Consider the following 72,089-nt stretch of genomic DNA (forward strand, 5'->3'; position numbering starts at 1 on the left):
TCCAGGTCTCTCAAAGTAGACTTGGCCTCAATGACTACTATTGTTTGTGCATGTACTTTATGTTGTATTTTGAGAGATATAAATCCTTATTATTATAATTTAAATAGAATGTTTATTTTATTTTAGATATGTCTTCTTGATTACATTTTGTGTAATATACATAAATGAGAGACTATTGGTCAAATTTATGAATGAGATAATTATGTTTTAATCAAGTTCTATTCAATATATTTGTTTTGATACTTTTCTAGATTATCATCATTATTATTGTAATGGTAATTATATATTTGATTATATATTTTGCTTATCTATGATGACTAATACTTTTTAATTTAGAATATGTTATAATTATAAGATATGTTTCAATACTTATTTCATGATGTACACCTTTAGTTTATCTAATCACAAGAACTATTTAAATAAAATTCCAAAAGTAAAATTACAAGTCCACATAATCCATATTAAGTTATTTAAGCACAACTTCCATAAATAAAATTTCAAGTCCACATAATATATAAAGTATGCACAAAATATATATGATCTAATGTGCACAAAATATAATTTCACATAATTTCAAGTCCACATAATATCTAAAGGGAACAATGCACATAAAGTATGCACATAATATATATGATCTAATCCTATTATGCAACTATCCATATATATAAAGTATGCGCACATGTAAACAAATGTGTAAAGTCCATAAAAAAGTACATATCAGAGCCAAATAAACAGTAAAATTTCAAGTCCACATAATCCATATAATATCTAATCCATATATATATATATCTGGATGGTAACATGATGAACTCCACATAATATCTAATGTGCACAAAATATATATGATTGAATCCTATTATGAAACTATCCATATATATAAAGTATGTGCACATGTAAACAAATGTGTAAAGTCCATAAAAGAGTACATATCAGAGCCAAATAAATAGTAAAATCTAAGTGCTATCATCAATAACACCCTGTGGTCTCTTGTCCCCAGGACGTGGTCTAGATCCACCCGTCTCATGTTGTTCAAGAAAAAAAAAATATTAAAATACTTGAAATTAACTATTAAAAGAATCATTTATTAAATATAGTTAGAATTCATAAATTAAGTTACAAAGTTACCATATGCTCACCAGATCCTCTAGCAGTATCTCCTCTAGCAGTATCTTGTGCAGTATCAACACCAAATGTAGTGCTAGCTAACTCTTGTACAAGGTCAAATTCAAAGTGTCCAATTAAATCTTAAATTAAGAGTCAAAATAAGATCAAATTAAGTATTACACATTAATACCTCAAAGGATGTCGATGTGCGTTCAAATTGGCTCTGATCAAAATTATGAGGATAACCTATCCTAATGGTAGTGTCCACCTGCATACATGCATTTAATGAAATCATATTTAGTGAACATATATATGTGTACTAAATAATTTCAAGTTAAGTTACAATGTTGTAAGAGTTCATATTTAATTTATGAATTATTAGATACATACCATAGATGGTGTCACAGTAGTCAGACCCTCTTCGTGATGTGATGTAGAGGGTCCCCCATGACCTGAATCCTGGAGAAAGAAGCATTCAATGTATCAACATGAAAATTTATATAGTATACGATGATAACATATTAACTTAAAAAGATAGTACAATGTCTAGATAGAAATTTATACTATACCCCATAAGGTGTGTCGAGTTGTGTTCCAGTAGATGCAATATTTACTCTAATATTAGGTGTAGTCCTTATCTACATAAACAAAATTTATTTGATGAAGTATTAGATTGTATAAAAAAAAGGCATGCACTTAATTTATACCTATATTTAATGAAGTATTAAAAGATTGACATGTACATGTATATATATCTATACCTGGTCAAGATGATCATCTGAGCAAAGAAAATCCATATATGATGTCATTATACTATCATCTATTGCATCATGCTCAGCTAGAACTGAAGAAGATCTTGCATCCGCAATAGGACCTACACACGTCTCATGACAACTCGAACACATATGTGGCATCCATCGAGGAGCGGATGCCATGTGAGAAGCTTGCTCACTCAGGTTACCTATGAGGGAAGTCAAAACATCTAATGTCGAAATGAATGATGTATTTTGGACATCTGCAAGAATCGATGGAGCAACAAGTGGAACTATGGGTGGATCTGGTAGGGGATTATTACTCCGTGCTCCTAATCTATGTTGTGACATTCCACGACCAACACCCTGGAATGACTTAATGTCAAAATAATTTGGTTTTTGGTTCATTACAAACTCACAGTACAATTTCTTCAAAAAATAAAAAGGGACCTCATAATTATGATGTGGTGGATAATCAAAAACCATCCACCATCTATACCAAAAGTGTCTAGCCATTTTTGGATGCACACACCACCTAATTGAAATTCTTTTCTGGTTAGGTTGCATTGGTTCTCTTGCTTTTGGGTTAGTAAAATATGGACATAAATGAGCTTTGGTTATTTTCAGATCAGTGATTTGCCTATAAGTTAAACCATCAGCATAAAAATCACGCAACTCTTGTCATCGTCTATGAAATTGATCTAATTGAGAATCAATAGATCTAACTGACTCGACAATAGTTTGCATTGATTTTGCAAACTCTAGAAGATGGGGTGGCGTGATTGGCTCATTTTGGATAGTAGCAATATTTTGTTCAATCACTTGTAGGTTTTCATTAATTCGTTCTCTTAAACAAATTTCATCCAATCTAGGGGGTGGAGGTGGTGGTGGAGGAGGAGGAGGAGGAGGGGTTGTGGTGGGGGATTTTCCCCTAATAGTTCATCTATGTCAAAGACATCCATGATAACAAAGAGCTCCTACATATATAAAGATATACATGAATTATATACAACTCTATGTCAAAGAAGAATCTATTTTAGTTAAAAAAAAAACATTTATAAATAATAACATTTCTATGTTGTTGAATGAGATACACATGAAATATAATATAATATTAAACTTAAAAAAATATACATGTACATACTATTGAATCTTTAAATATATAATTTTTGCACAAAACTTAATAAAAACTTTCAATGAAACTTCATAAATCTATTATATATTCAATTTAATGCATTCATTTCCTGTAAAATGCATCAACTATTAAAATCCATATAAAATATTTCATACATAAGATCAATAAAGAAGTGGGAAATAAGATGATACTCCTTCTAGTGTAAGAATATATAAGGATTGATGATAAGTGCTTAAAATGAGATATTGAAATGTAAGATCATTATGCTCTATAAACCAAGATATGATCATATGATCATCATGTGAGGCACAATCATATGATACTAAGATGCAAAAATGCGTGATCAAATAGTGATAATCTATTATATTCTCTAAAATAATAGGCCAATGTATGAATATAAGATATAATTATATATAAATGGAAAGATATACAAAAATGATCTAAAGTGATAAATTTCCCAATGTATGAACATAAGATAATACTTTAAGAAGATAGACTAACCAATATACAAACATAAGATAATGCTTTAATAAGATTTAAAAAACACTATATGAACATACATGTGAAGCAAATAGTCTTGAAGATCATAAGATAGAACAAAGATTAAAGTATAAGACATAAATCATTATGGGAAATTAGTCTAGTTACTAATAAAGATTAGATAATGTAAAAATAGGAGATAATTTACACATGAAGTAAAAGTAGGATTAAAAAAGGAAATCAAGTGAGAAAATATTAAACATGCCCTACAAGTGGGGTAATAGAATATGAAGTAAACATAAAAGATTAAATTATGTGATATCTAGTGGTTTCTCTTTTATGTTATGTGTCACCTCAATGTGTACATTCACTTTGTTGGTGCATCATTATTTTCTTGCATTTAGCTAACTATTGTATTGCATATTTGCACCTAGAGGATATGATAAGATTACTTGGGTAGATATCTACCTAGGTAGGCATCACATGTTCAACTCATACTCCCTACTTTGGTAGAGATGTGGATATACGTTACTCATCTTCTCAATTTTTTTGTAAGAGTTCTCTGTAAATAAGATTTTATATATTAGAATTTTCCTAAAACCTGTATCAAAATGATTAAAACACTTGAATCAAGGTCAAAAACTAGGAATGTGAGATACATGATATGGATGATGACAAGGATGGTTGAGAATAAAGAGAATTTGAATGGATTATGGTATACTCCTAAGTGTAGGGTACTTTTTTTAAAAAATTATACATGATGCCAGGGTACTTGTCCAAGGTGTCATAAGAATGGTTTTCACCCATGAATAAAAAAATTATGTTTATTTTTCTCTCTTTTTTAATTTTAATGTAAGACCAACTCCTTTAGGTGTGGATATGTTAAATGATACACAAGATATTTATAAGTTTTTAAAAATCCAATAATAGGACCAACTATGGACCTATTATGCAATGTCATGGCATAATAGGACCTATTATGCCATCATGGCAAATAGGTCCATAATTGGTCCTATCATACTAAGTAAACATGCCGAATTAGCATAGTTTAAGTGTTGGAGATGAGTTAGATTATGAAGTTGGCAATTCGAGAAAATCATGTCATGTTGTGGCTTAATAGGTCCTATTATGGACCTGTTATGCCATGATGGCATAATAGGTGGACTATTATGAAATGTCATGGCATAATAGGACCTGGTATGCCATGATGGCATAATAGGTCCTATTATGCCATGGCATGATATAATAGGACCAACTATGGACTCATTATGCAATGTCATGGCATAATAGGACATATTATGCCATCATGGCATAATGTGTCCTATTATGCCATGTCATGACATAATGTGTCCATAATTGGTCCTTTTATACCATCACATGACATAATAGGACCTTTATGCCATGACATGGCATAAACCTAAGCCTAAACTTTGATATCTAAAATTTGAAGAGTAATGTTAATTACTTTTAAGGTTATACTAATAGTGGTAAGTTTTGTATTGCCTAATGAGGATTAAGAACAATTTTGGTACATATGCTAGGTTTTCTTTCAATTTCCTTTTCATTTTTGTTTTCGTTTCGATTTTGTTTTCGCTTTTTTTTTTCCAATTTCATTTTCATTTTTGTTTTTGTTTCGATTTCATTTTCGTTTTGATGTTTCTGAGATATCTAATTTGATATTTTGTTTGTTAACTATCTAGGTTTGGTTTCGATTTGTAAATTTGTTGATTAGGGTTTAGGGTTAACTGTTGAAGAATATTTCATATCAAAATCAAGAATTTACAACTATAAAAACTAATTTATTTATAGGCTACTTTAAAAAAAAACTAAAATAATACAAAAAAAACTAAATAATACACAAAAATTAGGAAAAATATACAAGAAAATTATGAAATGTGAAAATAGATGACTAAATGTGTACCTGGGATAGTGGTGGAGGCTTGAAATGGAATCCACAGCATAGGGGCCCATTTTTGATCTCCTCTTCTCAATTTACTATCACGGTGAAAATGAAAAAAATCGCCCCAAAAAATGATAAAAATACAATTTAAAAATAGGGGCCCGTTTCCGTTTTTTAAAAACGGGCCCCCATTTGTAACAAACGGGGGCCCATTTTATAAAAAAATGGGGGCCTGTTTCGAGGAGCGTGTTTTCCAACGCACAGACTTCCACGAATTTGTGACTCATTAGCTTGCACTTGCCTGCATTGCATATCATAGTATCACTTATCAGTCCATTCTTCATATGCCATCTTGGAAGCTACCAGTGCTTGTCTAAGAGCAAATCATCTACAACCAGAAATAGTGGAGTTAAGACACAATGACACTTAAATCATGAAGGTAATAATATGGCTTTTATTTTATTATTCATTTCATGTAGCTTCAGTGGTTGAGTTTGGATTTCCTGTAGTATTTCCTTTGTATTTTGTGAAACTAATATGTTGCAGGTAGTATTCTGAAGATGAAATTCAAGTCGACACATTTTTGGCGCCCACCGTGGGGCTGAAGCCTCACATATATCTTTTCAATATCATGTCTAGTTCTCATGAACATAAGTTTAACACATTTGTAATCCAGATTCACACCTGTGTGAATTCTGACAGCGCTTTCATTTAAAAGATTAGTGTTTTAGTCTCACATGTTAGTGCATTTGACATTTAGGTTAGTGCTTTTGTCTGCAAATCAACGTATTTAATCCTTAAATTAACGCTATTATCTTGCAAGTTAATGCATGTGTCATTTAGGTTAGCATTTTTGTCTATGAATTCATGCATTTAGTCTGCTAAGCAGTGCTTTCGTATCGCAAGTTCACACTTTTGTCACCTAGGTCAACACTTTTGAGGTGGAAGACAATGCATTTGCTAAGATAGCACTTTTATTCTCATCTAACAAACTTTTCTGCAGGTCCGAATGTCCAAGAACTGAAAATTTCAAACTACTAACATTTTTGTGTGTAGGATTATTTTAAAGCAAATTTCATGCACTTCCTCACATAGTTAATTAGGAGTTTTATTTTGGAGAGTAATACATCATATCTTACTCATTTAGCTTAACTGGGGGGACAAATCGACAACATGCAACTTGCATGTTGAGTGACTTCTTTAAAGTAGTTACACATAGATTGTAGAAGGCTAAAATAAACTTGTGCATTTCATGCTTGATGAAGTAGTAGGTAAGTATGCTCTCACCCTCATACGATGATCAGAAAACTAGGCCTACACTCTTTTATGTGTAATCTTTAGAGGGCTTGCCTTCCTGAGCTACCTTGAGGGGGCCAGCGAGAGGGGAACGACCGAAGTGGAAAAAGGCTAATACCAAGTCGTTCCGATCCACTCTAAATAAATCATGTTTGTGATGAAATTCATAAACATGTGCTGATCAGTTCATACCGACACTATGTTTCCCCATAAACCCTATGGAGCATAACCTCTATAGGTTGGGAACCTTTTGTATTTACAGACTTGAAAGTGCTACATGTATGACCACGTGACTAAAATCCTTTACTAAAAACCACTTGTACTAGTTGCCAAAAATCCTTCTAATTGTTCGCACAGGAGGTTGGACCTCTGAAATGACTCACACACATACGATTCTTAGTAGAGATATAAATTTTTTCATGGGGAGTTTTCATGGAAACTGGTGCTTGGCTGCCCCAGAGAAGTGAGTGTCGAGGGTGGAGCCAATGGGGTCAAGCATCTAAATATCCGCTCTGAATAGCGTAGCCTCGGGGGAAACCCCATGTGAGTTTCAACAATTATTGTCTCAGACTGCCATAGGATTTGTACTTGCTTGTGCATTTTGTTTTTCAAACATTGTGTCTTCTATGTCTATAACATGCTCATAATGGTAAAAATTTGAATAAAATCATCATCTAAAAATGAGAAAAAATCTAACAACTTGCTGGAAAAATTGAAAAATCCTTGAAACACAGTCAGAGAAACGCTTTCAAGAAACAGAGTAGCGCATTTGTCCCATAAGTTAGCACTTTTGACCAAAAAGTTAGCACAAATGCTTTCTCACATCTAAGACAAAGCATATCAAACCAAAGTTTCAAAGTCAGTATCAAAACCCTTCTTGAGTAGAGTTATCTTTAAACTATCACACATCTTCAAACTAGTTCGATAACTGGGTTACCAATCCAACAAGCTATTTCCAAAAAGGTTTCCATAAGCATAAAACATTCAACAAGCTAGTGATTCAACCATCTTAAGTACAAAAATCAACATCATTATCAAATTCTCATCAGGATATATCAAATCCTCTATCACGAAACTTGCAATCCACCTTTTGCTCATTATCTTGGATAAATCGTTCCAATTTTGAACCTAGGTTATATCAAAATCAGAATTGCACTCACATTGGAATCAAGCAAACTTGCAAACCATAATATGCTTGTATGAATCTTAAATATCACCTTAAGAAAAGAAAGCCCAGTTATACAGCTACTTAGAAGAGGATAAGATTCTTGTATATCAATCGCAAGATCTTGTTAAAACATATGACATTCCTACACCGTTTTCGTCACTATTTACGTGGTTGCGAGACAGAATTTGACGAAGAAATTTTACAAGGGCGTTATTTTCAACAAAGAGATGCTTTATCACAACGAACCAACAATAGTGGTAAAATCAACAAATCATACCTTCCTAAACAAATAATCACCTATTGAGTTATTTTTAGAAGATCAAAACTTCAGAAATTTTTCGAAGCAATCACATGCCAGTTTGGACTAGAGCTCAATACGAACAATTCAAAAAACAACAAAAACAAATGGAAGAAGAATATAATTCAACGTTCCAAACTTTTGGGTATACGGTTTTTGATGAAGAAGAGGTCAATAACACCATTAGAGACCTTGAGAAAGATTTCAAATTTGATAGACTAATGGAAAAATTATAAGCAAAGCAAAAAGAAAAATATCTTTTAATGTTGGCAAAATCAAGGGCTAAACTGCCACAAGACTTTAACATAGAAGGCTTAAGACAAGATGCAGAGATGAGTGATAATCAAAACACAGATGATCCAAATAATGAGGATATAAATAAAGAAATCCATGAGGGAACGAGGGGAGATAAAACAAGAAAAGAACATGATGACACAAGAAGAGAGCATAGTGATAGAAGAACTTATGAAGAGACAAGGAGAAATCGTATAGATATTACCTTGTTAAATCTCACTCAACAAATGCAAACCCTACAACAACAAATACAAGATATGAATAATGGAACAAGTTCCAAGAAGTATTCATTGGAAGATATTTGCCCGTATCCTTTTGACACAAGTTTAAATATGATACCATTTCCACAACATTGTGAAATCCCTAAATATGATAAATACGATGGGAAATCTGATCCTCAAGATCACATTAGGCAATTTTGTACTATGAGTATGGAATTCACACACGACGAAACTTACCTGATGCGTCTATTCCCTAGGAGTTTAAATGGACAATTGATGGAATGGTTCCCAAGACTACCATCTAGAATCAAATCTTTTGAAGAACTCGTGAATAGATTTATTTCACAATACTCCTACAATGTAAGAAATGAGATGACAATGTTGGATTTATGCAATGTTAAGAAAAAGAATGGTGAATCTTTCATGATTTTCTTACAGCGATGGAAATGAATGTTTAATAGGTATCCAAGAGATGTACCTGATCAAGAGAAAATGGACATAGTCATTGATAATCTTATCAATGAAATGAGTTATCGTCTAAAAATGCAATGTCCTCCTTTTACCAAGATGATTGAAAATGGTCTAAAAATAGAAGACGCAATGGTAAAGAAAGGAGAGCTAAAGCTTTACAATAATTCCTACAATAACAACAACAACAACAACAACAACAACTATAACAATGACAACCTAAACTCTGGTCAAAGAATAGGAATGTCATCAATGGAGGAAATGACGACAATAATGCTACAAAACAACAACCAATATTTAATCTATCAAGTCAAATCCCAAACAATAACAATCAAGAAAACAATAAATCCAAGTCTTTCTTCTCCAATCCTTGCAAGAAATTCACAAACATTGGAGAACCCTTAGAATCGGCTTTGAAAACTCTTCTTGCGAATAAACTAATTACTTTACCATAAGCAAGAAGTTACGAACCACAATTCAAACCTAATTGGTGGAACGACAATCATTTTTGCAATTACCATCGAAATAAAGGACACCAAACTAATGATTGTCAAAGATTGAAGCACCTTATCCAAGATTTAATCAATAATGGAACTATCACAGTAGATAGTCATAAGACAAACAAATCACTTCTAGCCTTCAAGACTCCACTAACAAATTATGAAAAAGGTGAACAATCTAAATAAAAAGATGACAAAGGCAAAGCCAAAGTGAACTACACTTATACGTATAATGATGTGGTAAATGTCATCATCATTAAAGATAACACACCTTCATAACCAATCAACGTCATTACAAGAAGCAAAGCGAAGGTTACATTTCTGGGTATAACAAATGAATCAACATCCACTTCACAACAATATAACTTAGTAGAACAATTGCAAAGAATACTCGCTCAAATATCAATTTTAGAGCTTCTCAAGGTTTCACCTATGCATAAGGAAATTTTGGAAAAACCTCTAACAGAAACAACAGTTTCAAAAGATATGGATGTAGATCAGTTTCAAGACATGGTGGGACACCTTATATCCCCTCATTGCTTATCATTTTCTGAAAATGATGACACATCCTTGCAACATCCTCACAATTCTCCCTTACATGTTGAAGTTACCATTCACAAAACCCATGTGAAACACGTACTCATAGATGGTGGAGTTGGCTTAAACATTTGTGCATTGAGTTTAATAAAGGCTTTGGGATATTCAGAAAATGTAGTAGATCCAAAGAAGAAAAATACCATTAAGGCTTATGATGAAGAAGAACGTTCTTCTAAAGGAACAATGGTGTTACCAATCAAAATAGGACCTGTGGAAAGGAATACATTATGCCAGGTTTTAGATTTGAATCTCTTATAATATTCTTCTGGGAAGACCGTGGATTCACAACATGCAGGCAGTTCCTTCTACATATCACCAATGTGTAAAGTTTCCTCATGAGGGACAAGAAGTCACTATAATTGTAGACTTCGGTCAATATTGCAATAATTTGAAGCCAACACAAGATACAAGAGTTCCACATGACAGATAACTAGTTTATCCTACCAAAGAAATTCAAGAAAATTTATGGGAAACCTTTGAGAAAAATCTCAAATTAAATGATGAAGGAATGGGAAAATATTCTTTACATAGCTTGCCACTTTCACCTAAATCATATGGAAAGCCTACAAATGTTCAACCATGAATCTTAGAAAAATTAGTAGAAATGTTTGATGGAGCATTTGTTAGAGCTGGAACACTTGCAGAAGAAACTGAAGACAAGGACATTCTTAGTTGGTTGTACAAAGATGAAAATGAAACTATAGAAACAATTGCAAAAGTCAATATTCTCATAGAGTGATATGGCAATGGTTATAAGATCATGCAAAAAATGGGATATGAAGGAAAAGGACCAATTGGTAAGTGACAAGAAGGTATTTTAGAACCTATTTGTCCTCACTCGCAATCTAAAGAAGATAAAGCAGGACTTGGATATCCAAAATCAAATCAAAAGCAACATAATTATCAATAGCCAAAGTGGAGAAAGAAAGCAGACCCTAAAGAAGAACCATAGCAAGAAAAGATACACCAAGTAGTAGAAATAACAGCCAATAAACAAAAATAAGAAAAATATGAGAAACATCAGGAAGAAATTGCAATCAAAAGAGAAGAAGAATCTTGCAAACAAGTTCATGGAATACTAACAAGTGCTAAATCAAATCAAGATATTCCAAAAGCAATGAAAGAAGAGATGGACAAAATCATAGAGCTATTTGCACCATACAATATTCTTGTATGGTATAGTGGTGTAATCCTAGACAATGGTTCAGAGACAAATTCAAATGACTATGAATGGGGTCCAGATCTATCATTTAGTGTATCAAGTGAAGAAAAGAATGAAGAGCAAGCAACTATTACAAATGAAGACTTTTCCTCTACAAAACAAAAGATAGAGTTAGAAAGAAGACAAGAAGAACTCAAAATTCAGAGGAAAGAGGCATATACAAGACAACAAAATAAAGAGGATGAACAAGAACGAGAAGTAACACCAAAAGAAACATAAACAATTATTGATCAAGTATCAAGAAATATCAGATTTCTATTAAATGATGAGCAAGACGTACCAAGATATGGAAGAACTAATAGATAGTCAAGCGGGATTGACTATTAGTCTAGAAGAAGCTAAGTTTGAGAGAAGATAGAAGATAGCAAAAGACTCCTCTATGTCATGTACACAAGTATGTCAACTTCAAAATATAAATGAATCTATTGAAATTAATCAAGAAGGAACTTGCAATGTTAAAGATGTATGTGTTGATATAATCCATTTGTTTGAGGGACAAACGTCAGATGAAGAGTCACTTGATTGTGAACCACAAAATACCAATACTAATTTTCTTAGAATTGATTGGCGAACACTTGGGAGAAATTATCCTCAAGAGAATTCTATCTATGACATTGCCTACTCTATGCCAAATTATGACTATTATGTCATGAAACTTGAAGCACCTAACAATGACGATGACTATGACTTACCCCTTCTTCATCCAGAACTAATTGATTGGGATAACCTGGAAAACCCTCAATTGGATGTCTTTTCTAATGACCATGACTTAGTTGTATATCTTAGTGTTGTCGAACTCATAACACCTAAGATATCTTACATCGTGGAATCAAGTTACGTTTCTTGCAGTCAAGAGAATGCCAAACTTTCCAGTCACAAAATTGAAATAAAATAAGGAAAAAGACCTAGTACTGAAAACCATTTCATAGCAACACTAGATCAATCAAGAGGAAAAATAAAGGATGCATCTGATAGTGAAAACCTCTTTGAGGTGCCAGAAGATGGAAAATTTGAAATCTCCCCTTCATATTTTCAGGAGAGATCTTCTATTCTAATAGAGCCAACATAAGCAATAAACATTGGCACACTGAAGGATCCCAAGATACTTCATCATGTTGCATCATTATCAGATGAAGAGAGGAAAGAATACATAGAATTCTTCAGACAAAGACAGATAAATTTTGCTTGGTCCTATGCAGACATGTCAGGACTTGATCCTGATCTTATCATGCATCATCTCAATGTGGATCTAAAAGCAAAACCAGTTAAACAAAAGATAAGGAAGATGCATCCACACATCGCTTTTCTTGTAAAAGTTGAGCTAAAGAAACTATTGGATGTGGGTTTCATAAGACCTGTTGCCTATCCAGAATGGGTTTCAAGCATTGTACCAGTGTGAAAGCTAGATAAAAGCATAAGAGTTTGCACTGATTTTGGAGATTTGAACAAGGCATGTCCCAAAGATGATTTCCCACTACTCAACATTGATATAATTGTGGACTGATTAGCAGGACATGAGATGTTTTCATTAATGGATGGATTCTCAAGATAAATCAAATAATAATTTCCCCTGAAGATCAAGAAAAGACAACATTCACCTGTGCATGGGGTACTTATTGCTGGAATGTTATGCCATTTGGGCTTAAGAATGCAGGAGAAAATTATCAAAGAGCCATGATAACAATTTTTCATGATATGATGCATACATTTATGGAAAATTATGTAGATGATATACTTGCAAAATCTCATACAAGGAAAGAACATTTGAACATCTTGGGAAAGATCTTTGATAGGCTTGAACAATATCAGTTAAGATTGAATCCAAAGAAATGTACATTTGGAGTAACCTCTAGAAAACTTCTTGGTTACATTATATCAGCTTGTTTAATTGAAGTGGATCCAAAAAAGGTCAAAGCTATCATGGAAATGGAGTCACCTAGGAACATAAGTCAATTGCGTTCTTTACAAGGAAGATTACAATCAATCAAAAGATTTGTCTCTCACTTAGCAGATAGATGTCATCCATTCACTCATCTTTTACATAAGAATGTTCCATTCAAATGGGATTAGAAGTGTGAAGAGGATTTTATGCAAATCAGAGAATATCTCATGAATCCTCTAGTACTTGTATCACCAATCAAAGGGAAACTATTGTTTCTTTATATCTCAATGACAAATGTATCATTAGGATCTCTTTTAGCACAACATGATGAAGAAGGTAAAGAAAGAGTGGTCTATTACATCAATAGAGCACTTGTAGGATATGAATAGAACTATACATCAATAGAGAAGACATGTCTAGCAATTGTATTTGCAACTCAGAAACTGCGACATTATATGTTGACTCATTCTATGAAACTGATAGCAAAAATAGATCCACTAAAGTATTTGTTGAACAAGTCAACTTTGACAGGCAGACTGGCAAAATGGGTTATGGTACTAAGTGAGTTTGATATAGAATATGTTGAACAAAAAGCTATCAAAGGAGAGGTCATTGTTGATCAATTAGTTGAAGCACCCTTACAAGATGACATGCCATTGCACATTGAATTTCCTGATGCAAACATTCTGATAATAAGTATAAAATTTTGGGAGTTGTACTTTGATGGTTCCTATACACAATATGGATCAGGTGCATGAATTTTGTTCATCACACCTCAGGGACACACAATTCCAAAATCATATAGACTAAGGTTTCCATGCACAAACAATATTGCAGAATATGAAGCATTGACTATTGGGCTCAAAATGGCTATTGATTGGAACATTAAGGAATTACATGTTTATGGTGATTCACAGCTTATAATCAATCAAATAAATGATGATTATCAAACTAAGGATGACAATCTCATGCCCTACAAACAGTTGGTAGAAGAATTTAAAGAACACTTTGAAGAAGTATCATTCACTCAGATCCCAAGAAATGAGAAGAAAGCAACAGATGCAATGGCTACAATAGTATCTCTATTGCAAAATTAGTAGAATCAACAATGTTATGAATTCCCAGTGGAAGATATCTTGAAACCTACCATTGAATCCCAGCATACCCACATGATTTGCCATATATCCGAAACCGATCAATCCTTATACGACCAAACTTGTCAATACTTAAAAGAGAATATCCTTCCTCTTGACCTATCCTACAATCAGAGAAGAAATTTTATCCATCAATCATCCCACTATACTATTATTGTTGATATCTAAAATAGGCGAGGTCTAGATAGCACTTTATTGAGATGTCTCAAATAAGAAGAATCTGAGAAAGTTCCTAACAAAGTTCACGCAAGTATTTGTGGCACACACTCAAGTGCATTAACACTAGCTAAGAAACTTCTTCGTATGGGTTACTATTGGCCTAATATGGAGAGAGATTCATTCACATATGCCAAGAAATACAAACAATGCCAGATCCATGGGAATCTCATCCACGCACTAGCACAAAAGTGCATCTTATGGCAGGATCATGGCCATTTTCTCAATGGGGCCTTGATTTGGTAGGTAAGATAAATCCTTCATCCTCTGATGGACATAAGTTCCTTTTGATTGCTACTAAATATTTCACTAAATGGATTGAATAAATACCTTTGACGAAAGTGATAGGAAAACAAATATCATCATTCATCTTGAATTATATAATATGTCGCTATGGAGTCCCTATGACCATTATCACTGATAATGGACGACCATTTAAGAATAAAGATGTGAAAGAACTATGTGAGAGATTCCATATCCAACATAGGTTTTCTACACCATATTATCCATAGGGAAATGGTAAAAGTGAGGCATCAAACAAGACTATCTTGAAAATCTCAAAGAAAATAGTCAATGAAACTGGAAAAGATTGGCACATTCAGTTGAATCCTGCTCTTTGGGCATACCGAACCAGGATCCGCACACCAATGGGAGCAACTCCATATTTCTTAGTCTATGGATCAGAAGCCATATTACTAGTAGAAGTAGATATACCTTCTCTATGAGTTTCCTTGAAAGGTCTTATACCCGAAGAAGAAGAGCAAGTCTCTAGACTTCAAGAACTTGAGTTGATTCAAGAACGTCGTCAAAATGAAACAGATCATTTGAAAGCATATCAACAAAGAATGGAAAGAAGATATAATCATAGGTTCAAGCCATGCATTTTTCAAATTGGAGATATAGTTCTAAGGGAGAATCCGAGAAATCAACAAGACCGAGAAAAGAAGGGTAAATTTGAACCAAATTGGTTAGGTCCTTTTGTCATAGTAGCAGCATATGGCTTAGGAGCGTACAAGTTGTCTACCTCTGAAGGTGATTGGTTTGATGAACCTATCAATTCTATCCATCTCAAGAAATTTTATGCTTGAGATAAAGTCCTAGAAAATTAGGAAAAATCAGAAAAGCAAAAAATCCCTAAAAAGCATAAAACAGTGAAAACAGGAAAAAAAAAAAAATCAAAATATGGAAAAAATGCAATAAATTTAGATAGTGAAAACTTGGTAAACATGTGCTATCTAAAAGTGAGTTCTTCTATCTATGAGATCTCTTTGCGCACCTATCTATCCATCATATCGCATATATTGCTTCCATCTATCTTAGCTTATCCATTTCAACTTTCACATTCATTGCTCCGAACCATTTAGCATAAAATATGTAGCTTACCAACAATTATCAATATTTGACATACTTATCATAGTCATTGCCTTGGACTTTATCAAAATCAATCAATCTACATTATATCCCACCATGGTTTGGATCTTGATCAATTCATGCATCCATAATAAATTTTTGTTTCCACTAGGGGAAAAATCCTGATTCCTTTTGCTAAGGTGATCTTTTGAATCTTTGAAAATCCAAAACATTCCGAAAATTTAGAAAAACCAAAAACACCTAAGGTTTTGAAATAGATAATGAGCAATAGAGCAACAAAGATCAAGGCCTTTTATGACAATTGAATCGTGAAACTCAGAAAACAAACAATCAACCAACAAGTAATAAAATATTATTATGATCATTCATCAAGATGATTATATCAGTCAATGACCGTGAGAGCATGTGAATGACATACAAGATTCAATGTTTATCTCTTGATTTTATTGCTAATCATGTACTCTATGCAACTCAAGGATGTCCATGACTAGAGAAGCTATGATGGGGCATGATTATTTTCTTTGATTGTTGTATGTGTTTGATCTCTTATTAAGGTATGTACTTGTCTAAGGATATGATCGGCAAAAGATCAAGGAGGATGTTCCGAGTCATGCATGAAAGGGGATAATCCTTGTCAATTCTGCAAGAAATACTCAGGTTAGCTTGATTCATTATATCAAGTTTCTTGTATAAATTTGCTATATCAAAATCCATGTAAGAAATACTTAGGTCAGCTTGAATCATTATGTCAAGTTGCTTGTATTTTCTTACAACATTTTAAAGCTCAATGATGAAATCAAGCACTGTTACAAGACAACATATGAAGAATGGAAGTATCATTTTAGTTAGATCATTTTTAGATTATCTCATTATTCATCTGCATTATAAGCATTATAAGCATTTCATTTCATTCAGGTATCAACGGTCATAATTAAAGATTGAGTATACTTGGACAAACAAAAAATTGGCATTTGATCATTGTAGGTTCATTCATCTTTAGAATCATTTAAATTATTATCATTCATTTCATTTAGTTGCATTTAAATTATTGCATTAGTTTGCATTCCATTAAGTGCATTTCATAATCATGTAGTATATCATCATTAGTATTTGCATTAGGATCATTATCATTGCAATTCTTAAGGTTATTTAGTTGCATCTTTGCACTTAGATTCATTAATCATTATAAGCATTACATATAAGAATCAAAAACATTTCATATTGATCATTTGCATTTCAAAATTATTATATGCATACACATCAAAAATAAAATAAAATCATTAGAATCATTCCCATATAGATCATTGCATTTGCATCATTTAAGTAAAGCATATCATTTAAGTTAGTAATAATTTTCATTTGCATCCATGATTATAAAAATAAAAAACATTTTTCATTGCATCATCATATAGAACATCATCATCATGAAAATAAAAGGAAAAAAAAGATCACCATCCATATAATCAATAAATATAGATCATCATCATATAGAGTAACATGCATAATAAACCAAAGATCATCATATAGAGTTTGTGTCTGCATATAGATCATCATAAAACAATAAAAAATCCAAGTATACAATGATATCGGATAAAAAATACAAAGTGCCTCATCAATATAAATCAAGTCAAGATTGTCTTGTGCCACTACCACCTAAGTTTGTCCGTCTATGTGGTTTTCAGTGAGAAGATCCTCCAGATGGTTGTCCCCCACAATCACCACTCCTCTAAGGAGGTCCCACGACTCCACCACTACTAGTATCCATCCTCATAGTAGTATGATAGCTACCCGCTCTCTGACTCTGCAACTAATTCCTCATATAATTATCGCCAGTGTGATGTCTCCTTCCCAACCTGAAATAGTGCTCTAACGATATTAGCTGAGAGAGTGCCAGATCCAACCTATTAAATGTGATAAAAAAGACCTTGAATATCCTATTGTCTCCTAACAACCCTATCTCTCTCTGTCATGAGTGTTTGTGCCTGTGCTCTAAGCTGATCTATCTATGCTCTGAGACTATCTAAAGTATCCTGCTCTAGCACATCCTACTAAGGAGCATGATCCCAAATCCCCTCATCTCCACCTATTGAAATCTCAACCCAAGTAGCTCTCAAAACTCGTCATCTAATGAGAGGAACGTGATCCTCTGAATCATACTCCTCTCGACCATGAGCTGCAATAACCCTAGGGTCTGGCTGAATCTGACCAAAATCAATGCCTCCCGCAACCCCCATCCAATCCAATGCTCTTGCCTCCTCCTATAGAGGGTAATCCTCTCATTGATCTCATACCTGCCCTGCCAGTCTCCCTCCCAATCCATCCTTCATCTCTCCCACCCACAGGAAGTAGTCTCCCAATCCTACCAACTGGTCCAAAAGGTCCTCCATGAACTCTCAATCGACCTCGTCTTCGTCCGAGTCTCCTATCACCTCCATCTCCTCCCTCATCTCCCTCACCTCCGGCCTCTCAAGTAGCTCTAAGCTCTCATCTCCATCTCCATCTCCTAATGATGGGATCATTTGAATCATCCTCCTCATCTCCTAAGTTGGGAGGAGGGTCTGCTAGATTAGTAATCCAAGGAAAAGGGTGTGCGAGCATGTACTAAGCATATTCCAAAGTCACCCCAGGATCTAGAATGTGTAATCTCAAATCATAAGCTACCCTAGGAGTATCCAAAAACTTTGTATGTGCTATCTCAAAAGACAAAGAAGGTCCCCAATCTTGCCTATCCTTGTACCACCATGCATATATAGTGACACCAATAGGCATGTGTTGAATGATACCAAACTATCTCAAAATGTGACTAATCAACTACTGTTCAATAATGTATGGAGTACAACCAATCAGATATCTACTCTATAGAATATTTGGTAATGTTTGCGCATCATCCATCCATGGCTCACAATCGATATAAGGTCTCCAAATGACATTACCCAATGAATCTAGAACCCAACGCCAATACTCCATCTTACCCAACTTATGTTGAGTAAGGATACCTACATATAAATAGACATATGGCTTCCTCTCACCATGAACTCTATGATGGATAGGTTGAGTAATAGCAATGTGCTCCTGGCACCAGATCTGTTAAATTGTGCATCTTGTAGATAGACTAGCACTATCATAAAAAACAACCCAATGAAGATCATGATACAAATGAGCAAGCATGCAAACACCCCACACATATCAAGTCTGATGCTGCATCATGCTTTGAAGAATCTCACCCCAACCAATAGCAAAACCTCGAGATCTCCTATCTGGACAGATGAATCCGCCAATCAAACCTGCAAGAATCACTGGGAGAATTTCGTAGTACATGATCATATCCTCCCATCGGATCTCTCCTCTGGAAATGCTCTCATCACCAAATACGGCTTTGCAAGCCTTTGTCCCTCCAAGATCCTAAAAATCATACTGGACTAACTCACCAGTCACAGGGATGTGGAGAATCCTGTAGACATCCTCAAGTGTCACACTAATCTCACCAATGGGCAGGTGGAAAGTGTTATGCTCGCTATGCCATCTCTCTGCTAAGGCAGTCAACAATCCTCTACTATGGGTAATAGCAGGCATGTATAACAAATAGCATAATCCGCAGGCATCTATATGTCTAATCTCAATCTGTGTAAGCTCTGGCACTAAATGGCGCATGGCCAGGAATTTCTCCCGACATTGGAGAACATCGAGTTTCTCCTATTTAACAAGAGAATTTGATCTCTATCAATCATCTATCTATCAAATCAAAGAGATTGCTAATCTATCACATCAAACAATTGGTACATCTTTTCAATGAAGCAAATCAGGCTATCAAATCAACCTAAAACTATCAATCATGGTTTTTCTATCCATCAATGAGTTCAAACAAACTCTGCAATGTTCTTCAATTCAATCGGTCTCTTAGAGCTAATATATCAATCTACTAATCAAATCAATCAATCATTTATCCTATCAATCAAAATTATCAAAATTTCTATCAATCAAGACATCAATTGAATACCTATCAATCACATTTGTGCATCAAAATGCCTAAATCAAATCATCTCAATGAATTTTAACATGAACAAAATCAAACAAATTCATCTAAAGAAAAAGTGCTAACCTTTTTAACAAAAGTGCTATTCTATTAAACATAGCTGCTAAATCATTCAAAAGCACTAATCTTTTCAACATATGCGCTAACCGACAAGTCAAAAGCGTTAAATCAATCAAAAGCATAAACCTTTTTCATATATGTGTGAACACATAAAACAAAAGCGTGAATTCTACAAAAATGCTAGCATCCCAAGCAAAAGTGATAACCAAACATTCATATGCGCTAAATTAATAAAAGCGAGAATCTACAAAGCAAAAGCGAGAAACAAGAAAGCAAAAGTGCTAAAACGCAAAATAAAAAATCGGAAAATAAAAAACAAAACATAAAACGTGCCAAAGAACAAGGAAATTGGTACGACAAGTTGAAAACAAGTTTGGGATAAGGTACATACCTGATAACCATACTCAGGAGGTCGTTGATACCATCAAACACGCTCAAATCGATGGTTCTCAAAAGGAATCACCATTTTGTCAGCTCACCAAGACAATTCTTTTCACTCCACAAGCTAACAAGGATGCAAAAGAGGATAAAATTAACCTAGGTTAATTTTATAATTAGCATTTGGAAGGGTAATTAATGCTTTTAAGATTTATGCTTTTAAGTGGAGCAATTTTATTCATTTTTCACAAATGAGTTTAATTGTAGGACCTTTTCAATTATTGTGAGATCAATTGCTTATCCAAAATTTTCAACAATTTCACGATCAATCTCCCGAGGGGGCACACAATCAGGATTTTTATCTCCATCAGGCACACTATCAAGACTTGATTTAATCTTTGAAACAATGTTGTCTCGACATCATTTCAAAGATGGGCAAAATTTATAACATAAAAATAGCTATGAGTGATTAAATAAATATTTTATATTTATTTAATAATTATTATTCTATTAAATAGTTAATTTGAAAAGATTAATTTATTTAATTCATTTCATGTCCTTCTATTAATTCATTTAATTGAAACATTTTATTAATTAATTCATTTATCCTTTTCCTCTAATCAATTAATCAAATATCTAATATTTAATTATTCCTCTAATCAATTAATTAAATATCTAATATTTAATTATTCCTCCAATCAATCAATTAAATGTATAATATTTAATGGTTATTCTTTTATCCTATAGTCTCAAATATTGAATAATTTCTTAAATTATTTAATTCATTTTCAACTCATCTTTCCATCTCCACTTCATCTTTCCTTTGCCAACTCATTCATCATGTGGCTAAACTAATTCAACAAAATTAAAATAAATAAATAATTTTTTAGCCACTTATCTTCAACTTCCAAAATAAATGAAATATTGTGTACGTACACATATTTCCTAACCTTCTTCTATATTCTCTCTAACATCCCTATATCTTAGGAAGGACTTGAGTCCACTTGTCCTCTAATACCTAAATCTTCTCCAACCATCCCTAGATTCCCTCAGTCTCCAACCCAGTCAAGGTGAGATGAGTGAGACTTGTCTTCTCCTTCCCCCTTTCTCTCAACCTTCACCTTTTCTCACAACCATCCAAATTTGTAGATATGATCATGACCGTTGATCTCAGACACATCATCTTATCCTCTCAAAAATCTATAAAAGTAGGAAATTGAGTTGAGAAAGAGTTAGTCTTCAAGTTAACAATTTGAGTAAACTTATGTATCTGTGAGTTTTTATCTTGAAGCAATTTAGCAATTTAGCATAATCATTTAGCTTTAAATAATTTGCATTGCATATCATAGTATCAGTTAATTATCAATTATCAGTCTATTCTTCATATGCCATCTTGGAAGCTACCAATGCTTGTCTAAGAGAAAATCATCTGCAACCAGGAACAGTGGAGTTAGGACACAATGAGACTTCAATCATGAAGGTAATAATATGGCTTTTATTTTAATATTCATTTCATGTAGTTTCATTGGTTTAGTTTGGATTTCCTGTAGTATTTCCTTTGTATTTTGTGAAACTAATATGTTGCAGGTAGTATTCTGAAGATGAAATTCAAGTCAACACACATAGTATTAATGCATGTTGATACCTATCTTTCAAATTAATGCAAGTTATTTCATGGATTCCTTATTTCATGAGTATTATCATTTAAAATTGGTATTTCATTGATTCAATATCTTATTTCATTTTGGATAGCATAAATATTTTTAGTAATATTGTTCCATGACTCATGTTATGCATGCTAATGGTATATGAAGATTCAATGGTGTGTGAAAAGTTGGTTCTTTGAAAGTCATCTCTTTTTGTATGTGAGATTGTAGACCTTGCATGTAGATGGAAAGTCCTACCTATTGTTATCTAGTGTGTCATTGATAATCTTAACCCACATGAAGTACTAATTTCACGATTGATAAATATTGCTTAGTTGTGTTTGTTCCCTTCTTGCACCCCTTTCTTTTGTACTTTTGTTTTATGTGGAGATCTACATGAGAAGTTTGTTCTGCTACCAACATAACAACTTGACCAAACAAGTCACATGAGCCCTAAGCTATCCTTTCATAGTTGACCCAACAAATGAGACCTTAGAAGGTGAGAGTTTCCAAATCCTTTTCAGGAGAATTTCTATTTAAAAAAGCATGCATGTTAGGTGTGTATAAAAGGCTCATGAACACGTTGTTCCACTCCAAGAGTCTCTTTTTTATGCCTATTATTTTTTCTATAAAGAAAAAGAGCTTGGATCCTAAGAAATCATCTTCCCTACACCATGCCTTTACTATTTCTAAAAAGTTTTTATCTTTAAACCACATATTATCAAATTCGAAAGTTGCCCTGGGAGGTCTAGAATCCATTATCAAATTTAGTTGAATAGGATAATGATCTCGGTTGAGCAAGGTAAAATGGCCCCTTCAAGGGTTGTAGGGAATGAGGACAAGTCACCGTTAAAAAGGAACCTATCCAACTTTTCTGCAATATTACTAAAACGTAATCTTCGGTTGTTCCAAGTATAATTCCCATTTTTTAGTTCAACTTCCATCAAATGATTCCTAAAGACCCAATCCTCAAAATCCTTTTGGGTCTTCCCTTGTCTTCTTATGCCGCCTCTTTTATCTTGACAATATAGAATTACATTGAAATCTCCTCCCACAATAATGTGTTTTTCTCAAATAGAGACAAAAAAAGACATCCAACTCATTCTGCATGGCTCTCTTGTTTATACACAATATTGGGCCATAAATGTTGATAACCGCAAATTGAAAATTAGTCTCAAGACTCCTAACTTTCCCACCTAATCATAGCTTACCATTAGCCAAAGGTTCATAATAAACTTTGGTTTAGTTCCAACATATCGCTAGACTCCTCAAAGCCCCATCTGCCTGAATAACCACCAGCTTCTAATGTTTAAAGCTTCTAAATAGTGACTCCACTTTTGCTTGATATTTCTTTGTTTCATGTATCAACACTATCGTATCTCTAGTCAAACCAATCCTTTTCTTGACTAGACGCTTTTTGTTAGGGACATTCAAGCCCCTAACATTCCACGAAAGGAGCACCATGGCTCTTGGGGAAGGGGGTACCCTTCCTTGAGTGCAAGAGAGTAGTAATTTTTATTTTCCCTAAAGTTTTTCTATTTTTTGACCTAAGTTCAACTAATGATTTCCTACCTGCCTCTTTCTTATTTGAATTCTTGCCACAATATACCTTTATGGATATCAAGCTCATCCAATTCAAGTATATGATCTGCCTTTTCACCCCTTTTAGTAGGCTCACTGTGCTGCCTTTCTAGAGCATCCAATTCCAATATTTTTTGTATCGAATCCCTCTTTTCTCTCAGGGATTCCTCATCAGGCTATAAGGAAGGTGAAGTGATCCCTAGAAATTCATTTATTTATCCTATTTCCTTGTTGAAAACGTTTATCTCGAAGAGCTCTTCCCCTGTAGACCCTTCCAAATAATCTATTTTATCCTTATCTTGAACATGACAAGGAGAAATATCGATATCATCCCAAGTACTAGATACCATCATATGCCCAAATTCTTAATTCCGCCCTCTTTGGTCATTAACTTCCAAAATTGTACCCTTGAGTTGCTCGTGAATTTCTTTGCAAAGGCCTTTTGTTTCTTCCACAATCTTTGATATGGCTTCATGGTTTTCACAACTTCCTTGAACTTCTTTTGGGTTGAGATTGAAGCTTAGATTGCAATTATATCCTATTATTTCCCCATCCTCAAAGATCATAAGAATTGAACTTTTTGTGTGGTTTGCCAAATTCTCCTCCCTGGATCTTAGTGTTATTTCTTGCTCTGTTAGTTTCCAATTTTGATCCCATGGCTATATCAACTGCTTTACCCACACCTTTCCAACAACTTGCTGCGTAGCCTTTACTCATAATGCATCTACCACCACTAATATCCACTTCAATCTTTTGAAACCATTTTCCTTTGTCTGTAAGGATTTCCAAGTTGTGTTGGAATCTATATTCAGTGTCCAAATCTACTGTGATCTTAACTAACTTCGATTTTCCAAAGAATAATTTCACTTCAAAGCCAATGAAAGCTCCTAGGGTTACTCCATTTTTTTCTAAGATATCTTTGCTCCAATATTCAAGGGGTAGATTGGCCAATCTAATCTATTGCAGGGATTTATTAGGTTTATGAATATGAGGATCAAAATTAAGCTCCTTGTCGGTTTCATAAAAGCAAAAACCATAAAAAGATAGGCTCCCCAAATAAAATCCTCTTTTTAATGCTCTAATCTAAACATTCTAAGAAAAAAAAATTCTAACAGACTTTCAGTGCTTACCTAACCTCCAAAGTAGTGTACAAACCAATATGTGATTCTTTGCTTGTGTGCATCCTTACTCATCCACTTGATGAATAAGCCACAATCCATGAAGTGCTCCCATCACAGTTTCATATAAGATAAAGGAATCGACATAACCCTGCTTCTCCTACTGGGGGAAGAATATGGGATTGTTGCTTGAGGTCTTGCCTTTTGGGCCCAAATAAAACTCACTTGAGAATAGTTTCCCCTTCATCTATTTCTATAGAATTGATTTTTACTTAGAACCCTAACTGTACTCCTTCTTGAATCATTTTGGAATTGTGACTTGGTTGATGATTGATTCCCTGATGAACCATTCCCCCACCTCCAGTGAAATGGTTGTTGCGATGTGGTCCCTCCTTGGGGTCTTGAATCGAATGGAAGATAATTTTCCCTTGTGGAAAATCCATGATTTTGGCCACCTATTTAGTTTTGATGAGCTTCGAATGCTCGAACTTGCCTACCCTGCTTTGGTCGCAACATTGTGAAACCTTGCCATTTAGATTAGTGTATTTATTTTGATTACATTAATATTAATTAAAATATCATATATATATATATATATATATATATATATATATAGTTAGGATTAACCGATGACTGAGAGGGCGGGGTGAATCAGTACAAATGGTTTATACACAATTCAAACATTCAAGCTGACTGGTCTGCAACTATCCTTCAAAATTAACTTAAGCATTGCATAAAACATGAAAGCAGAGAACATCAAAGAAAATATATTTGCATGCACAAATAAGAATCACATAACACTAGCAATTATATGTGGGAACCCTCGGTTAGAGGGAGAAAACTACGGTGGGGATAACCCACAATCTCTTTTGCTGCTATGAAAAAGAGTGCCATGTTAAGAGCTTACAACTATTTCTTTCTGAGAACATCAACCTGTTAGAAGTGATTGGTATTCGGTTAAGAATACCTTAGAACCTGTTAAAGTTCACCTTGCTAGAGGATTTTACAACTTCATATCTGAAGTGACTCGGTTAAGAGATTTTACATAAAGAACCGGTTAAGGTCCACCCTGTTAAGGGATTTACAATGTTGCAATTGTTATAAGGCAACAAAGATGAATGATCTATCTGATGACACTACCTTTGTCTCATAGATCCTCTTTGCATGCTCTATTTAATTGATCGGTATCGGCTTCACCGATTCATACCTATATCTACTATACTTTGTTCTACTCCCCCTGTTTACATTCACATAGATCTTTTTCACAGGACAAAAACCTTCTCAGAATGAATTGTGTGAATATATTAGCATTTCATTCTAGCGCCAACTTTCTCTCCAAAACATCAGATTCAAAATTTTGCTACCGCGCCTTAAATTACTCTTTAAAAATCATTCCAGGAATATCGTTCAAGATAGTCGTTCATGCTGATAAGTTCGCCGATTGAAAAGAGAAGACTACTGGTTCAACTGGATGTTATCTAGGTCTGTCAGTTGAGACTCATGTATTGTTGATTGTCGCTTATGTACCGGTCCAATTCTACTTAACCAGTTACCTCAAGTATATCGGTCTACTCACTGCTTAGTCGGTTACCTCCTGTATACTGGTTTACTTACTGTTTAGTCAGTTAACCTCTGTATATTAGTCTACTTACTGCTTAGTCGGTTGACCTTTGTATATCGGTCTACTCACTGCCGATAGGAATAAGGACTCTTGTTCTTCACCGGTTACCCTTTACTCCTTTACCGATGGATTGTGGAAACTTAGAAGATGATGTTGCCAACAATGACAACCATTTCACCGGTCATACAAAATTCATCATTATGCCAACATATATATATATATATATATATATATATATATATATATATATATATATATATATATATATATTATATAATTATAAAATATAAAATTAAAGTTTAATTTTAACATAAGTCAAGGGACATGTGAAGAATCATGACTATTGAAGGAAAAACATCTATAAGAGACACCAAACAAAGAGAAGTAACCACCATATGAAGAATAAAGCTTTTATTGTTTGAATATTAGTCTTTGAGAGCCTGGAATTACAATTCATTTAATTTAAGGATGAAATTCCTCATGATAGGATTTGAAGGCAATAAGCCCACAATTTTTTAATACTAATTTTGTTATAGTATATTTAGCTATTATTTTTTTTTTACAACTAGTTATGTCTTTTTGCTTAAGTTCACTTAGGATTGCTTATTTGAGTTGTGCACCTCGTTTAGCTTTTATGCATCTAGTTTAGCTAGAGTTGAGCTTTATTCAGCTCCTCATGCTTGCACTTTAGTTCTCCTAAATTTAGCTTTGTTCTTTCTTTATAAGCACATTATACCACAATTGTAACTCATTCTGCATTCTTTGTTTTGAGTAATACAACATTCTTTTGTACAACTCTCGTTTGTGGAAGGTGTTTTTGTTTGTCATTTGATCTTATGGGCTTGTGTTGCAATATTTTGTGTTACAAAATTCTACATAGTATCAAAGCTCAATCTTTAATTCATAATGGTATTAGAGCTTTTAAAATTCAACAAATTTCATACGAAAATCACCAATGTGCTAAGTTGAATAATCTTCTAATACAAACTGTAGTCACATAAATCTGTCCAGATTAATTAAATGAATATTTCCTATTTATTTGATTAAAAATCCACTAAGCCATCAGTTAATTAAATTAATATTTAATAAATTCATCTTCAAACATTCTCATATTAATTAAATAAATTATTCAATTTATTTTAATTAATTCATTAAACCAAATTCACAAATCAATTAAATGAATAAATCATATTTATTTCATTTAATCCCCTTTTCCTCTTTTAAATAAATTAAATCAAACATTTATTTAAATCATATATCCCCCCCACTTGCATTTTCCTACAAATGCAACTTGCACACATTTATTGAAATAAATTAAGTTATTTTAAATAAAAATCCTATTTTCCCTCACCCACCAAATCCACTTGCATTCCTAAAACCCCTTCTAGATTCTTCTAACCCCTTCCTAATTAGCCTAATCCATCCCCTAATTATTGTCACATTCCTAAGCAACTAGGAGTCACTTCTCAAAGACTTCAAAGTCTTTGAAAAGCATTAAATGCTTTGCGTGTTCAACAATCCAACCTCTAAAGTCTTCCAAGACCACTAATGGCTCTTACATGGCCATTTATGGCTCTTACATAACCATTTATGGTTATTTCAACTTGCACTCATGTGTCTCCTCAAGCATTTATTGTTTTGACCATGGTTATCCCTTTTGCCTTTGCACAAGAGTTTATCCATTGGATAAAAGTTTTATTCTTTGAATAAAGAATTTATTCACTCAACCCAACCTTGACCTTAACTCTAAAGTTAACTCTCAGGTCATGTCAAGCATTTAGTGCTTATTCCCTCTCCTCTCAACCTATCTCACATTGACACTTGTCATCCTGGGATTAGGTTGAAAGCCATCACATGGATTGAATATCATTCAATCCTAACCCTTGTTGAGATTACTCAATCTCAACCATCCATTGCTCCATTTTTCCTATAAATAGAGCCCATTTCTTTATAATCCAAATCCTGAAAACTTGTATGCATTTAATCTATAGTGAATTCTAGAGAGCATTTAGCATTTATATTTACTCTTTTGGATTAAAATCAACACTAGACTAGACAATAATCTCATTTTCTAGCTTGTTCACATTTGCATAGTATTTTAGAGTAGTCATCTACAATCTTGAACCTCCATAAGCATCCATAGTGCGAAAAGCTGCTGAGAGCTACACTAATTTGGAACTTGGAGAGGAGAGGAACAAAGGAGAAGGAGCTAAGAGCATGTTAGGAGGTATTTGGAGATGCCTCATTATATTTACTTTCCTAGTTAAATATTCTTTCATGTTCTTGGTGTCTCTTTTGATATGCCTTCTTAGGTTAATCTTTGGTTGAATAACACTAACCTTAACCCTTGTTTCTTTTTGTTTGTGTGTGTTATACGACCACATGTTTTAATCTAACTTGTCAGTTTTGCAGAGCATCAGAAACTATTAAACTTCCAAGTTAATTACATTTGTTGTTTATCAAAAAATCTAATTGTTGTCTTTAAAAGAGATATTTAATTGTAAAAAAAAAATCAATTATTAGAACTGACAAGTGGGGAAAGTACATTTTCTAGTGTATGTTATTGTATAGAAATTAAAAATTATACTTGACTAGATTTTACAAAATATTCCCTCCAAGATGTTAAAAATATAAATAGTACATTACATCATGCATCCTGGACATCCTCAAACCCATAGTCACAAATAGACCCATAGTTTCGGAAAAAAGTGAGGTGATCATTAAGACTTAAGAGCTTCTCCTTTGCCACCCTATGCTAAAAGTATATTTTGCTATAACATGGGTTGTGTGACTTTGAGCTAACGGGCTATAAACTCTCCACCTTTGCACTCTCCTTCATGATGGAAGGGATAGTGATGTGTCGAATGTCTATCCTAGCAAGGAGTCTTTGTGTCTAGTCCTAGGCACAATATGCTCCCTTTCTATCATGTGCAGAGACCTTTCTTTTGCCCTATAAGTCACATATGTCAAAGTAATTCAAGATCCATTGTACATACAAATCTAGTAAAGATTATTTTGAGAGGTTTTGGGCTTTGATAAAAAAAAATTATGTCACATGTATTGCATCAGTTTAAGAAAAATATGACAAGAGATTTGTCATACAATGTGGAATGCATGATCTTCATCTTTGCATATATTTTACCCATGTGATATGTTAATAAAAAAATCATGCATTACTAAATATTTGTCTATTATTTTCTTTCTTATATAACATTTAATAGCATTCGTAAACACCTAAAATTGACCATTATTGTTTATTTTACCCATGTGATATGTTAATAAAAAAATCATGCATTACTAAATATTTGTCTATTATTTTCTTTCTTATATAACATTTAATAGCATTCGTAAACACCTAAAATTGACCATTATTGTTTGGTCAATTTTATTTTTATTATTTGTCTACCCTCACTATCCTTATTAATTAAATAATTCATTATTATTTGATCAATTTCCCATATTCTTCTATTTCTTCAATCTAACCCTCCAAGGTAGCTAATTTAATTAATTTACTTAGTCTCATAAACCTTTCAACTTTCCATCTATTAATCTAATAAATACCCCAATTGATTTAATGCAAGCCCCCTTTTTCCTCAAAAAGGGAATAAAATTAAATATTTAATTCCTTCCCTTTCTCTCTGCAAATGTCAAATCCTCCATCAACCCTACTTGCTTCCTAATCTTCTACCTAATCTAATCCTAAACACTTGCACATTCCTAATCCCTTGGATTGGGGATGGATCAACTCTATGCCATAAATGACCACCCTCTTTGTCAACATCTTGCATCAAAATCCTTGAGTGTCGTCATTGTATCAAAATTTTGTGAGCAAACATTGAATTGATCACATTAAGAAAATCTATAAGACAGGGAGATCATCATACTTGGGTTTTCATGGATTATGCTATGGTTTGATCTCTTTTTATCCCAATCTTGATTGTTGCTTTGATTTGTGTTTTTTAATTGTTTTTAGTGCTAATTTGATTCATTTGGAAACATATTTCCTTGCACACAACATTCACCCCTTTTAAATATTAAGGAGTTTTCAAGCATATTGTTTATTGAAGGTCAAAATTTATTTTTAAGTGATCTCAATAACATTAATAAAGCTTTGTTTGATATAGGTTTAGCTTTATATTCGTAGTAAGATATTTATAGCTATAGAAGGGTTGACTATTTAATTAGTAGCTTAAATATTATCTATGTCTACTAATTAAAAAAAAATTAATCTATGACATGTTTTACCTATTTTGATTCATTATTAATTAATTAATTAATTCAATATTTTATTAATCAAACCATTGTATATTTTAATTCAAAATTTTAAATCACACAGTACTATATTTTATGGTTCAATCTTATGATAAATCATTCCTATGAGAGTAATCATACAATTCAAATATATTGTTCAATTTATTATTATTTTTAATTATTAAAGTTTATTAGAGATATTGATGTTGGGTGTGGAAATAGGAGAAGATAGGTTGAAAAACCAACATTTTTAATAGTCAACTTTCTCAATATAATTGAATAGTGTTTCTTTTTGGGTTTTTTTTTTATCATAATGCTTTCTCCGTGCATATAATCTACATATAATGCGACATTGTCCCAATTTTACTCCTATACAATTTATTTCATAGTTTAATGCATTATTGTAATTAATGGTTAACATAGTTTAAATATATTAAATCTTTAGCAAAGATAAACACACAAAATAGGAGTACTTAGGTTTTTTCATATATTTGTCGCACTTCATATCTTTGAGACACGTGTCCTCATCCCTTGAGACTCCTATTGCATGCATACTTGTCACTTTCTCACACACTTGTCAAGTGAGCTCACAAGTGTTGTACCTTTGGAGGGGCAATCAAAGTTTCGCTCCTACTTGACAACCTCCTCATCATTGCCTATATATGCAAGTTTGGTCATTGTATTACACAATCTTCATTTGTATATGATATACATGTTGTTATGTTCATCTTTATTCACTTGTGGAAGGTTATTCTTTTATTCTTTCTAAACTTGGCTAATTCCAACAAAGAATTGAGTGCTTTTGATGAAGATTTTAGAATTTGATTTTAGGATCTAGGAAATAATACCTCCCCATCCATTTGTCAATAGAAATTTTGTGTTCTAGGTCAATTCTATGCCTCAATGTCTTTACTACATCCATGGGTTCATCCTCCTACTACATATCTAATTTTTGTGATCACTATTGCTTTCTAATTTTATAATTTTCTAAATTTATTTGTATCTACTCTATCATCATCTTTACTTTGAAAACTAGTAATATCTAGAAATACATTTAAACTATTAATATATTACAATAGGATATGTTCTCCTAGGTCAAGCCTCAAAAAAGTGTGTAAAAGATTAACAAAGAGCATGCAATGCCACTAAATAAATATTCAAATTTGTTTTATTTCATCATACTAAATTGTTTCACTATTAATTGTTTTTTAGATGCTTTTAGGATGAGAGAAGATGGTCGAATATGATAAGGTATTAAATTGATGAAATTGAATGCCTTTGAACACAAGTTCATAGCATCAAATTGCACAAATGTGTTTAGCTGACTTACAATGTATAGTAGTGTTAGTGAAAGTTGACTCTACATAATTAAATTTAAAAATTCAAATTCAAATTTAATTAATTCACCAATTCTATTAGTCATTATAGGCCAATAAAATACTCATTTGTGCAATTTGATGTTATGTGCTTGTATGTAAAGAAATTCATTTACATCCATTTCACATCATCATTTTCCATCCTAAAAGCACCTTAAGAACTTAAGAACAATTAATGACAAAACATTCCATATTGGTACTATGAAATGAATCTAAATATTTATCTAGTGAATTGCTTGTTCATTATCAATCTTTTACACACTTCTCCACATATTAACTTAGGGGAACATATCCCCTTGAGACATTTTGACAATCTTTTTGAGGTATTTAGGGTCAACCCTACACTTATAGCAATGATTCAAAACACAGAAATTGTCAAGCCAGGGTAGGTAATGGAAATATTAGGATGGATGTGTGAATGGGCATAATAAATGCATGACCTATTAGAATATATCTAAATGTAAGCATATATGGAAAAGGTGCAATTAATGTATTTATACGTGTGCATATATGAATAAGGTGCAAATGAATGAGTAGGATTGTGTATTGGAATAGCTGAAAGTTAGGGATGAGCCCAATTTGCACAAAAGGCACCATTTGTTGTTGATATATACATATATTAAGACAAAATATTAGGATGGATGTGTGAATGGGCATAATAAATGCATGATCTATTAGAATATATCTAAATGTAAGCATATATGGAAAAGGTGCAATTAATGTATTTATACGTGTGCATATATGAATAAGGTGTAAATGAATGAGTAGGACTGTGTATTGGAATAGCTGAAAGTTAGGGATGAGCCCAATTTGCACAAAAGGCACCATTTGTTGTTGATATATACATATATTAAGACAAAATATTAGGATGGATGTGTGAATGGGCATAATAAATGCATGATCTATTAGAATATATCTAAATGTAAGCATATATGAAAAAGGTGCAATTAATGTATTTATACGTGTGCATATATGAATAAGGTGCAAATGAATGAGTAGGACTGTGTATTGGAATAGCTGAAAGTTAGGGATGAGCCCAATTTGCACAAAAGGCACCATTTGTTGTTGATATATACATATATTAGACATTCTTCCAAAAGAGACAAAAGCAAATGGAAAATGGTATGAATATATGAATTTCACAATTACAGACGGACAAAATTATTGCAAAAATATGATGAATTAAAAATTAAAGAATTGAAGAATTATACCCCTGATTTCCATGTTTGTTATATAAACAGCTACTAATTTTGTCTTCCTCGGCCTAATTGGAATGATTTGCACTGGTAAAATCTAAGTTTGCATAATAGCAACTTCATCTGAGAAGACACCGTGTAAAAACATTGATTATCATGCTATTCATAAGTTATATTCTACTGGAATACAAAATAGCACTACTCATCAATTACTCTTATCAATTATATCACTTCCATAAGTTACACTAATCAGTGACTCAGTTAAGTTACTTCCCTGCTACTCCTCTGCTGAAGACAACATTGTTTTTTCTTTGACATCAGTTTCCAGTTTTGTAGAACAGTTGATCTAGATATGGAAGAGAATTACTCTGGCTTGAAATGGGTTTTGTATGATTTAATGTGTCTGGAAGTGGTCTGGTCAGAATTTGTAGCATCTCCACAAATGCAGTCTGCCAACAAAAAGTATGTTCAGTATTTACAAAGATACAGATAATCCAAATGACTGCTTCGTTAAACAGTTCCATGTTCAAAGCATATTCATAACATCATTCACAGTGGCTCCTATTGCTACTCCACATCTTCTTGTATAATACAATATGATAAAAAAAAACAGTGTAAATGTTTTAGTATGATGACATGTATGGTAGCATCCAAAATTAACAGGCACAAATTGATATGATTTAGCATCCATATAAAAGCATAAAACTTCAAGAAGTATCCCAGTGGGTGTGATTGAATCTTGATGCAGAGCAGTTATTCTTGGGAAATCCTGGTTTCAACTCCCACCCAGAAATTGCTCGAGGAATGGGGCGCTGTTTGACATTTTAGGTTGAAATTTACAAATTTTGGTCCCTCTTATAAAAAAAAACTCATCGCTCACAATGACTTTTCTGGTTGGTTGCAAGGATTTAAATAAGGGAAAAAAATCAAAAGCTTACAATGGATCAGCAAGCCTATTTGAATATGTAAAATTATTCAAAACTGACACGGTGAAGTAAGGGAAACAACATGTAATTTGTTTCAACCTAGTATTTACCTCTACAACAGAATGCCTGACATTAAGCTCCTCTATGGAATGTGGCTAAATCTTTGGTTTTATTCATCCCACGATTCTTATCAAGCTACTCCGTATGGCATTGTGAAATGAATATCAGCAATTGAATTATATAATGGAGCTAAAGCCTTTAGCTTGAGCCAGAGTCAGATCCAGGGGATATTACAATTGTACTGTCCAGGGTATCCGAGCTTCATTAAAATCTGAGACTTGTATTATCGAGAAAGGATCATTGACACAGGAAGAAAAAAGAGATGATTATGAAGACACAGAGACCCTAATCCTAATAAATATATAGGAGCATGTCATGCTGGAGCTTGTATTCTCTAGGAATTATATGCTATAAAAAATAATGACAGCAACTTGTGCATCACTTAAAATAGAAATCTCATCTTTTTATCAAGAGTCCTATTCTCTAATTCAATAAGGTTACCCATCTAGTTATACTTTTAACATTCATTTTGATCTGCTCCTTGACCAAGGCTAGCACCAATATAAGGGTTTGCAAATACAAGATGATTTATGGATCAACATCAGACCACACAAATCTACAATAGCTGGTGCCAAAAGAAGGATAGCACGTATGCTTCAATAATGTTCGTCTTCTTTCTGAAACCAAGCTTTATAGCTTATATGGAAAGCACAAATTTTAATATAACAATATGCGCAACTTCACTGTGTATGAAATAAACAGAAATGAATTGCAATACGACGCTGATATTTCAATACAAAAATAAGTGATTGTGAATACGGGTCTAAGGCGGTCATCAAAAGTCACACCTCTGATAATGCCTCTTCACTTATGCAATATTTCTTGAGACAATTTAACATAATTGAGTAACCAGATAATGGTGATCTAGTGATCCATAATCAGAGGTGGGGAATATTATTTCTTTGTGGTGATCTAGTGATCCTATACATTCATTAATGCTAGGGAGTACTGAATCAGAAGCAAATATACTACAGAAATCAACTGAGCAGTCACACAGGCACATTAAGGGACCAAAATACTATGACACAAAAAAAAAAAAAAGGGACATATATGAAAGCTACCAAAAAGAAAATTTTAGGGGCATCATAAAATCTGAATACCTGTACATGGCACATAGCAAAAGACCCTGCACCAACATTTACACCTGGCCGCAAAGGATCCTCAATGTACAGTGGAGCTGGCGTTTGCCTTTCACTTTGCCAGAATATCCCACCAGGATTTCCGTCCTTACCCTGAACGAAAAAAAATAATAAGAAAACACTAAACTATCCTATAAGACATCTAATATAATTTTTGTAAGTAGATAATGTTCTTACCTGTAAAACAATTCTCATACGGGAAAAATCAATAAATGAACCGAAATAGGTCAAAAAACCCAAAAGTAAGGTCCCTAGATTGGGGAATCCAACAGAAGTGTCAAGAAGCCTGAGCAACTGATCAATAACATATTTTGCCCTTTTAATCACAGGTTCCCCAACAGAAGAATCTTTGCCAAACAAGCACAAGGTTTCAACTGGTTTCAAAGAAGCTGAAGGTAGAGACATATCTGGAAAAGCTGGAAACATTTGCTGTAGAAACAACATAGTTCAAAGAAAGGTTAGCTACATAGTGTACTTGGTTTAGCACCTACTGCACCTAATTCAAAACATAAAACGTTGAGAGATTTATTGTTTGAAGGTTTAAATCTTATATTTCTTTTTTATTACGGTGAGGCTATCCAGAATCTAAGATCTATTAATGAGCCAACCCCTCAAATGGTTGATGTTCTACCAAAAAAACAAATATGATGTGTTATTATCAGACATACCTCTAGGTAAAATACTAGCATCAGAGTCAACGAATAAGATGATAATCCTCCAAAATATACCGTGTTCAACCCTTTATGATGCAGATATGACTTCAATAAGAGAACCTGCAAGAGAAGAATTTAGTTTTTTATTCAAATTTGCAGCAATTTCATCAGATAAATTTCAATTTAAAATAACCTTGCCATAGAATGTACTTCTCACCAAGGGAACCAAAGAAGGGAACTGATGCAACTTATGGAGAACAAACTCTCTTGCATGTACACCACTATGGATGTTTTTATCTGTTAACCCATTTCTTCCTCCTATGGTAATATCAATGGCAATAGGTTCCAGACAGGATCCTTCATTTGAAGAGACAACTACAGTAGGATTGCAATTAAGCTTTATTACAGGAATGGGTGCAGATTCTATTGTATATAGGCCTTCACACCAGCTACAGCCTGTCAATTGTTTTGCAAGCTTCCTGATTAAAGAAAGTGTGCCTTCTTTTTCAAGAGTAGTTTCAAGTGCTGTTTGGCACCCAACGACTACCACATCAATGTCACTTTGACTAATGCAAAGTCCTGTTGCAAAAGAGCCATAAACCTGCAAAACATCAAATAAATTCTATTATTTTATGTGGCATTGCACAAGAATGCAACAGAAGATCAGTACATTTGGAAGGCACGTTAAGAATGCTAAAGCAAAATAAAGCGCAAAGGAAGGAAGAGAAATCCAAGGAATGAAAAAAGGCTGAATAGAGATTCATGTTATATAGTCATCATAAACAATGATAATATAGATAAACCATCGCCAGTTACTACAAAGACATATGTACATCAAATGAATTCAAAATATGTGTTGGTTGACACATTCTATTCTTTTGTCACCGAACAAGGAAACCAGTTATGATGCATTTTCAAACTATATGAAATGGAACAGTGCATCTACATTAGGCGCAAAAGCTAACATAGTAAAGGCGTGCTGTCTGTATATCTCAAGTCCTAAAACATCCTCCAGTTATAGTAAAGGGCTAGAGAGACCAACAACCAAACCAAACACAGTATTATTCTTCAAATAGCTAGCTAGTTGTTTAGCTGAAATACTGTTTTTAGTTGTACTTCAGAGACATAATTCGATTATAATACCTATATGAGATAGGTGCACGCTAATTATGATTAAAATTTAAATAAACCCACAAATTAATCTGACAAGTGACAAATGGGGAAAACAATACAGATTTGTTCAACTTAAGGTACTTTTAAATAATCAGAAATCAAAGCAGTAGTCTGGAGAGAAACAACCATATGACCAACCTCTATGTCCTTGTTAGGCCAACAGTGTTTTACTTCGAGGCGTACACATTCGACTGCTGCTTGTACTTGTTGATATACTGCATCGCTGGGTCTCACATTATGGGCAAACTGCACTATCTCAGAATGAAGGGCATGCATGTTTACTTCATTACCTTCCAACATGCCATGAGTCGATGAAAAAATAGAAGACCCAAGTGGAGCATAAATGTATTCCTCTAATGAATAAGACGATGAATGACAAAAATGTGACAAACTATCTGCAACTGGCACATTAGAATACAGAAATGGAATCTGTAAAACATATGGCACAAAAGACACTGCAGACATGGGGGAAGAAAGCAAATGTTGTTCTAGTATCCCCTGTTGCGTCTTCTGTTTCTGTTTCTGTTCCTTATCAAATATTTGTTCTTTGTCATTATGCTTGCGCGGCTTCTCCACATTCTTACAACTCTCAAAGTTCTTACAAGGATGCTGGGCATTAGATTCAACATAAACGTATTTCTGATTACCACATATTTTGTGTGATTTTAAAAAAGCCTTTCTATTGTTAGTGTCAGAACGTTCATGAAACTTCTGCCCCGACAGATTCAACAGCTCACCATTTATATTATGATTTAAGTTTTGTAAACTATTAGCCTCTGCCTCAGAAATTACAAGTTCATCCCCTGAATTAGAACCATTTTTTCCCATAGGAAGTACAGCCATTCCAGCACAATCAGCAGAATTATTAGTAACAGGACCTGTGGATACTTCTTTCTTGCGCCAGAAGGTCTCATTTTTCTTCAATCCTCTTGCAGGGCTCTCAAGTACCCCATTTGAACTTGGGACAGTGTTTGAAGACAGAATACTTCTGTATCGAGGAAATATTGTTTTGTCACCCATCCCTTTGCTGGGCAATGTACTAGTAGCATATATACTCACCTTCAAAGTAGCCTTATGTGATCCAAAACAAATGTTTGATATTTCATCTTTCGGGCTTTCAGCAAAACAGCTTTTTCCATTGATATTCCCTTCTGCATTCTTACATCGCCTGACTTTTCTATTCTTGCAATCAAATAATCGCAGCAAACTCTCCACCTGGATTAATAGTATTGAAAGGTTTCGTTAGTGCCAGAAAGTTTGAACCATCAAATCTTAGCATGTTAGAATAGATTATTTTTCAATGCCAAAAATTCCATGGTTCATGACTAATCTACCTCTGTTGGAGATAATTCAAGCTGAAATTCATGGTGGTCATGTGGATGAAGAACTGATCTAACTTGATCTATGTCAAGGGAAGGTCGCCTTTCCCTGACATGCATTTTAACCTGAAAAAACATCGGAAGAAAGAAAAGGTGCTTTGTTACTTAACCACATTTAAGTCAAAAAAATGGCATTAAGTAATGATGTAACATTTTCTATAAGAGTTGTAGAAGACTGTAATACCAAACCTGGAAATCGCAAGTACATACATAACTGGACATACTTATGAACAAGGAAAAACAAAATAACTAAATGATCAAAGACTACCTGTGCGGGATACTGGGATTCAAACACCCTTCCACTTTGTTCGGCGCTCATATGCTTCCCTGGAGGATTCCTCAAATTTAATCCTCCATTACATGCTGCCTACAAGTGACAAAATTCCAAACAGGAAAATATTAGCCAGAGCCATTAGATTCCACTATAATCCGTTAGCTGTGTCATACCAACACTACTTTGAAGGACTAGAAAATACTCCTTAAATATATATCTCACGTGTCTCAAAGGGAATAATGCTGAGATAAACATTCTACGTGCATAAAATCAATCTTTAACAACATGCCCTGATCTCTATCAGAGCAGCGCATGTTACATGTAATTACATTAATTTATACAACATACAATCAGAAGTTATCTGGGCAACTTGTTTTGAGCTATCAGAGCAGTGCATGTATTTACTACGAAGAAAATTCTATCTACAGGAATTACAGGGATAGTTGGTGAATACTGACTATAACTTTCTTAAACCAATTAAGGTTTATTTGTAACACCCACATCTGAAATGAATTAATAGAAGCATGAAGTCCAATTTTATTAACTACAGAGAATTGCATCAGCAAGTTTTCTTAGGCTATGGAAGGAGACTGCAAAAACTTGTGAGAAACTTCCCAGGTCAGATTCAATTGGGTTTACATGTACTACCCACACCGAAAATAAAAAATACAAGCATTCTATGTGCATAAAGTCAAATCCAATTGGATTTACGTAATGTAAGAATTTGAATACCATTTATCAGAACTGATACATGAGATTTCTGCAGAGCTCTGTATCTGTCTGCCTTTGTAATCTGCATTAATATTAATATCAATACTGTTGCTGCAGCAAACTATTACGGTCTATACTTTGTTTTTTATGCTCTGCTATCTTATTTTCCTGCATACCTTTATTTCTTTCAGATCCAATATTTACGTGTACTGTCCACACCCAAAATAGAAAATACACGCATGGACCCCAAGGTTCTGTGCATAACCAATCTTTACAACTTACACTATGTTCTTCCCCTATACGGGAGCAGTGCATCTTATTTTAACCAAAATTAAACTTTATCTGTAAGATTTCTAGGGTCATGGAAGAAGTTCGAAAAGATTGTGAGAAGCACCCCAAGACAAATCCACTTACTGTTATTTCTACCACCCACATCCAAAATTTAACATTACAGTCATGAATTCCAAAATTATGTGCATTCCGAATCTTTATAATACACCCAATTCTCTTCAGATATCAAATTTGCAGGACTCCATCGCTAATGATTGACAAATTTCTTGTGATCAGACAGCAGAAGACCTTAATCAAAATCCCATAATTCCTTGGCTTCCAACAGTTATAATTCTACAATTTCGAATTTGCATTATGAGTCCATTTCTAATTCAAATTTTACTACATGAGTGGTGTCTAATGATTGAAAGTTTTCTTTAGACCAAGCAGCGCCAGAAAACTTATCTAGACCTCTATCAATCGCATAAATTGTACTACTATCATATTCACTATAAATTATGGATTCAATAGTACCAACGTCACTGTTCAAAATATAGAACAAGAATGGTATTCATTACAATTTAGGAGAACAGTTTTACTGCCACCATTTTCCTTCTGAAAGTGGGTTTTTCTTCTTCTTTCTTATTCTGCCCGTTCTAAAGGATCTTTGCCCAGTTCAGCTTCATACATCATTTCATAACCGCCTCTTTTCTTCAGAAGAAATTAACAATTAACAACATACCTATTCTTTTCAATGAACCCAGTTAGCAACAGGGTTTTTCTGACATATTTCTCTAGCTCACAGTTACCACCAGAACTTCATAAAAAGATTAAAACTAAACTAAAAAACCCATGACATACCTCAAAAACGCCATGAAGGCGCCTATCAGAAGAGTTGTACAGAAACAGAGGCAAGCCGGGCCTTATAGCTTTAACTCTGTCAAGATACTCAATTGGCAAAGCTGCACCAGAACATGACAATACAAATTTAGCTACGGACAAGATCTTCCATAACCAACCAACTTAATTATCAAGAAACAAGAAAAACCGTAAACGAGAAGCAGCAATTGAGGACAAAGAATGTTTGTTATAGACCAAAAAGGTGGTGCTGAAGTTGTTGAGATATGGTGTATTGATTGCAGAGGAAAATGAAACCTCCAAGGCTTGAGGAGACCTCTGATTGGTTTGATAAATATGTGTCTGTCGTTTCCTTCCTAAAAGCTGACGACGCCATGGCGGGAGGGTCGTCTGCCTCTAAAAAATTCAAACCAGAGGCCTGCCTTGAACACAAACGAAGGATTAATTAATTAATTCATCCAGCCTTGATCACGAATACCAAATGCCTTTTTATATTATCTGCCAATCAACGTATCTTTACGTTCAGAAGACAAAAGGGCACTTAGATAAATGACACATAATATACGGTTATACTGAATCTGCAAGTGAGCTTTATTGGTAAGGTATTTAATGAATTTTATAATGAGCCCATGTCAGCAAAACATTCATATTGATATATCATTGTGTGATAAAATTTAAATTAGAATCTATTTAGATAGTTTTATTATAAAATATAATTTAAATACATTGCATAAAGAAGATTTGAGAATTTTATAAAATATTTATTTAAATTAATCTTATAGTATTTTTTGGAAAAATATTTTGTGGTGAAATATTAAGTGAATAGTCTATTAACTCTAAAATACAATACACATAGTCCACACTTAATAGAATATTAAGTGAATATTAGAGATTTTGAAAAATGAGCTTCCTCTAATCAACCATTTGATATCTTACCTATAGTGGTATCGAGTCCAGTAGCAGACTTGATATTAAAGTTCTTAACACAATACTTCCTATAAACTCATTTGTTCCCAACATGCTAAAATAAATGTGTTATCATTAACATTCTATGGGTCACAAGTAGTTAATATCACAAATCATCTTACAATAAAGGAGTTAGTGACATCTTTATCACATAAAATGTCAATTTTAAATTTGCACAAAATGACTATTGAACCTTCACATTTGTATTGCTTTCTTTTTAGACATTAAAGCTTCTAAACTTGACCTAATCGTTGGGCTAGGGGCCTAGCTCGATTGGCAAGAGCTTCCAGTGGTAAAGCACAAGGTCACAAGGTTTAGTCTTCCCCCAACCCACGTGGTATACCTGATTCCTGCAGTCTAAAGAAAAAATTGACCTAATTCTTCAAATTTCTTCTTCAAAAGAACTCTAAAAGTTGGGTTTTAATTTATAAAGAGTTAATTAATTGTTGCCATTTGAAATCATGATAATATGAAAAATTAAGTTTCCAAACAAAAATTTTGAAATGGTGAAAAATGACTTGTAATTTTTACTTTTAGATTTAAAATAAATGGGTATGATTATCATATTTTTCAACCCTTTATATTTTAAGAATGATTGTAATAGATATACATATCAATCCTTATGTAATCCAACTCCAACATTCTCCATGGTAGCAATCATGCAATTGATCATCCTAATGATTCAAATCTGGATCTTCTAAGTTGAGTTTTATAAAATGGATTAAAGCAATAAAGGATGAATTCTCATTGTAAATAGTTTGAGTAAGAAAATAATAGGAATATTAACAACAACTAATCTAAGAAGAAGCTTAAAATTCACCATAAGTGATACCACCAATTTTTAAATATTATGATTTAGGATAATGCACAATCATTTGCTATGATCATTTTGTAACAACAAAACCAATTTCAATGGTTTGCGGTACCTCCAAGATCAATATTGTACCTAACTGACACCATAATGAATTTAATGAGATACATTTGTTGTGCACTACAAATAATCCTTAGGGGTCGCCCAAACTATAGGCTATTAGAGATAGAAATGTGACAGCCTTTAAGAGACACCTTTCAATCTGGTCATATGGTAGAGTTTGCTAGGTTGCGACTGAAAACATGTTCTCCAGAAATGCATTGAACACAAGGATTTTTTGATGAATGGCTTGGTATATAATAGCCATTAGCAAGGCTTGTTGCCAACATGGCAATTAAAGGTTGTTCAAGAAATAGATGTTTTGTAATACCTTCCATGGTTGCTTCTTATTTTTGTTGTTGTTAGACTCGTGGTTGTTTCTATGTAAGTGTGGTTATCTTTTGGATCAATGTGTGGACATGTTTATTTGATATATGATGTTTCCTTGATTCGGGACATATTGATGTCTATGATGTTTTATACTCACGAGGATTTATGATGATATTAGGGTTTGATGATTATGATCTCTTGATGGCTATATGTTAGATAATGTATTATGTTACATATGATGTACTAACATATGTTCTGATGATTCTATTTGAGGATTGTTTATGATTACTAATGTTATTTGTTAGATGTATATATGGATATATGTGTTGTGCAGGTGTTTTGTATTTTGTTTGGATGCAGGTACCAGCCATCGACTCCACCTAGCTCCATAGGTTTGAGCATGCCTAACAATCCTCAATGGTGGTAATGGAGATAACATATAGGCCCAAGTTTACTTAGCCCTAGCCATTGTCCTGTATTAGGAAAATCACCTTTGGTCTTGAGATTACCTATTTGAATTGTCATAAAGGCAATGTTCGTATTCCTAAGTCAGTTTGCTTTGGTTATGTGGCAAATGATGTTCTCTATCTTGGTTATGTTCATGTGCATTAATGTGTTGTATTTTTAATAGTATTATGAGTGGATAATATTATTTATGGTGTGAATATTTATTATTATTATTGTAATTATTATTATCATTAAATTATGTGATATAAATGGCTTATATTCATATTATAATATTTAGTACCATTTTGTGATTTATGAGAATTTGGTGGGGGTAGTGATATTTACCTTACGGAGTAAAATTATTTATCCCACTTTTTACTTATGCTAATCTTTGGGAGGAATGCCATTTATTTTTAATGGTGGGAATTGGTTGCATTTATGTAGAGTTTAATTAATTGATTTAGTATTATTTTGTATTGTTTTGTCTTGGGGGTTGGTTGAGAATTCCCGTACATGTTTGTGTGAGGGAATTTTATTATTTTATCATTGGTTTTTAACAAGAGAAGGTTGGTTATTGCTGGAATTTTTGGAATTAGATTGATTGCATTGTGATTTGAGAGGGTTTGGAACAGATTTCCATTGGATTCTTGGACAAATTGTGGAGAAGATTTTCTTGGAGATTATTGCGTTGTTGATTTAAGGATTGGCTGGAATATTTGTTGCTAGTTTTTGCTTTCTTGTTGGTTGGAAACTCTTTGTTGTTCATGGGGGTGGATTTGTGCTTCATTCTTTCTTTTTGCTTTTTCATTCTTGTTGTCTTCGTAGGACCCAAGGTAGGGTTTGAATCCCTCTTTGATTGTTATTTAATTTTCTATGATTTGGAAATGGAAAAAGGTTGCATTAAGTGTCTTTAATTAAAATCCGATAGCATTTTAAATTATGGTCTTGTATTTTCAAACATTGGCATTGAATGCACTCTCTTTCTCTATGTTTTCAAATGGACTATTCTTAGGGCCTATGGTTCTGTTTTGAATGAACTTTTCTTCTTGGATTTAGAAGAGGGGTAATGGTGTATTTAATGTCTTCCATTGATATCTAAATGTTTTTTGAGTTATGTTTTCTTGTATGTTGTTTCGTGTTGAAATGCCCTTTCCAGATTAAGGTTTTAAGGGGATGTTTTCAGAGTTTCGAGTCTTGTTTTCACTTCATGTCTTGGTGGAAAATTGAGGGGATTTTCAAAAAGGAAACAAGCACCCCTCAGATGGGTATTTGCATGATTTCACTTCCAGGTCCAAATTATTGTTCAATTTTGAGCTTGAAGACCCCCCTTCTCAACTAAACTAGAACAAGCTCAACTACGTAGTTTAAGCCTTCAATTGTACAGAAAATGGCCTCAACTATGCAGTTATTAGGCCAACTGCATAGGAGTTGGGTTTTGGTCTAGTTTCGATTGGTTTTGGTCCGTAGGGCTCTCAGGTGGTTTCCAGAGGCTTGGGATGGGTTTGGACTCTGTTGTTTCTATGTTTGGGGGCCTATAGGGCCTTATTTGAGTTGATTCATGTTTTCATATATTTCTCCATGCTAGGTTGTGAAAATGTTCAGTTGTTATTACATTGGAAGTACTTTCATTGATGTTTTTTGTTGGTTAAGGTTAGGAAGGCTTTATGTATGAATTTGATTCAATTTTCAGACCATGGATTCATGTATGATTAATTTGAAAGATCCATGTGGTTGATGCCTATCCTTCCTTAGAATGAAACCCTAGGTTAGAGGTGTCTAAGTGTAGTTTAGGGGGAGTGGCTCTCAATAGGGGTTGGGGCCCTAAAGTGGCTAGCCATGATAACCCATTCTGAGTTTCCTTAACAAGTGATAACCTAATAAATAAAGGGGAAAAATATTAAACAAGATAATTGTGTTGCCTCACCCACGGCCTTGAGTACTCATATAGACCAAGAATGGGAGTGGGAAGGCCTGGCCATCTTGGGGACGTTGATTTGGCATGATCAAACTTCCTTGTCCTCATGAAAGGATTGTTTGATTCCATATGGGCTTTCAAATGGGGGTTGGGGCCTAGAGAGGCTAGCTAGGATAACCCATGTTGAGACTATGTGATGACACTCTTCCCTATTTGTACTCTATGACCCTTCCCTATGCGGTTGTGTTAAATAATTCTAGTGGAACCTTATTGAGTATCTTACTTATCCTTATGTTTAATTAGGTTCCTTGGTATGGTGTTGTGTTTGTGATTTGGCCTAGTGTCTATCTCTAGAGCACGGTGGGGTGGACCTAAGGGTTTCACATGGTCAGGAATTTGTTTCCTACCTCCATTGGGGACCGGTGGACTTGTTCGTGTGCGTTGGATGGATCTTGTATCTTCTTTCGAGTATCTCCTTATTCTTGATGCATATTGTTTAGTTGTTATATTATTATTTCATTATTGTTTAAGTTTCTTAGATCTTGTTTAGGAGCGTAGCTTTACTTACGTCGTTAGGGAACCCACAAGAGGACTTAGTTAATTTGAATGTTTATCTTTCGCTTGTGCATTTGTTATAGTTAATTTTATGATCATTTTATGATTGTAATGTAACTTATTTAAAAATAAAAAATTAGCGCTATGTTAATCAGTATGGACTTTGTCCAAGGATTGCTTATGTCCAGGAAGGCAAATAATCAGTATGGAATTTTTCCAAGGATTGCTTATGTCCAGGAAGGCAGATAATCAGTATGGACTTTGTCCAAGGATTGCCTATGTCCAGGAACAAACATAATATCATACTGGTAGTGGTTGATAGATTAACCAAAGTATCTCACTTTATACCAAGAAATCTAACAGATGGGGCGCCTACCATTGCCTATACATTTGTGTAAGAGATATTTCGATTACATGGGATACTAGAGAAAATAATTTCAGGTTGGGATGCCAGAATGACATCCAGATTTTGGCAAACTTTGTTTGCAGCCTTAGGGACTCAGTTGAATATCAGCTTTGCATATCACCTAGAAATAGATGGCCAGGAAAAAAGGGTCAATCAGGTGTTAGAGGACCTTTTGAGAATGTACTGCATGGATTAGCAGTACAAGTGGGAAGATTATCTTCCCTTGGTTGAATTTTCCTAAAATAATTCCTACTAGTCATCCATTAAGATGGCACCCTTCGAAGCACTATATGGAAGGAGGTGTACATAACTCTTGTCATTTGTGATAAGCTAGAAGATAGGATAACCCTTGATCCAGAAATGCTCTCAGAAATGGAAGAGAAAGTGAGGCTGATCAGAAAAAGGTTAGCAAAAGCTAACGATCGATAGAAAAGCTATGAAAATGCAAAGCGAACGCCCAGACAATTTGAAGTGGGAGAGAAAGTACTTCTACAGGTTAAAGCTAACAAGAGTGCCATTAAATTTGGAAAGTCTTCCAAATTGGCACCACGATATCTAGGACCCTTTGAAGTCCTGGAGATAATCAACCCGGTCGCCTACAGAATTTCTCTACTACCATCTCTTGCTTGGTTGCATGGTGTATTTCATGTTTCTTATCTGAAAAAGTATGTATCCAATTTCGCACACATGATTGATTGGAACTCCTTGCGAGTATAGGACCTAGGGGTGGTCATGATCAAGCCAGTCAGGGTGCTCGAGGTACATAAACATCGCTTACATAATAGAGATGTCACTTAGTGCAAGGTCCAGTGGGATCAATACTCCGAGAAAAGTGCCACTTGGGAAGATTATAGTGAGATCCATCAAAGATTCCCTCATTTGTTTAATGTTTTCAACAGTTGAACTTGTTTCTTTTAATGTTGGATAAACAATGTTAATTTCATGTTTTTTTTTTTTAAATGATACTTAAAATCATCGAGGACGACAATTCACAACGGGAAGGATATGTTACATCCCACTTGTGCCCTACTTGTTTTATGCTATATTTACTCAATGTTATTTGTGCCCTAAATATTTATATGTTATATTTACGCAATGTTATTTGTGCCCTAGATGTTTCTATGCTATATTTACGCAATATTACTCATGCCATAGATGTTTCATGTTAAATTTGAGTAATGTTATTTGTGCTCAATACAATGAAATGATGACATTTAAGATGTTTTACTTTTGTTGATAATATTGCGATGTCAGAGTTATGATAGGATTTCAGGCTAACTGTTTGAATTGGTCAAGTGTGTGCAAGAGATCATCGTCCTTCGAGAAGAGAGGAGAAGTATCATTAGGTCAGGAGGTAATGAAAGAGAGCTCATGTATCTGAAAAACCCTAACTGTAAATTGAGTCAAGTTGTCTCTCATTGACCTTGTTTCATAAATTTGTCATGTCAGGTAATTGGTATTATGGTCTGAGTAGATGTTTAGGGTTTCACCTCTTTAGTCTTGGAATATATATAAATATATATATATATATATATAGTATGTGAATACATGAATATGTAAGTACGAATATGTATGTATTCAGGACAAAGATAAAAACATACGTATACGTGCTTGCATAGACATGTATAGATGAGATACATATAAATATATGTAAATATGTGTATCTATATGATAATTTCCCATACAATGTAAAGTTTATTAATAAAAATACTTTGGCCCGATTCTTATTATGGTTATAATATGATAGTCATATTTGGGAGGCTTTGATTTTTTAACATGAGATTATGTTATTATTTTGTTAATCACCGTTTAATTTTATATTGGCTTAGGAATAAAAGCCATATGTCAAGTATTTATTTTGTATATATAAAGGCAAGGCATTATTGTGTTTTTAGCTCGAATATAAACCTTCATCGGGTTTAAGATAAAGGGAATATTATAATTTTTGAAACCACCGTGGTGGCAAGACCAAAAAGCATGGCATGCCTCCCATTTTGTTTGAAATTCACTCAAATTGAAGTGAAATGAAGTCATAATTGAGAAAACCATTTCTTCTCGAAGATTAAAAAGAAATATTTTTTTGGATTGGGGATTATCATCCTATTTTAGAGATTTTTGGCTAGAAGGGAAAATATATATACAAATCGTGCTCTCTTTTAGAGATTTTTCATGGCATACCTAGAAACTTGTTGCAACTAGCTGGAGTTATTTTAGAAAGGTGCCACAACTTAGGCCACAACTTAGGAAAGCTACATAGTTGGAAAGGAAGGCACATCAAGTCGCATTTCCTCTAATAATTAGGTCATGTTACTTATTCTAAGCCTATTAAGGCTTTGTGCATTTATTCTTCCCATCTAAGTTTTAAATTATGAAAGAAAAGTAGTGAAATGCACTCAAAGCTGCTTTACGGTATGGCTGAGAATTGAGCTATTTGGAAATAGGAAAAGAATACATTTACAGCGCTATAAAATGTATGGTTGTGAAGTTCTTTCTTTTAGACATACATAAATTTAGACACGTTGTGTAGTTATACAGTATGGTTGTGGCTAATGGTAACTTGGTAAAGAAATTATACCCACACTGTAATTTATAATGTCTAGTGGTGATTATTTCTTCTGTTAGTGGAAGAATATATTACACCATGAATTATACAGTATGGTTGTGAATGATTCATAAGAGCAGTAGGAAAATTATATTGTGTAATTTATTGTATAACTATGTTTAATTCTTAATTTGAAATGGGAAAAATATATGCTTGAATTGCTTAACTAGTCAATGTAGTCTTGCAATATAGAACCAAGTTTGGGACAACAAATAAACCCTTATAGTCTTTGAGGTGCATTTATACTCTAAGTATATTCAAGAAGAAAATAGATGACTTGTTGAGACTACAATTTTAGCTCAGCCATTAAGATATACATGAGATGGGTACTATCTTTCAACTATGAAAGTTGCTCAAATGACTTGTGTTTAACCCTGTCGGTTAAGACGGTTAACGTAAAGAAAAGACAGCCAATATTATTTTTTCTATACTCAATAATGCAATTTAGCATATAAATACAATAAAGCACTTAGATGTTGCAGTGATAGTAGATTCATGTAAGCATGTTGAATACAAAAACATTAAGTGTACATGAGAGCTAGCAGCTCTATAGCCTGTCTTATCTTTTCAAACTAAGGCATTGAATTAAATCAATCCATGATACAAAGAAATTAGAGAGGACCAAGTTAGAATACCTCATTAGATAATTATCAATTGTTTCTATTCATGTTCATTCATATGAGGAAAAGGTCACTATGGACTTGTCTTAATGGTCATTTGTAATTAGGACTTCTGTAATGTGGAACATTGACTTCATGCTTAAGCCTGATTGAAACTAATTGAAAACCTTTGGCCAAAGTGGTGCTCTATTCAAGAGCGCCATTCAGTTCAATAATCCAAATATACATCTCAGACAGAGGTCATACTAGTTAGGGGTAGCCTTTAGTGTATGAGCGACTAGGGAGTTGTATAGGACTATACACCAGTCTTAGATGGCATGAGTTCAACTTCTCATTACCTCCCTGTGAAGGGTTGGGCCAATCTAGTTGGATACGATACGGGGGACTAGTAAATTTGTGGTTGGGTGGAAAAGCACCTTGATGATACTTTCCCTCCCCAAATCATTTGTAAAGTTATATATAGAAGATCAGAATGAGCATCTAGAAAAATGTAACCTCTAAACCTCCCTACTCTTTTAATTTGAAATGATAGAATTTTCATTTGTATCAAATATTTATGATCGTAGAATAGATCTTTGTTCTATTCAGGTTTTTTGTTAAAAATTCAAGTTTATTTTCAGTTTAATATTGTAGATATAACTTATTTAAAAATTTAAAAAAAAGGTTGCAAGTTTTTCCTTTCCTTTATGTTTTAAAAGTTTAAAAAAAGATGTAATTTATTTTGCATGGACTAGTGTGTGTTACAAATGATTGAGAACAAGGAGAAATAGCCTAAAAACTAGGGTGCATTCAATGGAATTCAAACCCTCTCCCCAAACCCACATAAGAAACCACTTAACTCAAGTCAAACTTGAGTTTCATCACTATAATGTGTTGAAAGTCAGCTAAAACTTCCCTCCAAAAATCAAAATGACAATTTTGCTTTAACCCTTCTCTTTTTTAACATGGATTTTGAGGGAATGAAAACCTTTAATATTGCCTTTATGAAGAGATATTCATAAAACTAAAGGATTTTAGATAAGATAAGGTGATCAAGGCCTTATTAAAACATCGTGAAAACTCATCTAAGACAGGATTTTTTACACAATGAGAACACTTGGCCCACAAATTATCTTAGATTCAATTCATTAAATGCACTTGTGATGACAAAACTAAACCATTATGTACAATTTAAGACAAGACTAAAATTGGACAACATTTTGGCGACATCATAGGGGTATTTTCCTGCTAAAAAATAAAGGATCAATTCCCTTATCACACCCCTTGGGCACAAGAGCCTTAGAATGACTGAAAACAACTCAGAAATACCTGCCACCTTGTTGTTAAAAGCATTAACAATACCTAAAACTAAGATCAAATTGTTACAAATTTGTTACAGCACTTGGAGAAATGAAAATTTGACTCTAACTTAACTTAAAACTAAAGAATTGACACTAAACTGAGTGCTATAGCACTTTATTGAAAGAAACTATCCTAATAAAATCAGAGTTGTTTTCAAATTCTTCTTGAAAAACAATAGAAAGACTTGTTGTCTCCACTCATTCCCTTGTCATTACATTGTGTTTGTATGTTCATTTTTTAAATTCACTATGGTTTTCTTCAAATCCTTTGTTTTTCTACACATCTATACAATGTTTAGGAAAACAGTCTTTTGATTAGATTAGGTTGTATGTTCTGTTAGATTTCATTTCAGCTAGTGTTATTGTATGATTCATTTCATCTTTCATGCAAACTGAAGACAAAGGCCTTCATATGAAATGCTTATGATAACCTTAGGTGTAAATGAGATGTGGACATAGCTGTCTTCTTTGTTGAATCAGTTTTAAGAGAAAGCAATCATTTCTAAACAAAAATATTCGTGTATCACCTCCTATTAGTCATATTAGTTTCAGTTTTCAAGCAAATCTTTCTCCCTTTCCCTCATCAAATTCATTAGTTTCCTACGAAATCCAAAGGGGAATAAGCCCATAATTTGGAGATTGATCCTCATAATAAGAAATCCACAAGCCTGAAGACTATTCCATGTTACATAGGATTGTTGAACTCTCTGGCTTGGCATAGGGTGCAAATCCTTGTGATAACACCAAGATCGCGACTGTAAACAATTTCCATAAAAAGAAAAATAAATATTATTTCTAAGATGATTTGCAAATGTACAATAGCCTTGCTTATATAAGAAAAATATGATGAGGTACTCAATACCTATTCATGAGATATTAAAGAGTTAGGATCTATATTTGCATTTTCTATCATCTAAAACCCTTGCATTAAATCAATTCAATATTGCAAAGAAATAGTGGAATAATCTTACTCCGTTTGAATGCTCTCATATTTGTGTCTTTCTCTTTTCATAAAGCTTAATCATCAAATCTAATTCATGTCTATACTACTGTATCAAATTTGTGCATGCACACAAATCAATAGAAAAATGTAGTTGTCTTTCAAAAGTGCATATATCCAATCGTTGAATAGCATTTTTTTTTCAATCCACTCCTCGTAATCATGACTTGAGAAGGGAGAATGTACCTCCAAAAGAGGTATTATTGGCAATTAAGACATTTTAAAATTTACATTTCTTTGTAGGAAAGGAAAGGGAAGGAAAGGGTCTTTTATAGTCCACGATGCTATCCATCTATGTATGGGTCTACAGATGGGTTAGAGCCCTATGGGACTACCTCATACTCCTTGCGGGAGGTACCTAACTGCACTACAAACAAGGCATACATACCTTACCCCCTTGTGGGATTTGAACTTGTGACCTCTCTTTCAAGAGCACAAATTCTCTACCACTAGGCCAACTCTAAAGGGGTAATATATTGCATATTTGGCTAACATGTGGTTCCCATAGCTATAAAGGGGTAATACTAAGGTCTTGAGTTTGAGCTTCCCTCACGGATTCTTGGTAGAACAAAAGAGGGGTATTTCAATTAATGTTGGTTTGCATAGTCAAATCCTTACCTTAATAGTATTATTGCTCGGATTTCTTGATTCACGGATACGTCAAATTGTATTGCTTTTATAGTATTATGATTTAAGAATGTGAAACTATATCATTATGCTCCTAAATAATTTCACATTGTTATTATGTTAGTATGTTATAGCACAATATCTTTATTTTTAAATCTCAACATTATCGAGGATTAGAACATTATATTCATACTGGAATGGTATAATTGAGTTATGACATTAAGAATAATATAATAGATTTATATATAGAAGACATCTCTCTAGGGTTACAATAAATGATAACAATGAAATAGAACATGTATAATAAGATGTGCTATTTGAGTTTGTTCTTAGACTTGAGTTAACTAGATACTAGATTTTGTTATTCACTTTGCTAATAAATGGATCTACATGTGTAAAAACCATATTGCTTTAAGATATGAGGTTATTATTTAATCCCTAATGCTTAATTGAAATTATTGAAATATCGATATTATAGCCAGTATATTTCTTTATGATAATTGACTAATGGGGATTATGACTTTTGATCGAGAATTGAAGTGTTAAACTAGTATCTTTTTGACATCGAGAAGATGTCGGATTTCCCTTACCTTCTTGATGGCATTTGACTCAATAAATGTAGTCTATAATATCTTTTATTTGAATACATATGATTGAATTGGATCTCAAATATATAAAAGGGTAATGCATAGACAGATGCTTTTGTGAGTACTTTTATGGACTTGTGGATATGCCTAGGTTATAGCACTTATATGCACTTAAGTTCTCTTGTGTTCTTGTGAGTGTTCATGTATTCTTTTAAAGTGCTTTTATATATATTCTTGTGTTTTCTCAGTGTTGGGATAAATCCATGTTATGTATAGGCCTCTTGGAATAAACATGATTGAGATGGAACTGAGATCTTGAAATGATTTTAGATAGTTAAGGAAGGATTGTTGCTTATGTCTTCTTATGCATGTTATATGCATCTTGTATGCCCATGATATCATTACATTAGCATTAGAATTTGGATATGTCACGCTACACAAATTCCATTACTCTTCCCATATTTACATTACTAGTCTTCCTCGTGGTGGGCTGGGTATATTTCGTGTCATTAAAGATTTTGTTGAAGTGTAAATACTTTGTGGTAGGGTGGATAAACACTCTGATAATGTTTTCACCCATGGTGTGCTCGAGGGAGATAGATGTCAAGAGTTCCTATCATGGTGACTCTTGTCACAAAAAATTTCACCCTTGATGACACAAGAAACCTTGATCATAAACCTTGTGAAACATTGAATCAACCTCTCAAGTGTGGGACCTTGCAAATTGTGAGGTTGAGTCTCTGGAGAATAGGTCGGCTTCCTATTCAATCTTAGTGCAGGTGTTGGACCAACCCAACACTGGTAAAACTAATCTTTGCTCTGACAAGGAAAAAGGGGAGAGAGAGAGAGAGAGAGAGAAGGGTTGCATGAAAGAAGGAAGAAAAGGCTTGCACCTAGACTGAAAGTTGATCTGCCCCCACCTATAACTGCCCAAAAGATAGACCAATTCTTATCTAAGTCTATCTTTCTGAGACTGAGTCAAGGTTGGAATTCTTAACAATGGCAGAGGAATGAACAATATTCTCAAATGCCACTCTAAGAGGAGCCAATGCTATAACAGATGCTGAGAAAACAAGAAAAAGATGCATTCACACAAATAGGTGAGAGAAATACACAAATTTGCATAAACTGAAAAAAGGTAAGGCAAGCAAATTCTATTAATTTTGAGGCAAGGTAATTTTTTACAGTTGCAAGAGTCGTAGACTACTGTAAGAGAAAAAAAAAGATCCTTTGGAAAATATACAAAATTTGCCTTTATAGTTTAGGCATAACTAAGATGGTTATAATCAAGAAACCCTAACCCTAACCAGGGTTAGGTTACAAAAATATCTGAGAGGGGAGAAGATCAAATCAACAAATCTGATAGCATGTTAGAACAACCTCTGAAAGTCCTCAATGGCATGGAAAAAATGAAATCCCCATAAATCAGGGAGAACTTTGCACACATGGCATGGGTCTAAGTACATCTCTAGAGCCAAAAGTCTCCATATCGCATTGAAGAGGGCATGGTGGCGTCAAAAATCAGCCTGCAGGTTCCAATCTGGAGTAAAGGCTGAAATCCCCAATGGTTGGGAACAAAACAAAGCAGAGATCAAGCGCCAACTGAACCAAAAGACATCTCGACCACCGGGTTGACAACAACCCTCCTACATAAGTTTTAAATGCTAATGGCTCAAAGGAACTTCAAATGCTAGTCGTTGATTAGGAGATCTCGCGCGCAGATGGACCCACAGGATCTCGCCAAGAGAGCGCCAAGAGGGCCAATGAAATAATAAGTCATGGTTGTTGGATCGAGCTTCAAGTGATCATCAATGGTTGTAACTAGGCCATGAGACAACTGGCCCCACCCCAAGAATTTTGGAGTGGCATGGCCTTTCGGCCAAACAAAATTTCCCTTTGCCGCCATGAGAAGTCTTGTCAAAAAGCCCCTTTATATGAAAATTGGGCCCAGCATGCCCACAAAGTCATCTTCCATCGCTAACATGGCCGTTGAGTCATCAATCCCATCATTTTCCCTTCAACCCTCTTATCCCACACTACCTTCTTGGACCTCCACTTTCCCCTGCGGGATCATGGGGAAAGCCCTACCCACTGTCCTTCTTATCCTGCATTAGCCATCTCTCATGATTTTCTTTGGTGCGAGATGTTAGGATTCCCATAGATACTGAGAGGGAGGGTGAATCAGTATCTAACCGGTTATTAGAATTTCTCAACTTAAAACATGCAGAACATATTATAACAGTGTACCGGTATGCAAGAAATAATGCAGTAAACAGAAATGAGAGCAACCACATAAGAAACACACCATAACACAATGATTTAATGAGGAAACTCGATGTGGAAAAAATGTCGGTGGGATTTGTGACCCACAATATTTTCTTACTGGCCAATAAGAGAATATTACTTACAAAAAGGGGGCCTGTACATGCAGGAAGGCCAAGTGCCTAGAGCTCACTGCTCAAATGGAAGTCTCACTGACTTACAATGTGGATTATACAAATCCAATAACTTTTACTACTTTACAATAGCATCTTCAATGCCAGATTCAGTACCGGTTTCTGCTTTGTTCTTTACATATACCCCTTAACCTATATTTCGCATAATAGGTCTGCCTAATTTCGCCTCATTATCTTTTTCTTCTTCTTACAAAATGTCCTATAATGACTTCTTATATATATAAGTCATTTTACAATGATATCAAGTCAGCTTACAAGGTTTTTCAAATAATAAACAAAATATGATATATCAAAAATCTTGTCGATATACTTCTTTTCTCTGTGTCGGTGCCGGTGTTCTGAGTGCCGGTGTAGAGTGTGTTCTGTTGATGCCAGTGTAGTGTCTTGTTGGTGCCATAGGATTGTAAGGTTGCCATCAATGAAAAAACCTTCAATCACCTTCAATGTCTCATTGGAGTTTTCATATGCCAACAATCTCCCCCCTTGGCATTGATGGCAACACTCATGAGAAATTTCAAAAAGTGTTATCCAAAGATGTGTGTCCAGAAATGTTACCAAAAATGTGTGCTCCCCCTGAGCATATGATTCCTGTGATGTTTTGAATTTTATCACACCTCTACTCCCCCTTTGTCATCAACGACAAAGGTTGTCAAGATGTCAGTAGAGTTTGTAGTTTCAACCTTGTAACTGAGCAGTTACAATTTGAAATAGATCTGCCAAAATTAAGTTTATGCTCTCCATAAACTTTTTACTATCTCTGATAGCTGTCTCTGTCCCCTGGACTGTACCGGTGAGTTGTTGCAAGTGTTCTGTCAGTGTCCTCTGTCCCTGTACAAGTGCCTAAGATATCTCCTTCCGCATGAATACTAGATAGTCCAATCTTGGACTCATTCTTAGCCTTAAACTTTTTGCCTTATCCACTATTTTCTCCTTTTCTCTTCCCAACTTTAATATCTCATCCTCAAAATTTGTTATCTGCTGCTCAAAAACTGATAGTGTATCAGGTGAGTTAACAAAATTATCTGCAAGTTTATTTATCTCATCCTATATCTTGCTCATCTTTTTATCTATGTCTATTGTCAAAAAGTTTGTCTTGCAAGTATCTTTGTATAGAGTTTTTAACTCCTTCAAAGAGTTGCAAAGTTTCGGTAGAAGTGTGTCAAAATATCTGGTACACTTCTTTATCTGATCTTCAAAGAATTTTTGTTTTTCCATTTCCAATTTATCCTTCAATTCCTCTTCCTCAGTTGTCACTATGTTTTCATTGATATATTTAGACAAAATTTCAATTTGACTCAATTTAATGGCCATCTCTCGTGATTTTCTTTCGTGCGGGATAAGGAGGAAATTCATCTGCCCTTCGACTCTCTTATCCCGCATGGCCCCTAGCCTTGTATTCTTCTTAGCGTGGGATAAGGGGGACCAAATACTTGTCTTTGAAACAGCTTACCCCACACGACCTTTCTCTTTCCTTTCTATGCCTTACAGGATAAGAAAAATGCTTGTCATTCTTATCCCGCACGATGTCGCATTGTGCCTTGATCTCAATGTGAGGTAAGAGGAGGAGCATTATCTTTCCTCTATTCTCTCATCCCAGACGGTCCCTTTGATCTCTTCCTTTGCCTTGCGAGAAAACAAAAATGCCTTATCAACAGTTGGATAACATGTTGTGGCTAACACAAGTTAGTCAATAACATGAAGCGGTCAATAACATGCACTGTCGATTAAAAAATGGCAAATAACATGATGTGTTATTCGCATGAGATGCTAGCATAACTGAAAGGTACAAGTCGATAACATATTGTGTTATTGACACCCACATAACCTTCATGTTATGCATGTTCTGAAAAATATAAGGGAGCAGCTAACTCTATTGAGTGCGATAACATGACATGTTAGCCGCACTGACTAACATGACGTGTTATATGACAGTAAAATTTATGAACCAATCTTTGGAAGGGTTGGCATGAAAATTACCAATATTTTTGGCGACTTAGAGGGGGCCCAAATCCTACTTAGGGAAAGACTAGAAGTCTTAGATATCCATTGGGCATATAGTCAAGGCCTAAAATAAAAAAGATAATCTCTATCCCTGCTACTTGAAACAAAAAATCAAAATTTGGCCATTCTAGAAGAGATGACCTATGCACGTACACTTCTTGGAAAGTATGGAGAAAAACTAACTAATATTTACATTGTTACAATAAGAGGCAAATGAAATCTTCTGCCTCTATCAAAAATTATCATTTTGAAGGAGTTTTTCTCCCTCAGTTCATGGTTGCAATCATCAGCCAACTACAACAAATGAAGTATCTTGCATGCATACAACAAAGCACACATGATGTTGATGTGGTGACAAGAAAACTCACCATTTACCTTGTTGCCATTGGGAATCCACATAAGATAGGCATCTGAAGCACATGGAAGCACTTCAAATGCACACTCAACAAGGGGAGGGGCACCGTCATCATTGCTCCCCTGCTCCAAGTATGAGTTGAGACCAAAGGAAAAGGTCTCTAACTCACATGAGGGTGACAAGTATACCATCTCCCTGTCTTGATCTGCATGAGGAGGCTCCTAAGACATATCAAATTGAAAACTTTGAAGCTCGGGTATACTGTCATGTTCAGCAACCAAAAGACTATCTGCATGGTCAACTTGTTGTTGCTCAACACCATTAAACTTGGTATGCTAGTCCTAAGTAAAACATTCAAACTCGGGCACCTCATCCCTCATGCCAAAAGAGAAATCTTCACCTTGGATGAAGGCCTCATATTCAACATACTTACATTCAGGGATAGGGGAGAACCAGCATACATCATAATCACATGTGTTGATATCTAGATCATCAACACATGTCTCAGACTCATGAGACACCTCACAAGAAGATCCAAAATCTTCAAATTGTCTCTCTATTTATGTTCCTCCTTCCTCTTGGTGATAAACTACAACAACCTCAAGCTCATGGCAGGAAACATCTGATATGTCATGTGTTGTAGAAACAACATCTCTCGTGACCACTTGAACACTAGCCTGCTGGAACTCATGCAACAACCTCCCTGTAGGCATCTCCTCCTCCTACCAGTTTGTAAAAACAAAATCCCCTGTGCCACTAAGGCCTAAGAAGAATCTTCATTTCTGTAAGCGGCCTGATTAACATGATTAGACTGCACAAGAACAAGATCTCCTAAGGTGCTTTCAATTGTAGGGTTTAGGCTATTCAAAGGCCTAGGGGTACTCAATTGGTTCTGCCTTTGAAAATTGGGTCTTTGTTGCTAATAATTCAAATTTTGCGATTGATAAGGCCTTCTACTCTGAGACTGTTGTCCTCTAATTGAGACCAATTCATTTTTAAGTACCTGCACCAAGGTCTTGAGATCTTGAATCTCTGGAGGTGGAGGGGTAGGTGTCGGTATATGCATTTCCCTTGCAGATGTCACTGGGAATAAGGGAATCGAAGACCTAGGAGGAAGCTTTCCTGCTTGAATCAAACAATTTATTCCTTGATGGCAATGTCATAGGCCCGTGGTAAGTTACCCCCCACCCCCAATGACTGTATCATCACAGCCATGTCACTGTTAAGAGCCCTAATGAAGTAGACAAAGGCACAATTGGACGATGGTTTGACAAAAGAAGGGATTATATCCCAAGTCTTTTGAAACCTGTAGCTAATGTCTGTCATAAACTCATATGGGGCTCTCTTTATAGTTAGATGTTCAACTAGTGACAAGGATACACTCTTGTCTTCAAATCTCTTGCATAATCTTTCTCCCAATTCATCACATATATGGATTGAACCAGAGGGTAGAACCTTATACCACTGTAGAGCTTTTCCCTTGAGGGAGGAGGCAAGAAGCCTTACTACAACATTATCCTCTGTCATGTAAAAAATACACCAAATTCCTACTACATCCTTCATATGCTCATTAGGGATAACAGAGGTTTCACTAGTAAAGAAAAGGGATAGTCTTTAAGACTGGTATTGGGATGTCAATCTTTTGGGTAAGAGCTAAGGGGTTGCCACCATTAAAGGTGACAAAATCATTTACTATAGGGACAACCATAATTTTTTCGTACTCCCTCTTCTTCTAGAATATGAAAGTTCATACTATCAAAGAAAAATACCTCTAGAAGATGCTCATGTTGAAACTTGATGTGAAATGATAGTTGTTTCTGAACGAGAGCCAAGATTTGATCCTCGAAGTCGCCAAGTGTTGAATGTGACTACCTCTCAAAGGCAAGATATTGAAGAGCATACCAGATCTTCAATTGTTTTAGCACTAAAACTGCTTAACCCGTAGATGTTGTAGAGAGTCACCAGTTATGTGATTTGCTTCCTCCAAAGGCTGAGTTGCTGATCCACACACAAAGATTAGCAAAGATATGACCAATGACTACGAGTTTTTACCCCATATAGTCATTTATGGACTAAAAGTTCAATAGTCCTACCGGGCATGCCAAAAACTGTTGTCACAAAAGTTTGTACCCTTGATGACCCAAGAAACCTTGATCATCAACCTTGTGAAACATTGAATCAACCTCTCAAGTGTGGGACCTTGCAGATTGAGAGGTTGAGTCTCCAGATAATAGGTCAACTTCCTATTAAATCTTAGTGCACGTGTTGGACCAACTCAACACTAGTAAGATTAATCTATGCTCTGACAAGGAAAAGGGAGAGAGTGAGAAGGGTTGCATGAAAAAAGGGAAAAAGGCTTGCACCTAGACTGAAAGTTTGTCTACCCCCACCTGTAACTACACAAAACATCAATAAAACTACCCAAAAGATATACTAATTCCTATCTAAGTCTAGTTTTTTAAGACTGAGTCAAGGTTGGAATTTTTAACAATGGTAGAGAAATGAACAATGTTCTCAGATGCCACTCTAAGAGGAGTCAACACTATCATAGATGTTGATAAAACAAGAAAAAGATGCATTCATAGAAACAAGTAAGAGAAATACACAAATTTACATAAACTGAAAAACGGTAAGGTAAGAAAATTCTATTAATGACGAGGCAAGGTAATTTTTACAGTTGCAAGAGTCATAGACTACTGTAACAGAAAAAAAAGGAGAAGATTCTTTGGAAAATATACAAAGTTTGCCTTTATAGTTCAGGCATAACTGAGATGGTTATAATCAAGAAACCCTAACCCTAACCAGGGTTAGGTTACAAAAATATCTAAGAGAGGAGAAGATTAGATCAACAAATCTGATAGCATGTTAGAACAACCTCTGGATGTCCTCTATGGCATGGAAAAAATGAAATCCCCATAAATTAGGGAGAACTTTGCACAGATGGCATGGGTCTAAGTACATCTCTGGAGCCAAAAGTCTCCATATCGCATTGAAGAGGCCATGGTGGCGTCAAAAATTGGCCTGCAGGGTCCAATTTGGAGTAAAGGCTGAAATCCCCTATGGTTGGGATCAAAACATAGTAGAGATCAAGCGCCAACTAAACCAAAAGACATCTCGACCACTAGGTTGACAACAACCCTCCTACATAAGTTTTAAATGCTAACGGCTCAAAGGAACTTCAAATGCTAGTCGTTGATTAGGAGATCTCGCGCGCAGATGGATGCACGGGATCTCGCCAAGAGAGCGCCAAGAGGGCCAACGAAATAATAAGTCGTGGTTGTTGGATCGAGCTTCAAGTGATCATCAATGGTTGTAACTATGCCATGAGACAACTGGCCCCACCTCAAGAATTTTGGAGTAACATGGCCTTTCGGCCAAACAAAATTTCCCTTTGCCGCCATGAGAAGTCTTGGCAAAAGGCCCTTTTATATGAAAATTGGGCACAGCATGCCCACAAAGTCATCTGACACTACTGACGTGGCTGTTGAGTCATCAATCCCATCATTTTCCCTTCGACCCTCTTATCCCACACTACCTTCCTGGACCTCCACTTTCCCCTGCGGGATAATGGGGAAAGCCCTATGCACTATCCTTCTTATCCTGCATTGGCCATCTCTCTTGATTTTCTTTCGTGCGGGATAAGGAGGAAATTCATCTACCCTTCGACCCTCTTATCTCGCATGTCCCTTAGCCTTGTATTCTTCTTAGCGTGGGATAAGGGGGACCAAATACTTGTCTTTGGAACAACTTACCCCACACGACCTTTCTCTCTCCTTTCTATACCTTGCAGGATAAGAAAAATGCTTATCATTCTTATCCCGCACGATGTCGCATTGTGCCTTGATCTCAATGTGAGGTAAGAGGAGGAGCATTATCTTTTATTTGTTCTCTTATCCCACACAGTCCCTTTGATCTCTTCCTTTGCCTCGCGAGAAAACAAAAATGCCTTATAAGCAGTTGGATAACATGTTGTGGCTAACACAAGTTAGTCAATAACACAAAGCGGTCAATAACATGTACTATCGATTAAAAAATGGTGAATAAAATGATGTGTTATTTGCATGAGATGCTACCATAACTGCAAGGTATAGGTCGATAACATATTGTGTTATTGACACCCACATAACCTTCATGTTATGCATGTTTTGAAAAATATAAGGGAGCAGCTAACTCTGTTGAGTGCGATAACATGACACGTTAGCCACACTGACTAACATGACGTGTTATATGACACTAAACTTTCTGAACCAATCTTGGGAAGGGTTGGCATGAAAATTGCCAATATTTTTGGCGACTCAGAGGGGGGTCGAATCCTACTTAGGGAAAGACTAGAAGTCTTAGATATCCATTGGGCATATAGTCAAGGCCTAAAACAAAAAAGATAATCTCTGTCCCTGCTACTTGAAACAAAAAATCAAAATTTGGCCATTCTGGAAGAGATGACCTATGCACGTACACTTCTTGGAAAGTATGGAGAAAAGCTAACTAATATTTATATTGTTACAATAAGAGGCAAATGAAATCTTCTGCCTCTGTCAAAAAATATCATTTTGAAGGAGTTTTTCTCCCTCAGTTCATGGTTTCCGTCATCAGCCAACTACAATAAATGATGTATCTTGCATGCATACAACAAAGCACACATGATGTTGATGTGGTGACAAGAAAACTCACCATTTACCTTGTTGCCATTGGGAATCCACATAAGATAGGCATCTGAAGCACATGGAGGCACATCAAATGCACACTAAGCAAGGGGAGGGGCACCATCATCATTGTTCCCCTGCTCCAAGTATGAGTTGAGACCAAAGGAAAAGGTCTCTAACTCACATGAGGGTGACAAGTATACCATCTCCCTGTCTTGATCTGCATGAGGAGGCTCCTGAGACATATCAAATTGGAAACATTGAAGCTCAGGTATACTGTCATGTTCAGAAACCAAAAGACTATCTGCATGGTCAACTTGTTGTTGCTCAACACCATTAAACTTGGTATGCTAGTCCTAAGTAAAACATTCAAACTCAGGAACCTCATCCCTCATGCCAAAAGAGACATCTTCAGCTTGGATAAAGGCCTCATATTCAACATACTTACATTCAGGGATAGGGGAGAACCAGCATACATCATAATCACATGTGTTGATATCTATATCATCAACACATGTCTCAGACTCATGAGACACCTCACAAGAAGATCCAAAATCTTCAAATTGTCTCTCTATTTATGTTCCTCCTTCCTCTTGGCAATAAAGTACAACAACCTCAAGCTTATGGCAAGAAACATCTGATATGTCATGTGTTGTAGAAACAACATCTCTCATGACCACTTCAACTCTAGCCTACTGGAACTCATGCAACAACCTCCCTGTAGGCATCTCCTCCTCCTGCTAGTTTGTAAAAATAAAATCCCCTGTGCCACTAAGGCCTAAGAAGCATCTTCATTTTTGCAAGTGGCCTGATTAACATGATTAGACTGCACAAGCACAAGATCTCCTAGGATGCTTTCAATTGCAGGGTTTAGACTATTCAAAGACCTAGGGGTACTCAATTGGTTCTGCCTTTGAAAATTGGGTCTTTGTTGCTGATATTTTAGATTTTGCCTTTGATAAGGCCTTCTACTCTGAGACTGTTGTCCTCTAATTGAGACCAATTCATTTTTAAGTACTTGCACCAAGGTCTTGAGATCTTGAATCTTTGGAGGTGGAGGGGTAGGTGTCGGTATATGCATTTTGCTTCCAGATGTCACTGGGAATAAGGGAATCGAAGGCCTAGGAGGAAGCTTTCCTGCTTGAATCAAACAATTTTATTCCTTGATGGCAATGTCATAGACCCCTGGTAAGTTACCTCCCCCCCCCAGTGACTGTATCATCACAGCCATGTCACTATTAAGAGCCCTGATGAAGTAGACAAACGCACAATTGGATGATGGTTTGACCAAAGAAGGGATTATATCCCAAGTCTTTTGAAACCTGTAGTTAATGTTTGTCATAAACTCATATGGGGCTCTCTTTATGGTTAGATGTTCATCTAGTGACAAGGATACACTCTTGTCTTCAAATCTCTTGCATAATCTTTCTCCCACTTCATCCCATATATGGATTGAACAAAAGGGTAGACCCTTATACCACTGTAGGGCTTTTCCCTTGAGGGAGGAGGCAAGAAGCCTTACTGCAACATTGTCCTCTGTCATGTAAAAAATAGACCAAATTCCTGCTACATCCTTAATATGCTCATTAGGGGTAACAGAGGTTTCAATAGTAAAGAAAAGGGATAGTCTTTAAGACTGGTATTGGGATGTCATTCTTTTGGGTAAGAGCTAAGGGGTTGCCACCATTAAAGGTGACAAAAGCATGTGCTATAGGGACAACCATAATTTTTTCTTACTCCCTCTTCTTCTAGAATATGAAAGTTCATACTATCAAAGAAAAATACCTCTAGAAGATTCTCATGTTGTAACTTGATGTGAAATGATAGTTGTTTCTGAACAAGAGCCAAGATTTGATCCTCGAAGTCGCCAAGTGTTGAATGTGACTACCTCTCAAAGGCAAGATACTGAAGACCATACCAGATCTTCAATTGTTTTAGCGCTAAAACTACTTAACCAGTAGATGTTGTAGAGAGTCACCAACTATGTGATTTTCTTCCTCCAAAGGCTGAGTTGTTGATCCACACACCAAGATTAGCAAAGATATGACCACTGACTAGGAGTTTTTACCCCATATAGTCATTTATACTCTGACAAGGAAAAGGGAGAGAGTGAGAAGGGTTGCATGAAAAAAGGGAAAAAGGCTTGCACCTAGACTGAAATTTTATCTACCCCCACCTGTATCTGCACAGAACATCAATAAAACTACCCAAAAGATATACTAATTCCTATCTAAGTCTAGTTTTTTAAGACTGAGTCAAGGTTGGAATTTTTAACAATGTTCTCATATGCCACTCTAAGAGGAGTCAACACTATCACAGATGCTGAGAAAACAAGAAAAAGATGCATTCATACAAACAAGTAAGAGAAATACACAAATTTACATAAACTAAAAAAAGGTAAGGTAAGAAAATTCTATTAATGCAGAGGCAAGGTAATTTTTAAAGTTGCAAGAGTCATAGACTACTGTAAGAGAAAAAAAGGGAGAAGATTATTTGGAAAATATACAAAATTTGCCTTTATAGTTTAGGCATAACTGAGATGGTTATAATCAAGGAACCCTAACCCTAACCAGGGTTAGGTTACAAAAATATCTGAGAGGGGAGAAGATCAGATCAACAAATCTGATAGCATGTTAGAACAACCTCTGAAAGTCCTCTATGGCATGGAAAAAATGAAATCCCGATAAATCAGGGAGAACTTTGCACAGATGGCATGGGTCTAAGTACATCTCTAGAGCCAAAAGTCTCCATATCGCATTGAAGAGGGCATGGTGGCATCAAAAATCGGCCAGCAGGGTCCAATCTGGAGTAAAGGCTGAAATCCCCAATGGTTGGGAACAAAACAGAGCAGAGATCAAGTGCCAACTGAACCAAAAGACATCTCAACCACCGGGTTGACAAAAACCCTCCTACATAAGTTTTAAATGCTAACGGCTCAAAGGAACTTCAAATTCTAGTCGTTGATTAGGAGATCTCACACGCAGATGGACGCACAGGATCTCGCCAAGAGAGGGCCAAGAGGGCCAATGAAATAATAAGTCGTGTTTGTTGGATCAAGCTTCAAGTGATCATTAATGGTTGTAACTACGCGATGAGACAACCGGCCCCACCCCAAGAATTTTGGAGTGACATGGCCTTTCGGCCAAACAAAATTTCCCTTTGCCGCCATGAGAAGTCTTGGCAAAAAGCCCCTTTATAAGAAAATTGGGCCCAGCATGCCCACAAAGTCATCTGCCACCGCTGACGTAGTCGTTGAGTCATCAATCCCATCATTCGCCCTTCGACCCTCTTATCCCACACTACCTTCCTGGACCTCCACTTTCCCCTGCAGAATAATGGGGAAAGCCCTACGCACTGTCCTTCTTATCCTGCATTGGCCATCTCTCATGATTTTCATTGGTGCGGGATAAGGAGGAAATTCATCTGCCCTTCGACCCTCTTATCCTGCGTTGCCCTTAGCCTTGTATTCTTCTTAGTGTGGGATAAGGGGGACCAAATACTTGTCCTTGGAACAGCTTACCCCACACGACCTTTCTATTTCCTTTCTATGCCTTGCGGGATAAGAAAAATGCTTATCATTCTTATCCCGCACGATGTCGCATTGTGCCTTGATCTCAATGTGAGGTAAGAGGAGGAGCATTATCTTTGCTCTGTTCTCTTATCCCACACAATCCCTTTGATCTCTTCCTTTGCCTTGTAGAAAACAAAAATGCCTTATCGACAGTTGGATAACATGTGGTGGCTAACACAAGTTAGTCAATAACACGAAGTGGTCAATAACATGAACTGTCAATTAAAAAATGGTGAATAACATGATGTGTTATTCGCATGAGATGCTAGCATAACTGCAAGGTACAGGTCGATAACATATTGTGTTATTGACACCCACATAACCTTCATGTTATGCATGTTTTGAAAAATATACGGGAGCAGCTAACTCTGTTGAGTCCGATAACATGACACGTTAGCCGCACTGACTAACATGACGTGTTATATGACACTAAACTTTCTGAACCAGTCTCTAGAAGGGTTGGCATGAAAATTGCCAATATTTTTGGCGACTAAGAGGGGGCCCGAATCCTACTTAGGGAAAGACTAGAAGTCTTAGATATCCATTGGGCATATAGTCAAGGCCTAAAACAAAAAAGATAATCTATGTCCCTGTTACTTGAAACAACAAATCAAAATTTGGCCATTCTGGAAGAGATGACCTATGCACATACAATTCTTGGAAAGTATGGAGAAAAACTAACTAATATTTACATTGTTACAATAAGAGGCAAATGAAATCTTCTACCTCTGTCAAAAATTATCCTTTTGAAGGAGTTTTTCTCCCTCAATTCATGGTTGTTGTCATCAGCCAACTACAACAAATGAAGTTTCTTGCATGCATACAACAAAGCACACATGATGTTGATGTGGTGACAAGAAAACTCACCATTTACCTTGTTGCCATTGGGAATCCACATAAGATAGGCATCTAAAGCACATGGAGGCACATCAAATGCACACTCAGCAAGGGGAGAGGTACCGTCATCATTGCTCCCCTGCTCCAAGTATGAGTTGAGACCAAAGGAAAAGGTCTCTAACTCACATGAGGGTGACAAGTATACCATCTCCTTGTCTTGATCTGCATGAGGAGGCTCCTAAGACATATCAAATTCGAAACTTTGAAGCTTAGGTATATTGTCATGTTGATCAACCAAAAGACTATCTGCATGGTCAACTTGTTGTTGCTCAGCACCATTAAACTTGGTATGCTAGTCCTAAGTAAAACATTCAAACTTAGGCACCTCATCCCTCATGCCAAAAGAGACATCTTCACCTTGGATGAAGGCCTCATATTCAACATACTTACATTCAGGGATATGGGAGAACCAACATACATCATAATCACATGTGTTGATATCTAGATCATCAACACATGTCTCAGACTCATGAGACACCTCACAAGAAGATCCAAAATCTTCAAATTGTCTCTCTATTTATGTTCCTCCTTCCTCTTGGCGATAAACTACAACAACCTCAAGCTCATGGCAGGAAACACCCGATATGTCATGTGTTGTAGAAACAACATCTCTCATGACCACTTCAACACTAGCCTGTTGGAATTCATGCAACAACCTCCCTGTAGGCATCTCCTCCTCCTGCCAGTTTGTAAAAACAAAATCCCCTGTGCCACTAAGGCCTAAGAAGCATCTTCATTTTTGCAAGCGGCCTGATAAACATGATTAGACTGCACAAGAACAGGATCTCCTAAGGTGCGTTCAATTGCAGGGTTTAAGCTATTCAAAGGCCTAGGGGTACTCAATTGGTTCTTCCTTTGAAAATTGGGTCTTTGTTGCTGATAATTCAGATTTTGCGATTGATAAGGCCTTCTACTCTGAGACTGTTGTCCTCTAATTGAGACCAATTCATTTTTAAGTACCTGCACCAAGGTCTTGAGATCTTGAATCTCTGGAGGTGGAGGGGTAGGTGTCGGTATATGCATTTCACTTGCAGATGTCACTAGGAATAAGGGAATCGAAGGCCTAGGAGGAATCTTTCCTGCTTGAATCAAACAATTTTATTCCTTGATGGCAGTGTCATAGGCCCCTGGTAAGTTACCCGCCCCCCCCAAGTGATTGTATCATCATAGCCATGTCACTGTTAAGAGCCTTGATGAAGTAGACAAAGGCACAATTGGACGATGGTTTGACAAAAGAAGGGATTATATCCCAAGTCTTTTGAAACTTGTAGTTAATGTCTGTCATAAACTCATATGGGGCTCTCTTTATGTTTAGATGTTCAACTAGTGACAAGGATACACTCTTGTCTTCAAATCTCTTGCATAATCTTTCTCCCAATTCATCCCATATATGGATTGAACCAGAGGGTAGACCCTTATACCACTATAGGGCTTTTCCCTTGAGGGAGGAGGCAAGAAGCCTTACTGCAACATTATCCTCTATCATGTAAAAAATAGATCAAATTCCTGCTACATCCTTAATGTGCTCATTAGGGGTAACAGAGGTTTCACTAGTAAAGAAAAGGGATATTCTTTAAGACTGGTATTGGGATGTCATTCTTTTAGGTAAGAGCTAAGGGGTTGCCACCATTAAAGGTGACAAAAGCATGTACTATAGGGACAACCATAATTTTTTCTTACTCCCTCTTCTTCTATAATATGAAAGTTCATACTATTAAAGAAAAATACCTCTAGAAGATGCTCATGTTGAAACTTGATGTGAAATGATAGTTGTTTCTGAACGAGAGCCGAGATTTGATCCTCGAAGTCGCCAAGTGTTGAATGTGACTACCTCTCAAAGGCAAGATACTGAAGAGCATACCAGATCTTCAATTGTTTTAGCACTAAAACTTTTCAACCAGTAGATGTTGTAGAGAGTCACCAGCTATTTTATTTGCTTCCTCCAAAGGCTGAGTTGCTGATCCACACACCAAGATTAGAAAAGATATGACCAGTGAGTAAGATTTTTTACCCCATATAGTCATTTATGAACTAAAAGTTTAACAGTCCTACCGGGCATGCCAAAAAATGTTGTCACAAAAGTTGTACCCTTGATGACCCAAGAAACCTCAATCATCAACCTTGTGAAACATTGAATCAACCTCTCAAGTGTGGGACCTTGCAGATTGAGAGGTTGAGTCTCCAGATAATAGGTCCACTTCCTATTCAATCTTAGTGCACGTGTTGGACCAACCCAACACTGGTAAGATTAATCTATGCTCTGACAAGGAAAAGGGAGAGAGTGAGAAGGGTTGCATGAAAAAAGGGAAAAAGGCTTTCACCTAGACTGAAATTTTATCTACCCCCACCTGTAACTGCATAGAACATCAATAAAACTACCCAAAAGATATACTAATTCCTATCTAAGTCTAGTTTTTTAAGACTGAGTCAAGGTTGGAATTTTTAACAATGGTAGAGGAATGAACAATGTTCTCAGATGCCACTCTAAGAGGAGTCAACACTATCACAGATGCTGATAAAACAAGAAAAAGATGCATTCATACAAACAAGTAAGTGAAATACACAAATTTACATAAACTGAAAAAAGGTAAGGCAAGAAAATTCTATTAATGCAGAGGCAAGGTAATTTTTACAGTTGCAAGAGTCATAGACTACTGTAAGAGAAAAAAAAGGAGAAGATTCTTCGGAAAATATACAAAATTGACCTTTATAGTTGAGGAATAACTGAGATGGTTACAATCAATAAACCCTAACCTTAACCAGGGCTAGGTTAAAAAAATATCTGAGAGGGGAGAAGATGAGATCGACAGATCTGATAGCATGTTAGAACGGCCTTTGAAAGTCCTCTACAACATGGAAAAAATGAAATCCCCACAAATCAGGGAGAACTTTGCACACATGACATGGGTCTGAGTACATCTACAGAGCCAAAAGTCTCCATATCGCATTGAATAGGTCATGGTGGCGTCTAAAATCGACCTGCAAGGTCGAATCTAGAGAAAAGGCTAAAATCCCCGATGGTTGGAAATAGAACAAAGCAGAGATCTGGCGTCGATCGAGCCAAAAGACGTCTTGACCATTGGGTCGACAACAACCCTCCTGCAGAAGTTTTAAATGATAATGGCTCATAGGAAGTTCAAATGCTAGTCATTGATCAGGAGATCTCGCGCGCAGATGGACGTGTGGGATCTTGCCAAGAGAGCATCAGGGTGGCCAACGAAAGAATAAATTGTGGTCGTCGGATCAGGCTTCAAGTGATCATCGACGGTCGTAACTACGCCACGAGGCAACTGGCCCCACCCCAAGAATTTTTGAGTGACATGGCCTTTCGGCCAAACAAAATTCCCCTTTGCCACCATGAGAAGTCTTCGCGAAAAGCCCCTTTATATGAAAATTGGGCCCACCAAGCCCACAAAGTCATTTGCCACCTTTGACGTGGCCGCTAAGTCATCGGGCCCATCATCCGCCCTTCGAACCTCTTATCTCGCACTACCCACCTAGACCTCCACTTTCCCATGTGGGATAACAGGGAAAGCCCTACCCACTGTCCTTCTTATCTTGTTTTGGCCATCTCTTGTGCTTTACTTCAGTGCGGGATAAGGAGGAAAGTCATTCCCCCTTTGACCCTCTTATCTTGCATGGCCCTTAACCTTGTATTCTTCTTAGTGTGGGATAAGGGGGAACACATACTTGTCTTTGGAACTGCTTATCCTGCATGACCTTTCGCTTGCCTTTCTATGCCTTGCAGGATAAGAAAAATGCTTATCCCGCATGATGTTGCATTGCGCCTTGATCTCGGTTTGAGGTAAGAGGGGGAGGATTATCTTTGCTTTGTTCTCTTATGTCGCATGACCCCTTTGATCTCTTCCTTCACCTCGCGAGATAACAAAAAAGCCTTACCACTAGCCGGATAACATGGTGTGGCTTACATAAGGTAGTACAAAAAGTTTGAAACAAAATTTGGAAAGGAATCCACATGGTTAGATTATGTAGAAGAGGAGATAACTATTGAAATATTTATAAAATATTTTTGTAAGTTGATAAAAACATACATATGCCATGGTTTTTTTGCCAAGTGGCAAGCACAACAATTTCAAACATGAAGAGACACTTTCCCACCTGGAACTATTCTATAAGTAGTGGACTTCTCAAAAAATTACTCTTTTGCACATCAAAAAGAAATTCAATCTAAGTATTACATTTCAAAGCAAATCACTATTATTGTGCATGTGTGTTATCAACATACACGAATGGATTTGGATGGTTTCGACAGTACATTTGAAAATCATGTCATTAAGAAAGAATACCACTTCTATATTAGTGATGATAAGGAGCATGACACACATTTTGTACAACATTGCTTTAAGAATTTTTTTGAATATTTAAAAGAGAGAGGCATAACAATAGTTAAACATTTTGTTTGCTTTGATGAAAAAGCAACACCATTCAAATCTTCAAGGCCATTTTATGCACTATGTAGATATCATCAAAATGACAAAATACCACATGTTTGGAGTTTTTTTTAGTCTGGGCATGGAAAGGATTAACATGATGGTGCAAGAGATTACATCAAATGTGCTCTAAGAAAGCATCAAATAAATTATACAGGTGATCATATAGATGATGCACATGATGTTGTTGAATGGTGTAAGAAACACTTTGTGCAACCAAATTATCTCGGTTCATCATCAGGAACATACAAGCCCATTCCATATAGAGTGTTTTGGGAGATATCAGGTACGTGATCTATTTTCAAAACAAAACTCAAGTTTAAGTTGAATCAAAATATAAATAAAAAGGGAACTGTCTTAGAAGTAAATTAAATTAAATTTTTGTTTAGTTCATTTTTTACAAAGATGTATGTGTACATCACGTACATTTTGCAGGTGTGGATAGAAGATCAATGCATGGATGCAAGAGCGTGGAGAAGACAAGATCTTTGAATTGTGTCATGAGTGCAAATAATTACCCATGGACATTGTACACTAGGGATTACTCATGTTTTTGTTCTGATTGTATTTTGGAAAACTATGTTAATTG

The 72,089-nt window shown here is 35.2% G+C and overlaps 1 protein-coding gene across 3 annotated transcripts; it reads right to left on the reverse strand.

The window, feature by feature from the left end:
• Positions 1-33,232: 33,232 nt before the first annotated feature.
• LOC131074957 (uncharacterized) lies at positions 33,233-41,349 on the reverse strand. Of its 3 annotated transcripts, none has more exons than XM_058011708.2 (10): positions 41,119-41,349; positions 40,825-40,925; positions 38,977-39,075; positions 38,664-38,774; positions 37,468-38,544; positions 36,374-36,757; positions 36,172-36,276; positions 35,681-35,932; positions 35,465-35,596; positions 33,233-33,767 (listed from the first exon to the last, which is right to left on the reverse strand). In XM_058011708.2, the coding sequence occupies exons 1-10, from the start codon at positions 41,195-41,197 to the stop codon at positions 33,636-33,638; spliced, it is 2,472 nt and encodes an 823-aa protein (XP_057867691.2). In that variant the 5' UTR covers positions 41,198-41,349; the 3' UTR covers positions 33,233-33,635. The 3 variants fall into 3 exon arrangements, with proteins under 3 accessions (XP_057867691.2, XP_057867690.2, XP_057867692.2); XM_058011707.2 differs by having other exon boundaries at positions 41,059-41,348; XM_058011709.2 differs by lacking the exons at positions 40,825-40,925; positions 41,119-41,349 and adding an exon at positions 40,542-40,788.
• Between the last annotated feature and the right edge of the window lie 30,740 nt (positions 41,350-72,089).

Source organism: Cryptomeria japonica, chromosome 2, assembly GCF_030272615.1.
Source record: "Cryptomeria japonica chromosome 2, Sugi_1.0, whole genome shotgun sequence".
NCBI lineage: Eukaryota > Viridiplantae > Streptophyta > Pinopsida > Cupressales > Cupressaceae > Cryptomeria > Cryptomeria japonica.

Coding starts and splice junctions, on each gene's coding strand:
- LOC131074957 (XM_058011707.2), bottom strand. CDS start 41,197: ATGGCGTCGTCAGCTTTTAGGAAGGAAACGACAGACACATATTTATCA. Junction 39,076..40,824: donor GCCTTCATGGCGTTTTTGAG/GTATGTCATGGG, acceptor TGTCACTTGTAG/GCAGCATGTAATGGAGGATT. Junction 35,933..36,171: donor TGCTAGTATTTTACCTAGAG/GTATGTCTGATA, acceptor TTGTTTCTACAG/CAAATGTTTCCAGCTTTTCC.